A 62025-nucleotide genomic window follows, 5' to 3' on the forward strand; every position below is an offset into this window, starting at 1 on the left:
AGCTACATAAATGGGAAGCCATATTTTAGTTTTTGATTTTCTGCAGTGAAGATCGTCAGGTGCTAGTACCTTTGTGGCTAAAACTGCAGGCTGATGTGCGATGCTGGAGACATGGTAAAACACCCACATCTTTGGGGAGATCTGGGACCATCTCAGCACTCTCCGTCCAGAGTAGTTCACACTCTCTTGCCCAGTGGCTGGGCCACATGGCTGTGAATCCTACAGTGAAGGCACAAGAGGTGGCCATACCTGCTGAGGGACACATTTCTCCCATCGAGCATATTTCTCTGATCTTTGCGGATCACCAGCAGTAAGTAACACTGTAACCCTTTTGGCCAAACCTCAAATCCTAATGCTCCAACTAGCAAGACAAATACAGAAAGGCAGATCAATAATCTACCCTTCCCATAACTTCCTGGTGTGAGTATATTTTCTGTCTTCTCATCCCCACACATACTGAATAAAGTTATAGATCTGCCATCAGAAATTCTTATGTAGAACGGAACTTCAAGGCAGAGCTGTAACTAGGAATTTTCATGCCAGGGCAAGCATAAAACATGCCCTCAAATTAACTTTGTGATTCTTCTCTTGGCTCACGTATGGGTGAAAAACGCCAGTGTGCAAGGAGAGAGAATAAAGTAGATAAGAGAGAAACATCAATGAGAGACGGGAGGAGGGAGAGAGAGAGAACTCTTGCACCTTTGAATCTCTTACTCCCTTTGTTCCTGAAGTCCAGCTGCATCCCAGCTCATCCCACATTTTAGTTAGTCAGCCCGTCCTCAGATTCTTGTGCCCCCAAATTTCGTGTTTGCCTGAGCAAGCTGGGTTTCTGTTGCTTGAGATCCAGGGTGCAGACTAACACAGAACCTCCCCAAAAGGTCTAAGAAGGGCAGTGGATGAACACCTTTGCATTTTAAGAGGATCACAGTGGCTTCAATTTGGAAAATAATTGCATCTGGAGGCAAGGAGAGCACAGCAAGCCACGGGAGAGAGAATGGTGGCATATATTAGGAAAGTGGCAGTGGGCATCTAAGACTAAGAAATATTTCTTGCACTTACTTTGTGCAAGAACCCTTCTAAGTATCAGGAAGACAGCAGTGAACAAGTTCTTGTTCTTAGAGATCTTGGTTATACTGGAACAAACAATAAATAACCTCATTTCTGCTAAGCAAATACCATGGGAATACACTCAGGCGGGTTAAGGTGATGGTGCGTGCTCTATTTTAGAAAAGATGGGTAGAGCAAGCCATCCCCAAGCAGAGATCTGAAAGACGGAGGAATAAGTCATCCACCATGTGGAAGGTGAGCATTGCGGGCTGCAGGGACCTCAGAGTTCTCTTCTGGATATAGTAAGTTCGGACATTGATTAGACACCCATATGGAGTCTGAAGTTCAAGGAAGAGGTCTGGTGGAGAGAGAAATGTGGGATTCATCAGCAGATATATGCTATTAAATGCCTTTGAACTGAATGAGACCGCCTGAGGAATGAGAATAAGACTGAGCCCTGGGGCCTGTAAAATTCAGAGGCAGACTAGGAGCGTTCTGGCTTCTGCACTGGGGAGGTCCACCAAATAGAGGCTGGAAGAGATGTTAAAAGAGCCCTTCGGCAGGATCTGCCCAATGACTGCAGCAATTTGCAGGAAAAGATGATTGGAAGGAAAATCAAGGAACAGAGCTTCTTGAATTTTAGGACCTATGGAAATTGTCCTAGGCATTGGAGCTTATGGTTTGGAAACTCAAATCTGGACTGGAAATAGATCCTGGCATCCATCATCCAGTTGCAAAAAATGAGGTCAGGATGAAGAGTGAGAAGAGAGGAGAGACCAGGGCAAAACTTTTAGAAAGACATGTATTGAATGGGGGTGGGCAGAAAGTGAGAAAGAAATCTGTGGAGACTCCAGAGAAAGTTCATGTTATTGTAAAAAACGAACAGATATTAGGACTTAGCACATGGGAAGTGGCTATGCTTCAGTCCCAAGGCTGAGTTGCACAAGGTCTGTGTCAGAAGAACAGAGGCTTTGGAGCGAAAAAAGACCAAGGCTGTAGGTTTAGTTCCACCGCTTAATAACTGCATAACCCTGAAACCGTTACCCAACTTTTTGAAATTTAACTTCCTTATTTGTAAAACAAGGCCGATAGCATCTACTTCACTGGCTCTTGCAGAGTGTCTGGTACACAAGTGCTCACCACCAAATTCTCTTCTTTCTTCCTCTCTGCCCTCAAGTTTTAATCAAAAAGGCAGGCAGGATAAGATAAGTAGCAATACAACAAAGGTGAATGTCCGGAGGGAAGCGAGGCTGCGGTGGTGAGAAGAGGCTGTATTGAGAGGGGGCGACTTGCATGGAGTTTTGGGGAGGGTGGGGCTCAGATCTGGGGTTCTCAAATTTCCAGGGCCATCAAATGGCCCAGGGCAGCTTGCTAAAATTCAAGTTCTCGGGACCTGCTCCCAGGTAGTCATTAGGTTGGGGGTGGGGCCAGGCCATTCTGCTTTAAGTAGTGCTCAGACCGTACGTTGAGGAGACACTGATTCAGATAAACCGAAGAGGGTGCAGAGCATTCTGGGTGTGAGGCGTAGGGATAGAGAATCATGGATTTGTGATCTGTGTAAGTTAAGTAGAGGGTTCATGTGAAAAATCACAGCATGTAAAGGAGAATATCAAGTGGCCAAGAAATGGATTCTGGAATTGTGAGTGAGAACGAGAAAGGAGTGAGTGGACACACAGCTTTGGTTTTAAAGATCTCCATTCAATTTCATGATGAGGAAGGGTCACAGAAGAAGAAAAAGCCATGGAAAAAGAGAGAAGCGTTCAGACCCATGAAAGGGAGAGTCCAAGACAAACAACTCTAGAGAGGGGAGCAGAGGAGTGTCTTGGGAAAATACTCTGTCACCAAAGAGCCATGTGATCGTGGGCAAGGACTCAATGTCCCGTCCCTCCCTTCTACCAACCGCAAAAAACAGGCTCAGTTTAGAATTTCTGAGATTCTTGCAAACATCAACTTCCTGTGGCTCTCAGTTGGGTGGAGGGTGGAGGGAAAGAGGCATGAACTTGGATGGGAAAAAACTACATTTTATTCCTTTATTTTCACTCATCTGTAACTGAAATTTAGCTTTTCCCTCCATAATGAATAAAAGCAGCATGTCACAATAGTATTAGAAGTCCCTGTGACTTTATCAAAAAAGTAGCAAATATTTTTATATCATATTTTTGTTATATAGACAAAAATTTTTGTTGTGCAGACATCTCCAGGTATCATTTATGCTCATTAACAGTTTGAAACTCCAGTGGTCATTATACCCAACACTAGATCTTATTGAATACATTGATCAAGCAGCACATGCATTATCAAATATTTGGGTTTTTAATATTTCAATATTCCTTGGTAATCCTATATATTCTATTTTTGCATTTGGAAACGTTATTCTGAAAGGGGGGCTGTTTATGTTATCTATTGCCGTGTAACAAATCACCACAAAAACCTGTGGCCTAAAACAACCATTTTCTTATCTCTTGTGGTTCTGGAGCTGACTGGGCTCCACTAAGCGATTCTTGCTTGGGGTTTCTCATGGAATTACAGTCAGACGGTGGCTGCGGCTGCAAGCATCCATTTACAAGGCCAGCACCTGGGCTGGGATCAGCTGAACAGCTGGGGTTAGAACAGGTGGGGTCATCCAGGATCTCTATCTCTTCAGGTGATCTCTCCATGCAGTCTGTCTAACATGGCAGCTTCAAGGCAGCCTGACTTCTTACATGGCAGCTCGGGTCCAAGACAGAGGAGGCCAGAAAGAAACTGTAGTCTTTTATTACTTATCTTCAAAAGTCACACATGTCATTTTTACTGTACTCTTTCGTTTGAGGCACTCATGAAGGCCCACCCAGGTTCCCAGGGAGAGTACAGAGACTCTACCGCCTGATGGGGAAGAACCAAGCTTCTGGAAAAAGATGAGGTCTGAAATGTGGTGGAGGCACATTTGTGTAAAATATAATCTATTATGGGACAGGAATTTCACCTGCCTCTCAAATGGGTCCATGGCATTAAAAAAAACTATTAAGAATCCCCTTTGAGAACTTCATCAGGATGGAAGTTCACATTACATAACTCACCCTAAACATCAACCACTTCCTTTGGATCCTGCCTGGTGATCATATCCAGCCTGTTCTCTAGTTCATTTGTTCACCTTGGTTTTTTGGTTTTTTTTAAATCTTGTTTCTTTGAAATTATCTCTTCCAAAGACCCCCCACCTCCAAAACACACACACACACACACACACACACACAAGCACGCACTCTTCTAGATTTCATTTTCCTGGCATAAATCCTCCGTCAGAACCAAAGTGAGCCTGTTTGAAACTCACCGGCAAATCCAGTTTTCTACATTTCTGAATTATATTTGCCTAAACAACTGGGCCCCCTCGCTGAAAACGCTGTTAGCAAACCTTCAGCCTGTGGGGAGCTTCACCTGCAGCCAGCGGCCTTTAGCTTCCTGGCGGCTCTGCCCTGAGTGACTCTGCCATCTGGTGGCCAACAGCGGTACTTGCACTCTGTGGTCCATCCTAATGCCTCCCTGCACTGCTCTCTCCTGGATCCAATACGCCAGCATACTCTGCTTACTCTCTAGGTCCCAGTATCCTGCACCAAGTTATGCAGAGGCAACAGCCATGAAAGTAAGCCAGGTAGTCTTTGTGGCAAGTATATGAATCACAATCTGTTAACAGTACCTGTGGAGGTGGTTTGAAGTCTGACAGGGGGAAAAAATTAAAAATATAGGAAAAGAAAAGAGGGAAGGTAATTTTGGGGCAGAGTGAATTCAGCTGACCTAGTGGATTATGTAGCTCTGAAGTTCAAAAAATAAGTGAGAATCATGTATGTACTAATGAGGACCACAGCTGGATTCTACCCCAGCTGCACAACTGACCAGCTCTGGGCAAGTTCCTTCACTTCTCTGATCCTTGGCATCCTCATCCACACTGTCATAATTATGATATTTATCCTGAAGAGTTGTTCTGAAAAGTAAACAGAATACCTAATGGAGGACACCTGGCTCAGCGACTAGCAGGCAGGAAGCACCCAGTCACAGGCTGCTTTAATTAAAGTTACTATAAAGAAGGTTCAAAATGTCAGAATCTTTTTTGTAAAACTAAACAAACTCTTATTACACTCATGTGCTTATGGTAAAAGAGAGATGCTAGAAATTTAGAGGGGGCTTAGATCTGCAGGAGAGCCTGTGGGAGAAGTTGGGACTGGGATTTTTATCTATGGAGAAATCATTTAAAAACTTTGTTTTTAAAGCTCTCCCATGGAAAATGATAAGGGGTCACTGTCCCACCTCATGTCCACTAAAGGAAGAACCAGAGGAGATGAGGCCAAAGGGTTTGTCAGTAATTATGCTTAAACGAGCAATACCTCAAAGAAGTTTATGGATCCTTTTCATGTTTTTAATCTCAAAAAAATTGCATCTTCCCTTAAACAGAATAAAGTCCCAGATATGGATTGGCATAATATGGTCTGAATGGCCACCTCCAAGGAGAAAGAGATCTAATGTAATCAACCTGTCACCAGGCAGCTGGCTGATGCCCTCCAGGTATTGCACGCCACTGGGGGTTCAATGTCATTTCCTCATGCTAACATGTCAGAAATTCAGCATTGGGACTAGCCAGTAGCCAGTAGGTCAGCCTTGGTGAGAGGTAGCTCATTCTGCTGGGAAAGTGCAGAGCCTCCACTTTACAGTATAGCCACTCCATTCATAGGCCCATTGCTCAAGCACTGGGTGACCAGGGAGAGAGACTGGCTAATATTCACTGGTAAGTCATTCTGTCCACCTGGTTACTGAGCATCTCCCCTGGATCGGATGCCCTTGTGCCCACTCCTACAGATCCACCTGCATATCTCCAATCTTCCAATCTTGCCAGTTGCATGACCCGGACAACTAACCAAGCCATTTTCCCCTGCCCAGAAGCCCTTGTATATCCGTATCTCTGGCCACTTCTCCTCCCATACGCAGCGAACAACCAAGTATACCAGTTGCAGCTCTGTCCACTGGGACGATTCCCCTCACTCTGTCCTTGAAGGTCAATAGTGGATGACTATAGCGTGACAACTGTCCATTTTCTCCTTCCCCCCATATACTGATCCAACCCACCCATCAATCAGACGCAAGAATTTTCCTCTTCCACCATTGGATCATGTAGAAGCTGCTGTGAGACCACGTGCACGAATTGAGAAAGAGGCACTGGTGCCACAAAGGTGACACACCCTCTCGACCTTGGGACTGATCCTTATAAACCACGTTTCATCATACAATGGATTGTAGCAGCTCCTTATGATTCAGTGGTTATGATGATGCCTAGCCCACGGTAAGCAACTACGTTCTCATGGTCACTTGGTATCCTATGGTCAGGTGCTCAGTCTCTACAATGTCACAGTAGCCCACGTGGAGCTTCTTTTCCTATGGTGAGTGGTTCTCTGCTACAGAAGGCATGACGAAGTCCAGAACCCCATGAGTCTGTGCCGTGATTCTCCTATTGGAGCTTGTCAGAGACCAACAGTATCCTTTCTACCATGGATAGATCTAGCACCATTGGGTCTGCTGGATCATTTATCACAAGCTTCAGGGAAGACTGCAATGCAACCCTAACCTGCAGTAAAGTCCTTTTTGGCTCTAGTCTCTACTCCAAACTGGCTGTGTCCAAACTCCAAAGAGGCCCAACAAGCACTGAGCCTCTTAGGGGTTCAAAGTGCTATAATATATATAAGTTGTCTCCTTAAATGGAATGTCCCAGCATATCCCAGATAATGGGATCCCTAATAACTGCACCAATATGGCAGCCTGCTGGATCTTTTTCATTTTGTCTTTCATCCTTTGGACCACATTTCTAGCTAAAGCGCCCATAGTATTTACTACTTTCTGTTTACTGGGTCCAACTAACACTATATCAGTGATATAACGGACCAGTATGTTATGCTATAAAATATCAAGATGATCAAGGTCCATGGAGATTATTTTGTGTCAGAGATCAGAACTAACATAAACTTGGTCCAAGTCAGTGAATGTGCATTGCTGTCTTTTCTACATTGTAAGCTCTTTTAATCATCGTTACTGACAGAATTGGAAAAAAAAAATGCATTCCCAAGACCAAAAGCCATATACCAAGTGGCAGATCTGTAACAATAGAGATGCCACATGTGGCACAGCAGCTCTAATTGGGGCCACCTTTGTTTAAGTTTATATAGTCCACCTTTACGGCAACAATCTATCTGGTTTTTGCAAGGGTCATGCAATTGAATTGAACAGTAATATAATGGGGAGGCTTTAAGATCTTGAGCTCAGACCCTGTGTCTGTATGGACAAGGCTCATACAGAAACGTCCCCACGGTATAGTTCTATTTGCGGAAGACTTGAAGGAATATGTATTGCGTATATTTGCTAGAGGATTGCAGAAGCCTATCTCCAGAGACCCATCCTCCCATCTCAAGTGACGGGCTTTGGGTCTGAGAACTACTCAAATACAAAAATTCAAAAATAGCTTATTTATAGTAGAAACTGACATCAGTCTTTTGCTCACCAATTCTTAATGTTTTCTGGTTATACAAGTCAAGCATCTCCCCAGTTGGTGACTTATTTCTCTTACCCTTAATAACACCACAGTCTATTAAGCATCCCTACAGATCCCCAGGTCAAGGTGCTCTGTCTGACACTCCACCCTTACTGTTTAACTATGATAATTATGTCTACCCCGCATTTGATGCTTACATGCTGCCACTGGCCTCTGTTATTCTGAAATCTGACTACTCTCATTGACAATAGGAAGGTTAATTTTGCAATAGCACCTACTATTGTTAGTTTCAGCCTACAAAGACAGCCCTTCCATGATTCTGGTGCCCCTCACTAGTACATTCCTTATCACTTTTATAAAAGGAGTACCTTCTGGGCCCTCTTTGAGAATCTTAACAGCAGGTGGCTTCTCTGGTCTTGTTAAAAAATCCATTCTAGCATGCCCACCGCTCTGAGAACACTGACCCATTCCTCCATATGCTTCCACATCAGTTCTGGCATCTCCACTTCATTTGCTGAAGGTCATCATCATGTTCAAGCTTCAAGGAGCTGTTCCAGCAGCATGTTGGGATGGGCTGCATGTTTCTTTGCTGGGACATTTCATCCTGAGTCATGGGAGAGTGCCCCAATGTCATTTCACTCTCCTCTCTCCAGCTTTATGTTCTGCTTCTCTGCTTCCTCATCCATCCTGATACTCTCAAAATCCATTCCTATGCATGCTTCCCTGGTTCTGCACAGTACATACTAGCCGTGCCCTGCAATTATGTTGGTGAATACCTGTTTCTACCATAGCAGGTATTAAACTTCTCCCCTTGGGTTATGCTGAGACCTGACCCTAGTTATTGGTCTGGAGGCAATGAGCTGGAGGGTAGGGGTGGGAGTGTCAGATCTTGAAAATAAACATCACTGTGCAACATAGTCCCCTCAACTGAGGTCTCTGTATGGTCTTCCAGGTAAGGGGAGGCTGTTCTCTCTCCTCTAGCAAGGAGAACTATTGCTTCTGCCAGCTAGGTGAGTTCAGAGGAATATAAGAAGGGGTTCAAGGTTCTCAAACATATCCTTGTAAATTTCTTCATCCTAGCGCTCTGACTTTAGCATAGGAGACTGGTAGAGGCTGTGCATTCAAGTGTTCCTTGCAGCCCTGCCACCTTATTATTTAATCATAGGCCTGATTTTTAGCATAGGCTGCCCTAGAGCTGCAAGAGACAAGGCTCTCTTCAGATGCTGCCAAGGAAGCCTTCTGGCTTTTACAGTTTCCCTTGAATTAATAGTTGGCTGACCTGCATCTGTTCTTTCCTTCCTTCAAAGTTTCCAAGGCAGACATCCACCCAACTTCATCATCTTTATAATTACCTTGCCCCATATCACTCAAGTGCTGAGCTTTCAGTGTTTCCCCTTTCACTTATACCTCATCCCAAACCACCACACCAATAGCCTTAGCAACTGTGATGCTACAGCATGCAAAGGGTTACCACCACCCCACTCACCACCAGCCGTCTCATCAGTGAGTAAGACATTTCTAGCAGCCCATTCTAATAGTCTGCTTTCTAGGAGTTCTGGTTTAGATTCTTTCTGAAGCAGAACTTGAGACTAGGGCTTGAGCGCAGGTTGTTTATTTGTGAGGTAATTCCAGGAAACAGGAGTGAAGGAGAGGGGAAAGTGAATCAGGGGAAAAAGAAAAGCCAGTACACATGTGTGCATTGTCAAGATCGCTCCTATCTTGATTCCTCTGGTACCTTCTGGAAAGCAGAATTATCCACCTGAAGGATGGAAAGCCAGAGCATTTACTCACTGGCTCCCATCCTCCATCGGTTGAGGACTGCTCCTGGGGCCATTAACTCCCCTCACTTCTAGGCTGTACTTTGCAGGGTCACCCTTGAATATTAATTAAAGTAATAATCTACAGAAATAGTATAACCTCATGAATTCTGAGCCACGTGGACATAAATGCTTTCTTTAACCCCAAAAACCCTCATAATCACAGGCTTATAGATAATATACATGAAGTTTTGGGGTTTTGTTATAATTTACTCATGGCAACACTATCTGTTGATTACAAAGATTCAGTAAAATAGACCACTTTAAAGCTCCCTTTCAGTTCTTTTTATAAGACTAGAAAGCCCTAGAAAAATAGGCAATAGAAACTTTAAGTGAATTCTTAGCAAGATTAAATATAGATACCAATTTAACTAAGATTTTAATAGGTCTATTACATCTTAACCTTATTGCCTAAAATGTTAATTATCTTATCACTGAACTTTAGATTTCAAGAAGTTTTTCCTATACAAATTTCATGGTTATTAAATGCTACAGTAAAAATCCAACAAGAGCACACAATAGTCATTACAAATAGTCCCTTCAACATCAAACACACATGCTCACACACAATTACATTTAATAATACATTTGGAAGGATTTAACTGTTAGAAAACAATCCTAAGAAGTATTTAAGAGTGACATCAACATCACAGCGGAGTGAGTTGCTCCCTTTCTCTCTCTCCTCTAAGTTACAACTGGTAGGACATCCATTGACCAACAAAGGGTCCTCTGCACAGCACAGTAGAATGCCTGAGAGCTCTGTACATCTGTACATCAGAAGGTGGGGGGACTGGACCTTGTGGAGGCAGTGGAACCAGGGGAGCAGCAGCAGCTCCCAAGACTAGAGGCTCCAGGAACTGCCACAGCACCTGCAACTGGAGGCTCCAGGAACTGAGGTGGTGCCCGGTGCCTGCAACTGAGACCCCTCCCCATACCCTGGCAGCAGTACCTATAACCCCAGCCCTTCCAGCAGTGGAGCCTGCATCCAAGACCCCAGTCCCCCTGGCAGCAGTGGCAGTGCTCGTGACCTGAGGCTCCGGGAACAACCGCAGCACCCAAGACCAGAAGCTCCAGAACCACTACAGCACTCATGACAGAGTCTCCAGAAAACATAGCCACACTCGTGACTCAGCCCCTCCCAGTCCTCCAGCAGTGCTGGTGGTGCCCGCAACTTGAGGCTCCAGCATCTGCAGTGGTACCTGCATCCAAAGTCTCCAGGAACTGTGGGGCTCATTTCCCAGCCCCTCCTTCTCCCCCAGCAGCAGCAGCACCTGCAACCTGAGGCTCCAGGAACTCAGATGGCCCCTGCAACCAAAGCTCCAGGAACCACAGCAGCACATGACCCAGGTACCCCTCCCCCCTTGGTAGTGGTGGTAATGCTTACAACACTGGCCCACCTGGCAGCAGCAGTGACACCTGTGAACTCAGCTCCCCAAGCAGCACTCACAGAAAACCCAGGAACAGCAGCAGAGGTGGTGCACACAGCAGGGGCCCCCCAGCCACAGCAGCACCTGAGGTCACGGAAAGCCCAGTTCCAGCAACAGCAGAACCCACAACCCCCATCCCCACAAGCTGCAGCAGCACCTGCAATCCTGGGCTCCCCCACAGGCAGCAGTGGTGCCTGCAGACCCAACAACCCCATATGTGGCAGAGGGACCCAAGATCCCAGCTCCTGTCCCACCCTCCCCCTCCTCATGCTGTGGTGAGGGAGACTGTGACCCAGGTGACCCCAGAAGCAATAGAGGTGCTTGCCAGCACAGGGACCCCTGCAGCAATACCTGTGACTGCAGCAACACCAGAAGCATCAAGGCACCAGAAATTTCAGAGGCACAAGCAGCACACTGAGGGCACTGACAACACCTCTGGCAGTTACAGTGGAGAGTAGAAATCTCTGGCTCTGAAATACAACCAGAAGGAGCTCAGAATCAAAGTAAACAAAGCCCTACCTAAATAAGAAAGGTGTTTGCTACTACAAATGTGCCAGCAGAAGGACAACTCATCAAGCACCATAAAAAATTATGGTAACATGGTATCACAAAAAGAAAATGAAAATTCTCCAGAAACCAAACTTATAGTCATGAATTACTGCCATCTAATTGATAGAATTCAAAATAGCTGTCATGAAGAAACTCAATGAGCCTCAAGAAAACTCAGACAGACAGTTCAGTGAGCTCAGAAATAAAATTAATAAACAGAAGGAATACCTCATCAAAGAGATTAAAACTCCAAAGAAGAACCAAACAGAAATTCTGGAGCTAAAGAACACAATAAATGAGATGAAGAGTAAAGTCTAAAGTGTCAGAAATAGAGCAGAGCATATGCAAGAGAGAATTAGCAAGCTCAAAGATAGAAATCTAGAAATCTTTCAGGTGGAAGAAGAGAGAGAACTAAGACTTAAAAAGAATGAAGAAATCCTATGAGAAATATCTGACTCAATTAGGAGAAACAACATAAGGATAATGGGTATCCCAGAGGAGAAGAGAGAGAGAAGGGACTAGTGAGCTTGTTTAAAGAAATAATAGGCGAGAGGGACGTCAGCAACATGGTGGAGTGAGCTGTTCCTTTTGTCTCTCCCCCTTCCGAACCACAACTAAATGGACATTCAGTGACCAAGGGAGGAAACCCACACAGCATAACAGGACGGCTGAGAGACACATGCAGCTATAAAGCTGAGGGTGGAGGGACTGGCTCCCTGGGAAGTGGCAGAGATAGGTAAGCATGCCTGGCTTTCCCCCACAGCCCTGTGCACCCACACAAATGCTTTCCAGCCTGGCATGCAAGCACCCTGAAAGTGGGGACACATACCCAGACAACCGGAAGAGCAGACAGTGGTAACCTTTACTGGCGCTCGTGATTGCTCTTGCTCTCCTAGTGGGGAGGGGGAGTCCTCCATACCCCTGTGGTGCCTAGAAGCAGCCCTACCCTGGGTCCAGTGAGGAAGCCCTGCCCAACAGGGCACAGTGGCACCGCAGACCATAAGCAGATCTACATGCTGAGGCAGGCATTCTCCAGGCCCTGAGTGACCACTCATAGGGCTGCTGAGCCCCGAAAGAGGGAATGTGTCCTCAGCCTCAGTGGCTATGGGGAGAGTCACAGCAGCCTTGAGTCTGGTAGAGAGGGGGAGCTCATTGTGCCCTTGTGGTGCCTGGGAGCAGCCCTAACCCGGGTCCCAGTGAGGAAGCCACCCCTGCCAAGCACAGCAGCACCACAGATCTACATGCTGGGACAGGCACTCCCTTGGCCCTAAGCAAGCACTCATAGGGCTGCTGAGCCCCAAAAGAGGGAACATGTCTGGAAGAGAGGGCTGTGGATAAAGGTGTGGCAGCTTGGAGCTTGTGCGGGTTCAGCTTCTTGGGGGGGCGGGGGTGTCCATAGGGCCCCTGCAGTGCCAATTAGCAGCCCTAGCCCTGGTCTTAGCAAGGGAGCCCCACCCACCAAGCAGAGTCCATGCAAGCACCTGAACATGCCCCAGGCTGGGGCAAGTACCCATAAGGCCCCCACAGCCTCCAGCAGACAGGGTGGGGCCAGAAACTCTGCTCCTGCTTCCCCCTAGAGGTAACAAGTGGAATCTGTGTTGGAAGAATACCACAAATGCCCAGACAAAAGGTTAGCTTGTCAAGCACCATGAGAAACAGCAGCAACAATTCAGACCAGAAGGAAAATGACAATCCTCCAGAAACCAACCCCGAAGACACAGAAACTTACAACCTAAATAACAGAGGATTCAAAATAGCCATCATAAGGAAACTCAAAGACTTACAAGAAAACACGGAAAGACAATTCAAGGAGCTCAGCAATAAAATGATTCCCTTCACCAAAGAGATTGAAACTATAAAAAAAAAAAATCAAGCAGAAATTATGGATATGAAAAACACAGTTAATCAAATTAAAAACAATCTAGAATCATTAAGAAATAGAAATGATCTTATGGAGGAAAACATTAGTCTTCTTGAGGATAAAAATGTAGAAATTCTACAGGTGGAAGAGGAGACAGGACTAAGAATTTTTAAAAAATGAAGGAATTCTTCAAGAAATATTCCACTCAATTAGGAAAAGCAACATAAGGATTATAGGTATTCCAGAGGTAGAAGACAGGGAGGAAGTAGCAGAGAGCTTGTTCAAAGAAATAATTGCTGAGAACTTCCCAAACCTGGGGATGGTTTCAGATTTACAGATAAATGAAGCTAATTGAACACTCAATTACATCAATGCTAGAAGACCTTCTCCAAGGCATATAATAGTAAAAATGGCAAAAGTCTGTGATAAAGAAAAAACATAGGGAGCAGCAAGGCAGAAGAAGATAACCTACAAAGGAAACCCTATCAGGCTTTCAGTGGACTTCTTGGAAGAAACCCTACAGGCTAGGAGAGAAAGGAATGATATATTTAAAATACTGAAAGACAAAAACTTCCAGCCAAGAATAATCTGTCTAGTGAAACTTTCCTTCAGATATGATGGAGAAATAAAAGCTTTCCCAGATAAACAAAAGCTGAGGGAGTTCATCACTACTAGACCTCTCCTAGAAGAAATAATTAAAGGTGCACTCACACTGGCAACAAAAAGGCAAAGGTCTACAAAGCTCTGAGCAAGGAGACCAATAGACAGACTTGATCAGAAACCTGCAGCTCTCCACCAGAATAGGGAGGCAAAGGCTCATTACAACTTAAAAGAGAAAGAGAAAGAAAGCATCAAAAGTAATGATAAACACTTCGACTTAGCCACAAACTCACAAAATTAAAAACAGAACAATTTGTAACATCAGTTACTCAGAAGGGGAGAGAAAAGGGAAAGAACCTGCTAGGGTTAATTGAGATCAGAGGCTATGAGGAAATGGTCTATCTCATCTACAAAATCTTTCATACAATCCTCATGGTAACTACTAAACAAAAAATAAGAGCGGAGCCACAAATCACAAAAAGAGAGAAAACTGAGAAATGCCCCTCAGAAAACCACCAAACTGAAATGGCAGTCAGAAATACAAAGGAAGAGAAACAATGGAAATGTAGAACAACCAGAAAACAGGAGATAAAATGGCAGCATTAAGCCCTCACCTATCAATAATCACTCTAAATGTAAATGGTCTGAATTCTCCAATCAAAAGACACAGAGTAGCTGGATGTATTAAAAAACAAGAGCCAACAACATGCTGCCTCCAGGAAAGGCATCTCAACGCCAAAGACAAACATAGGCTTAGAGTGAAGGGATGGAATATGATACTCCAAGCTAATGGCCAACAAAAGAAAGCAGGTGTTGCCATACTTTACCAGACAAAGCAGACTTCAAGTTAAAAAAAAACAATAAAAGGCAAAAGGGGCAGTATATAATGATAAAAGGGACATTCCACCAAGAAGACAGAACACTTATTAATATATATGCACCTAATACAGGGGCACCAAAGTACATAATGCAATTATTAACAGACCTAAAGGGAGAGATTAACAGCAACACAATAATAGTAGGGGACCTCAACACTCCACTCACCTCAATGGACAGATCATCCAGACAAAAAGTCAACAAGGAAATAGTATATTTAAATGAAACACGTGATCAGATGGACTTAATAGATACATATAGATCATTCCATCTGAAAATAGCAGAGTATACATTCTTCTCAAGCGCATATGGATCATTCTCAAAGATAGAACATATGTTGGGAAACAAGGCAAACTTCAATAAATTTAACAAGATTGAAATTATCCCAACCATCTTTTCTGACCACAATGCTATGAAGCTAGAAATCAACCACAAGAAAAAACTGGGAAAGTCAGAAATATGTGGAAACTAAACAACATGTTATTGAACAACCATTGGATCACTGAAGAAATCAAAGGGGAAATTAAAAAATACCTGGAGACAAATTAAAATTAAAATACAACATACCAACCCTTATGGGATACAGCAAAAGCAGTCATAAGAGGGAAATTCATAGCAATACAGGCCCACCTCACCAAGCAAGAAAAAATCTCAAATAACTAATCTTAAATTGCACCTAACAGAACTATAAAAAGAACAAACAAAGCCCAAAGTAAACAGAAGGAGGGAAATAATAAAAATAAGAGCAGAAATAAATGAAATAGAGAATAAAAAGCAGTAAAAAGGATTAACGAAACTAAGAGCTGGTTCTCTGAGAAGATAAAACTGACAAGCTATTAGCCAGACTCACCAAGAAAAAAAGACTGGAGGCTCAAATAAATAAAATTAGAAATGAAAGAGGAGAAATTACAACAGATACTGCAGAGATACAAAGGATTATAAGAGAATGCTATGAAAAACTATATGCCCACAAATTCGATAACCTAGAAGAAATGAATGAATTCCTAGACTCATACAACGTCCCAAAGCAGAATCAAGAAGAAATAGACAATCTGAACAGACCAATCACAAGTATAGAGATTGAAACAGTAATCAAAAACCTCTCCCCTGCCCGCCCCGCAAAAAATGTCCAGGACCAGATGGCTTCTCTGGAGAATTCTACCAAACACTCAAAGAAGATTTAGTACCTATCCTTCTCAAACTATTCTGAAAAAGTGAAGAAAATGGAATGTTTCCTAACACATTCTATGAGGCCAACATTACTCTGATACCAAAACCAGACAAGGACATCACAAAAAAGGAAAACTACAGACCAATATCACTTATGAACTTAGATGCAAAAATCCTCAACAAAATATTGGCAAACCGAATGCAGCAATACATTGAAGGGATTATATACCTTGATCAAGTGGGATTTATTCCAGGGATGTAGGGATGGTTCAACATCTGCAAATCAATCAATGTGATACACTACATTAACAAATTGAGGAATACGAATCACATGATCACCTGAATAGATGTAGAGGAAGCATTTGACAAGATCCAACATCCATTTATGACAAAAAAACTCAATAAAATAGGTATCGAAGGAAAGTATCTCAATATAATAAAGGCCGTATATGATAAACCCTCAGCCAACATCATACTTAATGGTGAAAAACTGAAAGCCATCCCCCTGAGAACAGGAATAAGACAAGGATGCCCACTCTCACCACTCCTACTCAACATAGTACTGGAGGTGTTAGCCAGAGCAATTAGGCAAGAAAAGAAATAAAAGGAATCCAAGTTGGAAAAGAAGAAGTGAAATTTTCACTATTTGCAGATGACATGATTCTATATATAGAACACCCTAAAGAATCCACCAGAAAACTATTAGAAATAATCAACAAATACAGAAAAGTTGCTGGGTACAAAATCAATTTTAAAAAATTAGTTGCATTTCTATACACTAACAATGAACTAGCAGAAAGACAAATCAAGTATACAATCCCATTTACAAGTGAAACATAAAGAATAAAATACCTAGCAATAAATTTAACCAAAGAGGTGAAAGACCTGTACACTGAAAACTATAAGACATTATTGAAAGAAATCAAAGACATAAAGAAATGGAAAGACATTCCATGTTCATGAGTCAGAAGAATAAACATAGTTAAAATGTCCATACTACCCAAAGCAATCTACAGATTCAATGTAGTCCCAATTAGAATCCCAATGACATTCTTCACAGAAATAGAACAAAGAATCCAAAAATTCGTATGGAACAACAACCTGATCAAAAAATGGGCAGAGGATCTGAACAGATATTTTTCCAAAGAGGATATATAGATGGCCAACAGGCACATGAACAACATCACTGATTATTAGAGAAATGCAAATCAAAACCACAATGAGATATCACCTCATGTCTGTAAGAATGGCTATTACTAAAAGACAAAGAATAACAAATTTTGGAGAGGATGTGAAGAAAAAGGGAACCCTTGTATACTGCTGGTGGGAATGCAAATTGGTACAGCTACTATGGAAAACAGCATGAGATTCCTCAAAAAATTCAAAATAAAATTACAGTGTGATCCAGCTATTCTACCTCTGGGTATTTATCCAAACAACGTGAAAAACACTAACTTGAAAAGATATATGCACCCCTATATTTATTGTAGCATTATTCACAATAGCCAAGACTTGGAAACAACCCAAGTGCCCATCACAGATGAATAGATAAAGAAGATGTGGTATAAATACACAATGGCATATGACTCGGCCATAAAAAAAAGATGAAATCTTGCCATTTGTGACATGGATGGACCTTGAGGGTATTATGCTAAGTGAAATAAGACAGATGGAGAAAGACAAATACTGTATGATTTCCACTCATATGTAGAAGATAAAAAACAAACAACCATAGCTACAAAGAACAGACTGGTAGTTACCAGAGGGGGAGGGAGGTAGAGGAAGGGGGAAGGTGTAAAAGGGTAAAGGGGCACATTTGTAGAGTGACAGATGGCAAATAGACTTTTGGTGGTGAACACAATGTACTATACACAGAAGATGCAATATAATTATGCACACCTGAAAATTATACAATATTATAAACCAATGTTACCTCAATAAAAAAAAATAAGTAAATTTAAAAAATCTAACCACAAATGGCAGAAAAAAATGGAAGATGAAAATAGGAACAAAGAACAGGTGCAATGAATAGAAAACAGTATCAAATATGGTAGATATCAATGCAACTATATCAATAATCACTTTAAACGTCAACAGTCTAAATACATCAACTAAAAGAGAGTGTCAGAGTGATTAAAAAACAAGATCCAACTATATGTTGTCTACAAGAAACCCACTTTAAATATGAGGACACATACAGATTAAAAGTAAAAGGATGGAAAAACATACCATGCTAATACTAATCAAAAGAGAGTGAGAGTAGTTATATTAATTTCAGACAGAGCAGACTCCACAGCAGGGAAAGTTATCAGGGCTAAAGACAGATATTACATAATGATAAAGAGGTCATTTATCCAAAAAGACATAACAATCCTTAATGCATATGCACCTAACAATACGTCATCAAAATACATGAGTCAAAAAATGACAACTGCAGGGCCCGCCTGGTGGCTCAGCGGTTAAGTGCACATGTTCTGCTTTGGCAGCCCAGGGTTCGCTGGTTCAGATCCCAGGTGCGGACATGGCACCGCTTGGCAAGCCATGCTGTAGTAGGCGTCCCACATAAAAAGTAGAGGAAGATGGGCACAGATGTTAGCTCAGGACCAGTCTTCCTCAGCAAAAAGAGGAGGATTGGCAGCAGATGTTAGCTCAGCGATAATCTTCCTCAAAAAAAAAAAAAGAGAACTGCAAGGAGAAGCAGATGAATTCACCATTATAGGTGAAGACTTCAGCACTCATCTATCAGAAATGGACAGATCCAGGAGGCAGAAAATCAGTAAGGACATAGCTGAACTCAACAGCACCATCAGTCAACTAGATCTAACTGACATCTGCAGACTACTTCATCCAACAACAGCAAAACATACATTCTTCTCAAGCTCACATGGAACATAAACCAACAGGGGCCACATTCTGGCCATAAAACACATCTTAACAAATTTAAAAGAGTAGAAATCATACAATATCTGCTCTCAGACCAGAAGAGAATTAAACCAGAAGTCAATAACAGAAAGATAGGTGCAAAATCACAAAATACTGGGAGATTAAACAACACACTTCAAAATACAACGTGGATGAAAAAAAGAAACTCAAGAGAAATTTTGAAGTATTTTAAACTAAATGAAAATGAAAATACAACTTACCAAAATGTATGGGATGTAGCAAAAGTGGTGGTCAGAGTGATATTTATAGCATTTGATATGTATATTAGAAAAGAAAGATCTAAGATCAATCATCTAAGCTTCTATCTTATGAAACTAGAAAAAGAAGAGCAAATTAAAACCAAAGTAAGGTGAAGGAAATAAATAATAAAAAACAGAGCAGAAATCAATGAAATTGAAAACAGAAAATCAATAGAGAAAAACCAATGAAACCAAAAGCTGATTCTTTGAAAAGATCAATAAAATTGATAAGCCTTTAGCCAGACTAAGAAAAAAAAGAGAGAGCACACAAATTGCTGATAACAGAAATGAAAGAGGGGAGATCACCACAGATCCCATGGACATTAAAAGGATAACAGAGGAACACTGTGAACAATCCTAGGCCCACAAATTTGATAACTTAGATGACATGGACCAATTCCTTGAAAGACACAAACACAATCTGTCAAACTCACACAAGAAGAAACAATCTGAATAGGGATATTCCTATTACAGAAATTGAATCAGTAATTAATAACCTTCCAAAACAGAAAACACGAGGCCCAGATGGGCTCATTGGTGAATTCTACCGAACATTTAAGGAAGAAATTATACCAATTTCCTAAAATCTCTTTCATTAGATAGAAACAGAGGGAATACTTCCTAACTCATTCTATGAGGTCAGGATTCCCCTAATACCAAACCAGACAAAGACATTACAAGAAAAGAAAACTACAGACCAATACCTTTCATGAACACAGATTTTAAAAATCCTCAAAAAACATTAGCATATTGAATCCAACAATATATAAAAATAATTATACACCATGACCAATGGGATTTATCCCAGGTATGCAAAGCTAGTTCAACGTTAGAAAATCAATTTAGGGAATCCATCACATCAAAAGCCTAAGAAAAATCAAATGATTCTATCAAAAGACGCAGAAAAAGCATCTGACAGAATTCCATACTCATGCACGATAAAACCTCTCAGCAAAGCAGGAACAGAGGGGAACTTCCTCAAATGGATAAAGAACATCTACAAAAACCCTACAGTTAACATCATACTTAATGGTGAGAAACGACATTTTCCCACTAAGATGAGGAACAAGGCAAGGATGTCCCCTCCCATCCTTCCTCTTCAACGATGTACTGGAAGTACCAGCAGATGGAGGTGAGACAAGGAAACAAACAGGCGCGAACCCGCCGCACTCCGCCCGCACCCGCGCTGCCCCCGCGGCGCCGCCGCTCTGGGACAGGCACGCAGCCCCCGCCCCGCCCGGCGGCTGCTGTCGGCTCCGCGCGGGAGGGCCTCCCCGCGGCGTGTGGTCGGCGCCGCCGGCCCGTCGTGCACCCGCCCGGCTGGCCGAGCTCCCGCTTGCGTCCCCCGGCTGGTCCGGAGTCCCGACACCGCCGCCCCACCGGACACGCGGACCGCGCCCCCCGCGCCCCGGGCGGACGGCGTCCAGGGCTCCGGCCGCGGCCGGGGCGGGCGGGGCTTCAGGCGCGGCTCCAAGCAGCTGGGCATACCCCCCGAGTGAGCGCAGGGGGAGCGGAGGTCCCCCACCCCCGGCCGGGTCACGTGGGAGCAGGGACGTCAGCAGGGGCTCGGGGCCGGGTCGTGGGGCTGCGGGCAGGGTGACCCCTCCGCCCGGTTCCCGATGTTTAGGCCGAGGACCTTCGGTCTGGCTGAGGGAGCTCGTGCGTGCCGGTGGCTCGGAGACCACCGGGGACGGGGCTTGAGGGGTGGTGAGGACGGAAGCCGGAGCTAAGCTTCGGGGTCCCCCTTCCCTGCCTCTCTCGCCAGCCCTGATCGAGCTGCCAAGCCTGGCACGCGCCTTGCCCAGTAGAAAACCGTAATGTGGGCCAGGTTGGCTAAATTCTCAAGCCAACCTTTTAAGGTTTTCTTTTCTTTAAATCCGTTATTAGCAGTTGAATGAGAACCACATATCTTTTTTGGTCCGTCTACGTTAGTTTTAGTGGTCAGGACCTGACGGTATGTATAATTCAGCGTTAAAAATACGCACCAGGGCTGCCCCTAGTCTTTGTAGCTTGGGGCCTACATATTGTGTATTTCGAAAATAAGAATCCTTTCTAGAGATTCCGAACCTCCTTAAGAAAGCCCAGGTCTAAAAAATCCAGCTGTTCATGCACCTGATTTCTTCTCCTACCTAGAGTGTGTTTTTTTGGAGAGCTTTATGCACTGAGCTGTAATCTGGTACCTATCTGTTCCTAAGCTATCCACATGAAGAGGAGAAAGAAATCTGAGCCAGAATATGGAACGATGGGATTGATAATCATAGGAAAGATCCTAGGAATCCTGTGAGCATAATGGTTTAGACTAGCCTTGCCTGTGATTTTCAGAAATATTTAATATGAAACTCTTAATACTCAGAATACTTACTTCTGTTGTTTGGCTAACTTTCCTAAAAACCAGTAGATAATCTTCCAGCTGATCTGTCCACTGGCATTTATTATGGTTGGGCCAGTGTGGGAAGTGGAGATGTCCATAGGATGATGGTGAGCATAGGATGGAACCCATACTACAAGAATATGAAGAAGTCCATGGTAAGACTTGTATTTAGCGCTGTAACTGAAAATAGGATGATGATTTAGGGTACTATGCAGTATTAGATGCACATAGAACTCATCTGCAGTAATCACAATATCTCTAAATACTAGAATTTTTGGTGGCAGCCTTGAAGGATTTAAAAGTGAAGTATTTAGTTGCTGTTTGCATGGAACAATTTTTTCCGTCCTTTCACTTTCAATCTATTTGTGTCTTTGGATCTAAAGTGAGTCTCTTGTGAAGGGGATGTAGGTGGATCCTGTTTCCATGCTGCTAATGTCTGCCTTTTGATTGAAGAGTTTAATCCATTTACATTTAAACTAATTACTGATAAGGAAGGACTTCCGCAATTTTGCTGTTTGTTTTCTATATGCCTTATAGCTTTTTCATCCAGCATTTCCTCCATCACCGCCTTTTGTATTTAGTTAATTTTTTTTTGTAACGACACATTTTTGATTCCCTTCTCATTTCCTTTTGTGTATTTTCTATAGATATTTTCTTTGTGGTTACTATGGGGATTGCACTTAACATCCTAAATTCATAAAAGTCTAATTTGAATTTACACCAACTTAACTTTAATAGTTTACAAAAACTTACAAATTACCTCCTTATACATTGTGTGCCCAATAACATAGATTAATAATTTTATGCATTTATCTTTTAAGTGATACAGAAAATAAAAAGTGGACTTATAAGCCAAAATTACAATAATATTAATTTTTATAACTGCCCATGTATTTACTTACACTGGAGATAAAAGTGAGGTATTTAAGATCATGTTTCATAAAATGAGCTTGTCACAGTTATTATAATTCACTCACCCTTTAATTATTTGGTCACCCTGTTAAGATAGAACTGCTTACTACGTGGATGGTGTTTTCTGATAAAATTGCAAGGTGATGCTTTTTTTCTCTTTTAAACCACTTTGAAGGTACGCTCTTCTGCTCTTTTCACAGGATCCACACAGCTTGAGGGCTTAATCTGCTAGCTATGGCTGAATCTTTTGATCAGCTCCAGTGTGTGGTAAAAACAGAGTTATGGTCGATCTAATTTTTATCCTCTTTGAAGAGTTTATAGAAGAGAAGTGTGTCACAGTTGCAAAACTACAGGGCTAAGTGTTGGTATAAGCAAGAGAAATGACCCGAAATGACTTAACATTGTGCTCAATATTTCTCTTATTTTTTAATATTAGACATATGAAAATTATTTGTTGGAGTAAATAAGGAAAAGAATTGATGAAAGAACACAAAATATTTTTCTGTAGAACGAGGGAGGAAACGAAGGGGAGGGGAAGCTATCTCATGATTTATTTTTCCTTATTAGCTACTCAGATAACAGAACTATTACCAGAGAGCCAGTTAAGGAATGCCTTGGAAGGCCTTACATAGTTAGGAGAAAATCAATTTTCCATTGATAGGAATTTCATACTTTTCCAACTTTTTCTTTTTCCTTTTCTTTGCCAATAATAGACATCTATGACGTACTTGTTCAAGTCTTTTTCCCTTTTTTAAAAATTGGATTGGCTGTCTTATTGACATAAAAAAGTTCTTAATATATTCTGTCTAGATCCAGGTCCTTTCTTGGAACTATGTATTGCAAATATCTACTCCCACTGTGTTGCTTTTTTGTTTGTTTACTTACTTAATGGAATGGTGTCTTTTGAAGAACAGAGGTTCTTAATTTTAATATAATCCAATTCATCATTTTTCTTTTATGGTTAGTTAGTGCTTTTTATATTCTATTTAACAAATCTTTTCCTACTCCAAAGTCATCAAGATATTCATCTATGGTTTCTTCTAAAAGCTTACTTGTTTTACTTTTCACCTCAAGATGATTTTTGAGTATGGTGTGAGGTAGGGATCAAAATTAATTTTTTTTTTCCCTATTGATATTGACCCAGACCATTTATTGAAAATACTATCCTTTCCTGACAGCACTGTCATGTCACCCTGGTCAGAAATCAAATGACTATATGTGTGAGAGTCCAAAGTGCACTCATACATACTTGGTCTCCTCATCTATCCTTGGGTCATTACCACACTGTCTTAATTTCCATCACTTTATAATGGCTCTTGATATCTGATTGTATAAGCCTCCCATTTTGTTTCCAAGATTTTCTTGGATAATTTTGGCCTTTCGCATTTCCACTTAATTTTAGAATGGCTTGTCAGTTTCCATCATTAAAAAAAAAACCTGCTAGGATTTTGATTGGGATAGCATTGAATCTGTAGATCAATTTAGGGAGGGTAGACATCTTTACCTTTTTTCTCAATAATGTTTTGTAATGATCAGTGTCAAGGTCTTACATATCTTAGTTTCCATTTTTTATTATTCAGAATTTTACTGAAAAGAAAGAACGCAAGTTAAATTTATTGGTTCGTAGTACAAAGCCATGGGACACCTTGTGTCTTCTGACTCAAACCCATCAATTACAGATGAGAAAACTGAGCCCCAGCGAGGGCGGGTGTGCCGTTAGCCAAGTGTGGACCCAGACTTGATTCTTAGCTCAGCTCTTACTGCAGTGCTGTCCTGCTTCTCTTAGACGCTTTCAGTTTAGCCTAGTATATAACTTCCACTCTTCTATAAGCAATTTTAGATTTAGTAATCTAACAAAATTGAAGCTCTAATAAGAGCCATATTATAAAGAAAAGTCCCGTTTCTGACATCTATATTTTCTCTTTTTTAAGTTGTTTAAATCAGGGTTCTTTTTTTTCAATGGGCTTCATTAAATCCATAAATCCCACTAAGTTATGTGCAAAGTTCTACATAGGGACACTTGAGAGAGCCCATTTTAATGACCTCAGAGGATCATGATCCTCCCCCCAGCAAACCAAAAATGTTATGAGAGACTAGGTTATTTTATTTTTTTTGAAGGAGAAAATAAAACCCATCTTAATTTAAAAGTCTCATGTGATATTTCCTTCCTCTTTTTGGTCTGAATCATTTTAAGTGTACATGGAGAAGTTGCTATGTTAAGAAAGAAACAATTACTGAGTGCAGATTTTCATATTTGATTTCTCATTACGTATAAGTTTCTCTTATTATCTCTGTATTGGTTTTATTACTCTGAACGACCTAGCTGTACTCTTAGCTGATTTGTAATAGACACTTCAGTTTCAAGGATCACTTCCTAGATTAGATTTTATAAGTCATACACTTCAGAACATACCTCTGGTCTCAAAATATGTTTCTAAATTGTCTAACCATCCACTTCCAGGGCCACATCCTAGTCCAGCCTCAACATCTTCTGTATTTCGTTTGCTCTCTTCATTGATTTTCTGCCTTTTGGACTCAGGTTTGTCCTTTATAGGAGTCTACGAAAATTCAGAGTCCAGAGCACTCCTCCCTCCTGCATCGTTTTGCTTCAATGTGTCCTCTGCCCGTTTGTCACGTCATTCCCGTGTCAGGAACCTGCGTTGACTCTTCTGCCCCCACGTCAGCCTCCAGCTCTGCCTGGCCCGCAGGGTTCTGTAACATGGTTTGTGTCAGAGATGTGGATCCTGATTCACCTCAGAACTAGTTATTTCAGTAGTAACTTCTCTTAATACTTTGCTCATTCCCTCCGTGATGTCTTTGCTCAGTTTTTTTGCCTTGATAAGACTCTTAATTACTTTGGTGCATGTTAGTTTTTTCTATAAACAGCAAATCATACCAGATTTGTGGTGTAACATCTGCCTTACTCAGTTATAATGTTTACATGTAAATTCAGGGGCAGAAACAGGAGCAATGGAAGAATGCAGGAAAAACTGCCCTTAGATTTTAACCTGTCTTTAAAAATTTAATGAGGGTTGATTGTTTCATTTAAATTTCTATGAACGTGAAGATACATTTCAAATTTCAGGTACTCTGTAGTCTGATGGTAATCTTTTTAACATTTCTTGCCTGTAGGAAGCTCATTCGTACACACCTTCAAAGAGGACTCCTATGGGGAAATCCTCAATGTGGCCATCGGTCGCTACCTCAGACCAGAAAGGAACTTCGATTCTTTAGGTAAAGTCTTATTTAGATCTTCTTAAATGTTACTGCGGCTACCTCTGCTGCTTCTACTAGTAATAACCATAGCAGGACAGGTAATATTTGGGCATTTGATATGTGCCAGGCACAGTTTTAAGTGCCTTACATGAATTAACTCATTTCATCCCCACAACAACCATATAAGGAATTATTCTGCCCATTTCACAGGTGAGGGAATTGGCACAGAGAGGTTAAGTAGTTTGCACAGGGTCACATAGTAAGTGATGGAGCCTAAATTCAAACCCAGCAGGCTGGCTGCCTCTCTCCAACAGTATGGAGTTAGTGACATCTTTATTTCCTTTTCATGTTTTAAGGAACAAGTAAGAAACAATACTGTGATGAGTTCTTTGCATTGTTTGAAGTATAAGAAACAGTAAATCAGAACATTTGAAATGAATGGTATCGAGTATCTTAGTGTAGTGTGATAGTGTTAATTCTGTTGTTGAGTTTCTTTCACAGGTGTAAATACTTAAGAGAATTGATAGTGAATGTTTCTTCCGTTTGGTATTTGCAATGTACATTTTTGCTGATGCCTTTCTCTAAGAAATTGCAAGAAGATTAGGGCCATCTTTTCTGTACTGTTCACTTCTACTTGAGTCTGGAAGAAGGGGTGGGACATTTACAGGGCATCTACCCCGTGCTAGAGATGCTGCCAGCCTTGGAGTCTGCAGGAGGCTGCGCACGGGAGTGGTGGAAAGTCCAGCGGCAGTTTCTGATCATCTTCTCCTGGTGTGTTCTCTCTGCAGAGTCACTTATTTCAGCCATTCAAGGTGATATTGAGGAAGCCAAGAAACGACTTAATTTACCAGCACATTTGAAACTCTAGGAAGACAATTTCTTCCAGGTTCCTAAAAGCAAAATAATGAATGGCCACTGATGAAAAGTCATCTTATTCATTCACTGTGTTCTGGCATTTTACTGCTCATCACTGTGCAGTCTTATCTTGGTTCTATTTGAAAAATCAAACATTTTCCTACAGCTGTGAATTACTTTAAACACCACAGTGTAGTTATCCTTAAATTGTTCAGTTAAACCCATCATGCTACAGTACTAAAAAGATTCATTATAAAAATCAAGATTCTTTTTTATGTATGTAATATGTTGGTTAAAGTGTAGAAAAGTCTTAAGTGTCTTATAATGGAAATGAAATATATAGAGTATGGGTAAAAAGGCAAGTCCCTAGTTGGAGGGGAGAAGGACAGCTGTCATGGTAAAATACTAGCATGTCTGTACTTGTGTAGCGTGTGCTGCTCAACACAAGTGATAAAAGTCAGCGGGTTAAACAGAGATTTGATAGTTTATTATAATCCTCAGGGAGAAAATCCAGACTTTATGATACTTTGTGCATTACTATATTATTACAGACATGAAGATTTGTGAAATTTCATTGTAATCAGTCATTTTCTTAATGGGGTCAGATCATTGTACTGTGCTCCATTTTTCTTCCAGCTGCCTCAGTTCTAATTGGTCTAGACTCCTTCAGCCTATCATTTTTTGCTTGTCTTTCAAAGCAGTAACATGAGTGGTTTTTGAACCTCTAACTCTCTGCTTTTTTTTTTATTTTTTTAAATTTTTTTAAAGATTTTATTTTTTTCCTTTTTCTCCCCAAAGCCCCCCAGTACATAGTTGTATAGTCTTCGTTGTGGGTCCTTCTAGTTGTGGCATGTGGGACGCTGCCTCAGCGTGGTCTGATGAGCAGTGCCATGTCCGCACCCAGGATTCGAACCAACGAAACACTGGGCCGCCTGCAGCGGAGCGGGCAAACTTAACCACTCGGCCATGGGGCCAGCCCCTAACTCTCTTCTTTTTAAGAGTAGATATTCTTTTTCAACATTTTTCTCTATTTCAGTCTTTTTTCCTTTAACCAATTGTCTGTGTCAGGTTTTTTCCCATTTAAAATATCCTACAACTGTTCACTTACAAAAGATTGCATCTGTCTCTACCATTCCATCCCTTCGCTATATGAACAGTGATTAAGTGCATATCTGTATTACATTTTAGAAAAAACCCAAAAACTTCATCTTTAGGGCTCTTCAAAGTTTAAATGAACACACAGCAGTTCATTTAGATATACTAGCTTCTTAAAGAACACAAAATACTTGTTTTCCCCCAGGGAAACTATTTAAGAGCCAATGAAACTATGAAGCCGAAAGTTATTTATTTTTAATGTAATCATATGTCTCTGAGCAGCTGTACACAGTTGTAGTTGTGTATGTACAATGTAATTGAACGCTAAAGAGTGCTTGTAGTTGGGGAAAAGACATAAATAATAAAATTTTAGTTAAATAATCTTCATACTATTATAAATCATCTTCATACTATTGTAAACTTTATACTTCATTTTTTCCTCCTAACTACTAAGAAGTGATTTGTGGCCACTTGAGACTTTTGTTTATATTGGCAGAATGTTGAAATCTTTGTATATTTAGGGAGTTAACATTGCAGACTGTTTGGGCCCCTGAAACAGGACATTGCATTATTGTTCACTTGAGCACCAGATTTGGTGGGGGGATGCGGACAGAAATATATAGAAGGAAATTTTCAAGATGAACTCGTTATAAATCGTTTTCCCTAATCTGCATAAATGAATGAGAGAACTGGTTTTAACAAAAATACTTGAAAGTATTTAGAAAAACATCTACAGCTCATGTTGGAGAGGGGGGAGCATGGAGACATTCTGGTGGATTGTGTTTTACTTTTTGGTGTATGAATTTATGGCAAACAATGTAGTGTGAGTCTGTTCCGTTTCTTCCTTATAAAAATTCTTAGAAAATGTAATTTAATGTTAGAAATCCTGTACGTGAAAGAAGACGCAATTGTCAGTGGCTCGATGAAGCAAAGTTAAAAACAAGCATGGGAAGTGCAGAAACAGACGTGTGTGTTTGAATAGCCTGCTGCTAATTGTGTCCTCGTTAAGCGTGTGAAAGTTCTGTGACACTGTCGCCGTACATTTTGTTAAATAGCCATCACTGAGAATCATATAGTATGCAGTTTAGGAGTTAACAGTGTCTACATTTTTTAAAGTTTTATATTAAGTGTTTATGTATTAGAAGAAACTGCAGTAGTACCAGTTTTTATCAGTCTGACTGTTTTCAGGCCTGGAGATCAGTCTTGACTACGTGGTTTCCTCTCTTCCTGGGTCAGCGGCATCTTTGCCTTGTCACATAAGATCCTAATTTGTTGGCTGATGCTTCCTTTCAGATGTGTTAGAGGCTTGATTAACAGGTCACAGGTGGCAGCTGTAGGGAGAACCTGGCGTGCAGTGGTGGGCCTGCAGCCAAAGGCCTTGCCTAAGAACCTCTGTTTTTTATGCCTGTGGCACAGTGACAGGTCTACTTGGAGAGAATTCATAGGTGACAGGACTCTCAAAAGTCCACTCTCTGAGAGTGAGGGTCCCCACGCCATTTTGGAGTTAGAAGAGCCAGAGGAGTGTAAGTGGATCTGAGTCCCGTTCCAAGACTCCTGCTCCTAACAGGGCTCTGTAACCTTCATGACTTGCGCCACCAACCCCATGGCAGTGACTTGGCACTCTTGCCTGGCTCTGCTGTAAGCAGGAACGCACGGTTGCTCTTTCAACCCTCATCTCCAGTGCTGTCAGCCATGGAGGCATAAAAGCCTGCAGTCAGGCCTGGCGTGTGACACGGTTCTGACCAGGGAGATGGAAGCAAAGTCCACTTGGGATTTATGAGGACAGCTTCGCTTTCCTGGCGAAAATGCCAGTCTGTTCCTGTTCCCTCTTACCTGGAAAATGGATGTGAGGCTGATAGAGGAGAACCAATCTGACCTTCAGAGATGGAGCTGGGAAATAAATCCACCCTGTAAAAAGAGATGCGATCGTAAGCAAGGGTTAGAGAAATGAATTATAGAATAAGCCCTAGGAAGATGACAGATGTAGGGATTATCAGATACAGAATCTGAAATGACTGTTGCATATGTGTAAAGAAATAAAAGAGTGTCAAAATGGTAAAATAACAAGGTTCTATAAAAATTGGGCTGATTTAAGAATTCTCAAAATAGTATTTATAATGATAAAAAATAATTGAAATTAAAATCTCAGTGGATGAGTTAAGAACAGTTCAGACACAGAATTGGTGAACTGTGAGATCTGACGAAGGCTATGACTGTGCTGTCATGTGCCTAGTGTCTGTCACTCCAGATTCACCTTCTGTACTCTGTGATGTGGCTGTGACGCGACGTTTCTTTGACAGTTGACTTCCTTTTGGGTCAGGTCACATACATGGAGTCTGAGCCCCAGCTTGTGTCCAGGCAGCTCAGTTTGTCCATGGACCTCCCCTGTACTTATTTCCCCTGATCCTGAGTGTAGAGTACGCATACTTGACAACTGACCAAATCCCCACTTTGGTTCCCTGACCATAACAAGAGCCAAGTAGAAGCCAGAACAGTAAATCAAATCAATGCGACATCTCAGGAAATTTCAGGGAGCCATCATCAAAAATCCTGAAAGATTCAGGGTAAAGGCTCCCCTCCTATGTGTTCAGACCAGACAGAAATTTGACAGATCTTGGAGAGTGACTGCATTATCATAAACTAATCAGGTGGTGACCTCCATTGCAGCTATTGTCCAGGATACAGAAAACAGATTTCCAAGGCTTGGTATAAAGAACATGTTGATCACAACACCATGGGGAAAAATCAGTACTTTAAAAATACAAAAATATCCCAGTGGAAAGCTCTGTCAAAATGAATGATAATATGCAACATGCAAAGATTTATGGGATGCTGCTAATGCTTCCTTCAAAAGATTTATAACTTTAAATACATTTATTAGATAAGAAAGATCAATAATCTAAGCTTTGATCTCAAGCTAGAAAAAGAACAGCCAAAGAAACCAGACAAGAAAGAGTATATATTAGATAATTCTATATAAATTTTAAGAACAGGCAAAACTGTAGGAAAAAAGGTCCAAGTGGTTCCTGAGGAGGGAGATGACTTGGGAGGATCATGAAGGCTGTTGGGTGCTTCCGTCTTACTGTCCTGTTTCTAGAGCTGGGGGATGGTTGCATCGTGTGCTCGCTTTGTGAAAATTCATCAAGCTCTATACTAACGTGTGTGCAGACAAAGATGCAAAGATGCAGCGGCAGTGTGAGCGTCTCCCTTAGAGACAGGGAGACACATATGACACCATGGAAAGGGAGGAGAGTGCTTCTCACACGTGGGAGATGGGGTGATGGGGGCAAACAAGTCAATGTTTATTTTTCTTACTATGTCTTGTTGAATAATTTGATTCCTTAAAACTACATGCAGGTATTTCTTGATGAAAATAAAAATCAACCTTTAAAAAGTTAATGACACATTTATAGGATGTTCAAAAAGTTGGAAAACTGAGGATAAACTTATTTTTTAAACGGGGTATTGTATTTTCAAATAATATGCTCAGTATGTTTTTGTTCAATTTCGAAACACCTTTTTAGGTAAAGTACCTCTAAATTTGAGTCCAACAAGTGGAAAAAAAAATACACACATTATAAAGCAGCTCTGTCCAATAGAACTGTCTGCTATGAGGATAATGTTCCATTTCTTCACTCTCCAATAATTACTTTAACTAACCACATGTGCCTAGTGATGACTATATTAGACAATTCAGCTATAGAGGACCTAAAAAGTCTGAAAACATAGGGGGAAATGGTATATTTACTGTACTTTTTTCAGATTAACAATTGGACCCATTGCTTTAATTTTGAGGTATTTTATCTGAAAATGCATTGAGCATATTTCTTGAAAATAGAACTAACATACTATAAAATTGATTGTTTCTCATCTTTTTTGGATAACTATATATATGACACTTTCCTTCTACTTAGTTTGCTATTCTTTTAATAACTGCTCATTGATTTTCAGCCTTTATTTCCCACATGAGCATTTAGGTCTAAGAATCTCCCCTCAACTGACTACAGGTTGACCTGCTGGCGTGTGGACTCAGCCACTTGTAAAGGGAGTGAGCTGCCTGGCGTTTGTGTCTCAGCCTGGCTTTCCTGATGGCATTCCTGCACACAGTCACCTTCCCTTAAAGGTCTCAGCACATTGCATTAGTCAGTTAGGTCAAAAGGCCTTTAACAGAAGGGAGATGCATGTATTTGAGCGGCACTCATGAATACATGAGTTCCCGTACCAGCCCCACAGTAGTCTCTTCACAGCAGATTCCCACAGACTCCATGTCTCGCATTTTTATAATCGCCTTAGCTCTTCAACCCAGAGTGAACGCTCCTAGCAGCCCTGGACCGTATTTTCATTCCCCCAGCACCTATGTAAAGAAAGTGCTCTGTATGTAATTATACATTAATTAGAAGTAAGTGTATCTCTGGTATTAGGGCTTTAATACAGCAACAGAATTAGATTTTTAAACCTGGCTCTGCCTCCCCCAGTTCCATTTTGTTCCCCAAGGCGAAATCTATGCTATGGATGAAACCTCTAGGGCTGAATTTTGTTATCTTGTGAGGCCTAGTTAAAGTGATTATGATGGTTATTAAATTACCTTGTATTTTTCTTATGGAAAGTTTGTGACTCCTAGAATTTTGTTATTTCTAATCCTTCATGAACTAATACTTTTAAAAATACAATAAAAATTAATTACGAGAAAAATAGTCGCACACTTCGATTTCTTGGCAATGTCAACATGCTATAGAAGATTCTAAGCACTCACAGTTTCAGTAGCAGGCATTCACAGGCCAGGAGCGGTCACAGACCACACTTTGGGTGGCCCTGGTCTAGGGGCCTTCGGCTTTCCCTGTGAGCTAAAGCAGGGCAAACAAATCTTTTTGTAAAGGGCCAGACAGTGAATTCTTTAGGTTTTGCCAAAGTGAAAATCGACCATAGATGACATGCAAATGAATGGGTGTGGCTACGTCAAACCTCCCTTGACTGAGGCAGCAGAAGGGCTGGGCTCACAGGCCCACCGTTTGCCACCTCCTGAGTGAGAGGGCTTTTTTCCAACCTTTATTAGGGCACAGTGAGAAAATAAGCCTCTTTTTCCGAATTACTATGCAGGTTTTATGTAATTCATGTGCACATTTAATTTTGAGGTGAAACCAGGGGAGATAGGTATGGCTGTAAAGTGGTGCTGGCATCTTCAAATCCGAGTGTCCAAGTGAGTTGAAAATGTTTACTGTTCCAGCTGGAGGTGTAGATGAGCACAGGACGCCAGATGCAGTAAATAAGGGAGCGTCATGTCCCTTCACTCCTTCCAGTACCTTCCAGATGTGGAGGAAAGGACAGCAGCACGGGGGACTTTTCTGCAAATGCCAAAGGTCTCCCAAAGCCTACATTTGAGGAAAGATGAATTTGCTCTTGTAGACATCCTCTGGTGTCTGTCATATAGTGTTTATTGAAAAAAGTTTTCGAGAAAGAAATGAGAAAGGAAACAGATGGCGCCAAAAGACGGAGAAGAACCTTACAGATTTCTTCTCTCTTTGCTGCTTCGAGCAGCTGACAAGCTATCAGGAAAAACAGAGCAGGGGATGAGGTGCAGCCTCCTGGACCATCCGTGTGGTCCCCACCTCCGTTCCAGCACTCCCAGCCCTTCAGCTATGTAAACAGAGCTCTGGCTGGGTGAGGGTGGCCTCCCCCGACCCTCCTCCATCCTTCAAAGCACGGCGGAGACTTCCAAGTAGGTTACATATGACAGTAACAAACTGACGGGGTGGTTTGTCTTTTTGTTTTTAGTCCAGAGGGAATGGAAACCGGAAAAAAAAGACTGATTTGGGACAATGTAAAGCCCTCCCCACCGATTGCCTTGGAAGGAGTGTAGAGCTGCACGGAGGTGAGGCCCAGGGTCAGAATGTGTGCACGTGCGTCTTTTCTAAAAGGGCCAATTTAAAAACGGCAACGGGAAAAGTTTACACTTCAACTGTTGTACAGCTTACCAGTGTATAACACACAAGGCACAGCCACATCTGTCATCGCAAATGCCTTGGCCAGTGTCCCACAGAGCTAAGATGGACAGGAAGATATCCTGGACTGGAAGACCAGCTCTCTTTCAATTAAGCTTTTTTTGTTTGTTTGATTTTTTGAGGAAGATCAGCCCTGAGCTAACATCTGCTGCCAAGCCTCCTCTTTTTGCTGAGGAAGACTGGCCCTGAGGTAACATCTGAACCCATCTTCCTCTACTTTCTATGTGGGACGCCTACCACAGCATGGCTTGATAAGCGGTGCTGTGTCTGCACCGAGGATCCGAACCAGCGAACCCCGGGCTGCCCAAGCGAACATGCACACTTAACCGCTGCACCAGCGGGCTGGCCCCTCAACTAAGCTTTTCATTCTGAAAAGAAGTTCTTCCTCTTCCACATCAAGCCGTCTTCCTTAGTGTTTTCCTTGTATCTATGTGTTTTGTAGATTTTAGAGAGCTCTTCATCTCTTTTCCAACAAAACTACCACAAAGCCTCACGTTGCTCTGAATGTGTTGATGTCACAGTTAGCTTCATGGGCATGCCACATGTCACGCAGGGCTTGATGCTTAGAAAGGCCCCGTGCTCAGTTTCAAAGCTCTGCTGTTGCATCTTGAGATTCTTAATAATTTTACACTGAGCCCCACGAATTATGCAGCTGCCTCTGACTGACCGAATTCGTTTTCTGAGAAACCACATCCAGATGGTTGGCTTGAGAACATTGTCTGATTTCTCTCAGTTTCCACAGTACAGTGGCCTGCCTGCCTAGGATGGGCAGCAGGGAAGTAATAACACTGAGGTAGTACCTTACAGCTTAGAACAGATTTTCACATGCATGATCTCCTTTAATCCTCACAAGCAAATGTCAGGAGGCGAGCTGACTTAAGGCCATCAGAAATCCACCCACAGGGGGCAAAATTGATTCCACAGGCAAACAGCAAACAGCTCTTTAAAAGTGAAAATCAACAGCAAAGCAGGACAGAGAAATTATCCACATGTTATACAGCTGTGCTGCAAAGGAAGTTACAAAGGCAATAAAGGACTCAGCATGGAGTTTGGCCAAAGGGATCACGGGCAATAAAAATTCCAATCCCGGCAGAGAAAGAGAGAAGAGAGGGAGGAAGAGAGAGAGAGAGAGAGAGAGAGAGATTGCTCCTGGAGCACCCTGGGGCATCAGCCACAAAGACCCTTCATGATCCCCCACAGCCCAGGGGTGCGTCTCACAAAATCCAGCTGAAAACTCCTTTGTGAAAGATTCTATCTTTGCCCCGTCACTTCTTGATGAGCAATTTGATTTGGTTTCTGTGTCCCTTTGTTCCAGGAATAGGTCAATACTGAAAACACTGCTCATGTCACCTTTATAAGCTTGCTGGCCTGAGACCTGGAATCTGGAACCCAGACCAAGTACAGCCTTTTGACAGTCCCGCAGCCCCCGGACTGTGGGTTTTCACTTGCCTCCACCCAGTTATCTGACTTTCCGACCTCCTTCCACTGCCGGCCTCGTTTGCACAGCTCCAGTTCCACCCTGACGTCTGAAGTCGAGGCCACTACTGCTTGCTGCCTGCTGTTGACTGGCTGGATCCGAGCGGAGGAGCACGATGAACAGCACTGTGGTCCTCAACACTCAGCCATTTGGGGGCTGAAGGAGGCCGAGGAGGATGCCTTCCTGAGTTTTCACCTCCACACTTCAGACGGGTCCATTTCCCCGACTCTGTTCTCAGGGCTCTTTCAAATCCTCTATCCCAAGGGTTTTTCTACAGGATTCAAAGTAGAAGTGACCTAGAGAAAGACAGGATTGCTGTCCTCCTTCCTTCTCCAATGTTCTCAGCACACCACATGGAAGTTTATCTGTGGCTTCGTAGCCAAACTCCAACATTTGAGTTTTTCAAGGCTTGAGGAGAAAGGAGGGGTTTATTGTAGAGCATGGATTGTCTTAGACAATCAGGTATAAATAGGATTTCTATTGAGAAGCTACTCTGCTGGGGTAGAACTATGGCTGCTCTTTAGAGAGTGAAAAGCTGTGGGGAGATAAACAGATTTTGTTAGAGCTCAAACAGTTGTCCAGTGTGTTTATTGAATTTATGGCCCTTTAACCAAAACTTTTTTCACTTCAACGAAGAATGAATTTTATTTTCTCCTGGTTTTAGAACAAATCACTGTGGGGATTTCTGACAGAACCATCGCCTGTTTCTCTATCTGTTGAGAAATCAAGCAAGAAAATCCAGTTAATGATCTGGTTATGTAAACCTGCTCATTGGAGTGCATTTGCTCGGCTGAGAAGAAGGCTCTGTCAGTAAGAGCTCAGTGGGTGTGTCTTTGCTTCCAGATTAAGTGTCAAGAACAAGTAAAGTCTACACTTCTCTCCCTCACGTGATCTTACTTCACAAATCCTTTCAAAATAGCAGGTTCATGGGAGAGAGACTATCAATGAGCTTTCACTGCTACTAAAATGATATGGGAGTGAGCAGGGGGCGGCCACATTAGTACTTATAGAACCCCTTCTGTATATCAGGCCCATTGCGTATATAATCTCATTTGTTCCTCACGGCAACCTTGGGAGGTCTGGAGTTCGTTTTCCATACATAGCAGAGAACCAGAGAAATTCAGTAACTTGCCCAAGATTCCACACAAGGAAGAGTCAGAACTGGAATTCCATCCCAGGAATCTTTAATCCCCAAACTCATGATAATTCTGCTATGCCAAACCACCTTTATAAAAATGAATACTGGAATGGCGAATCTAATCAGGGCATCTTCCACCCACATTTTTTTAAAACAGAGCTTCATACTGAGGAATAGTCTGTGAATGGACAGAATGAGAGTTAATTATTGAAACTGAAGTGAGCGCGCAGTTCTCAAGCTGGCGCTGAGCCAATGTCTTTTGACGTTTGTGGAACTTTCCCATCTCTCAGGGTCTCTGGTGCCTTGAGAAACAGGAGCACAGAAGGGGAAGTGACATAGGCAGAGAAGCTAGGGCCCACCAAACACAGTTTGCCTGCTACGTTTGTCTTGCTTCTAGGAGCTTCAAGGGCCCAGGCTGGCCCGAGGACTAATGTCTTTTATCACATTTAGTGGAAATTGACCTGTGACTTCAAGTTCATATGAAAGGGGCTCGTCATTTTACAGACCACGGGAGAGTCAGGATAGAGACTCGCCGTCCATGCTCACTGAGCTCTGCTGATCCTTTTTCCTCCTAAACTCGGCCCTCAACTCTTCTCTCAAAAGAGTGTGTAGATGCATCGATTTGCTTTTTCTAACAGTCTCTGTGTTCCAACGGCTTTATTGTTTTTTTCTCTGAATGCTGGCTCTGCTTGCATTCTGCCTCATTTTGTGGTTACTTGTACACATATCTGGTTTTCCACCTCAATATTAAGCTCTTTGGGGGCAGATCATCTTGTTGATCTTTGCTTTCTACACTTCAGCTTGCATGATCCACGTAGGTTTTTAATTTTAGAAATACACTTGAAGTGGTAGTGTACATAAACATTTATATCTTGCTTATTATATTTAACTTTTATAGCATATTTTGTGTAGTCCTTATAAACTTACTGTTAAAGTAATTTTAAATTATAAACAAGAAAGAACTTTTTTGTGAACACTTTGGTTCTGTTTATAATATTTCCCAGCAAGGAATCGGTGAATTCAACTAGAACAAACATTGAAAAGACTCGAGACATTTTGCCAACTTGATTTCTAAAACAGTGTCACTGGCTCTGGCAGGCAGAACCCTAAAATAGCCCCCCAGATCTCCACTCTGATCCCCAGGACTGCGAATGTGGTGAGACTTCACGCCTGTGATTCTGTCACAGTGCAGCCAGAGGGAGATTCTCGCGTGGGCCTAATCGAATCACAGGAGCCTCTTAAAGTGGAGTTTTCTCCAGCTGGTAGCAAGAGGGAGAGTCAGAAGTGTCAGAGCATGAGAAGGATGCAACGCATGGATGTTGACTTTGAAGACGGGGGCGAGGGGGCATCCACAAGACCGGAGAGTGGTCTCTAGGAGCTGAGAGTGACCCCTGGCTGACAGCCACAGAGAAGGCAGGGACCTCAATCCTAGAGACACAGGAAGCTGAATTCTGCCAGCAGATGAATATCCTGGGAAACGATTCTTCTCCAGAGCTTGCAGGTCTGAGCCGGCCTGGCTGACACCATGTGAGAGCCTAAGGAGAAACCCTGGTCAAGCCCACCAGGACTTCTGACCTATAAAACTGTGAGATCGTAACTGGATATTATTTTAAGCTGCTAAACGTGTGGTAGTTTGTTATGCAGTAGTAGAAAATGAATACACTGGCTTACTCTATGGCAAGTAATACAAGAAATTGTCCATGTCACTACAGGTAGCAGGAGACAGAACTCCAGAATTGTGTGCTATAATTAAAACAGTCTTTGCTAAGACACTATTATTGGTTAAATTTGTTTTTCTTTGATTGCTGGTGGAAACAAGCAAAAAAAAATTTTGTTGCCTTCTGATAGCATTGGAGTAGGGAAACTAATTAAAAAAATCCAAGAAATTCTAGATCAGACATTTGATATTGAGAGAAAGAAAACAACCACAGAAGAAAAGATTCTGCCTAAAAAATAGTGGTGTGTTGGATCTGGCTCTTCCCAGCTTATGAAAGCCAATTGTTATTTTTTCAGGAATCTTGTGAGTCCATTGTTAGACACAGCTATTAGTAAAAATTAAGTCACAAAACTTTCAATTAAAGTTACAGGGCTGGCCCTGTTGCCTAGTGGTTAAGTTTGGTGCATTCCACTTCAGCAGCCCAGGTTCACAGGGTCAGATCCCGGGCACAGACCTACATCACTCATTGACCATGCTGTGGCAGCAATCCACATATAAAAAAACAGAGGAAGATTGGCACAGATGTTAGGTCAGGGCTAATCTTCCTCAGCAAAAAAAAAAAAAAAAAAAAAGTTATATTAAAAACATAGGTAGAGGGACCAGCCCAGTAGCATAATGGTTAAGTTCACGTGCTTCACTTCGGTGGCCCAGAGTTTGCGGGTTCGGATCCTGGGCACAGACCTAGCACTGCTCATCAGGCCATGCAGTGGTTGCATCCCATATAAAATAGAGGCAGATTGGCACAGATGTTAGCCCAGCAACAATCTTCCTCAAGCAAAAAGAAGAAGATTGGCAACAGATGTTAGCTCAGGGCCAATCTTCTTCACAAAACAACAAAAACAACAAGAACAACAACAACATAGGTAGCAAATACCCCAAACGCAATACTTCCTAATTATTTTACTTTTTTTATGTGTGTGAGAAAGATTCGCTCTAAGCTAACATCTGTGTCAATCTTCCTCTGTTTTGTACATGGGATGCCCCCACAGTGTGGCCTGATGAGCGGTGCTAGGTCCACATCCAGGATCCAAACCCATGAACCCTGGGCCACTGAAGCAGAGCACATGAACTTAACCACTATACCGCTGGGCTGGCCCCTTACATTTTACTATTAGGTATGCTCTTGAGGTTATTTACATCTAATGTATCTGTATGGCAGAAATACTGTATAAAGGCTCATGTCTTTCACCTGATACTACTACAAATGCCCTGGCAAAGGATCAGTTCATCAAACACCATGAAAAACTACAGTAACACTTCAGAGCAGAAGGAAAATGACAAGTCTCCAGAAACCAATCCTGAAGCCACAGAAATTTACAATCTAAATGACAGAGAATTTAAAATAGTTGTCACAAAGAAACTCAACGAGTTACAAGAAAACTCAGAGATACAGCTCAATGATGTCAGAGATAAAATTAATGAGCAGAAGGAATACTTCAACAAAGAGGTTGAAACTCTAAAAAATAAAAAAGAAACAGATATTCTGGAAATGATGAACACAATTAATGAGATAAAAAAAATAATCTAGAATGCTTAAATAACAGAGCTGACCTTATGGAGGACAGAAATAGTGATTTAAAGGATAGAAATATAGAAATACTTCAGGTGAAGGAGGAGAGAGAACTAAGATTTTTGAGAAATGAAGAAATCCTTTGAGAAATATCTGACTCAATTAGGAAATGCAAAATAAGGATTATAGGTATTCTAGAGGGAGAAAGGAGTAGAGAGCTTGTTAAAAAGAAATATTAGCTGAGAACTTCCAAAACCTGGAGAAAGAACTGGACTTACAGGTATATGAAGCCAACAGAACTCCTATTTACATCAATGAAAACAGACCTTCTCCAAGGCATATAATAGTAAAACTGGTAAAAATGAATGACAAAGAAAAAATATTAAGGGCAGCAAGGCAGAAGAAAATAATGTACAAAGGAACCTCTATTAGGCTTTCAGAGGATTTCTCAGCAGAAACCTTACAGGCTAGGAGAGAGAGGAATGATATATTCAAAATTCTGAGAGACAAAAACTTTCAGCCAAGAATACTCTATCCAGTGAAACTATCCTTCAGATAAAATGGGAAATAAAAGCTTTCTCAGATAAACAAAAGCTGAGGTAGTTCATTGTCACTAGACCTCCCCTATAAGAAATGATGAAGGAAGCCCTCATAGCTGAAACAAAAGGTAAAACTTAGAACAAGGAGATAAATAGTCAGACAAAATCAGAAAATTGCTTCTCTCTGTCAGAACAGGTTAGCAAATACTAATTATAAGATAAAAGATAAAGGGAAGGAAAGCATCAAAAATAACTATAAACACTTCAATTTAGTCACAAACTCACAGCATGAAACAGAATAATTTTTAACAATAATAACTCAGAAGGGGAAGAGGAAAGGAATGGAATTTGCTTAGGCTAATGGAAATAAGAGGCTATCAGAAAATGGACTATCTCATCCATGAGATCTTTTATACAAACATCATGGTAACCACTAAACAAAAAATCAGAGCAGAGCCACAAATCATAAATAAACAGAAAACTGAGAAAACCATCATAGAAAATCACCAAACTGAAATGGCAGTCAGAAATACAAGGAAAGAGAAATAATGCAAATATAGAATAATCAGAACAAAAGAGAGAGACTGGCAGTATTAAGCCCTCATATATTAATTATCACTCTAAATGTAAATGGATTGAATTCTCCAATCTAAAGACACAGACTGGCAGGATGGATTAAAAAACAAGACCCAACAATATGCTGCCTCCAGGAAACACATCTCAGTTCTAAAGAAAAACACAGGCTCAGAGTGAAGGGATGGAAGACCATACTCCAAGCAAATGGCAAAAAAAACAAGAAAGCAGACGTTGCCATACTTATATCAGACAAAGTTGACTTCAAGATAAAAAAGACAGTGAGAGACAAAGATCTACAGTATATAATGATAAAAGGGACATCCCACCAAGAGGACATAACACTTACAGATATATGTGCACCTAACACTGCAGCACCAAAGTATATAAAGCAAATATTAACAAACCTAAAGAGAGAAATGAACAGCAACACAATAATCGTAGGGGACCTCAACACCCCACTTAAATCAATGGACAGATCATCCAGACAGAAATTCAATGGGAAATAGTGGATTTAAATGAAACTCTAGATCAGATAAACTTAATAGATACATATTGAACATTCCATCCAAAAACAGCAGAATACACATTCTTATCAAGTGCACATGGAACATTCTCAAAGATTGACCGTAAGTTGTGAAACAAGGCAAACCTCAATAAACTTAAGAATATTGAAATCATATCAAGTATATTTTCTGACCTTAATGTTATGAAACTAGAAATCAACTGCAGGAAAAAAGCTGGGAAAATCATGAATATGTGGAGACTAGACAACATGCTACTGAACAATTGAATCAATGAAGAAATCAAAGGAGAAATCAAAAAATACCTGGAGACAAATGAAAATGAAAATAAAACATACCAACTCTTATGGGATGCAGCAAAAGCAATCTTAAAAGGGAAATTCACAGCAATACAGGCCCACTTCAACAAAGAAAAACCTCAAGTAAGTAATCTTAAACTACACCTAACAGAACTAGAAAAAGAAGAACAAACAAAGTTGAAAGTCAGCAGAAGTAGGGAAATAATAAAAATTAGAGCAGGAATAAATGAAATAGAGACTAGAAAAATGGTAGAAAGGATCAATGAAACTAAGACCTGGTTCTTCGAGAAGATAAAGAAAATTGACAGACCCTTAGCCGGATTCACTAAGAAAAACAGAGAGAAGGTTCAAATAAATAAAATTATAAATGAAAGGGGAGAAATTTAAATGGATGCTGCACAAACAAAGGATTATAAGAGAATATTATGAAAAACTACATGCCAACAAATTGGACAACCTAGCAGAAATGGATAAATTCTTAGACTCATACAACTCCCAAAACTGAATCAATAAGAAACAGAGAATCTGAATAGACCAATTACAAGTAGAGAGATTGAAACAGTAATCAAAAACCTCCCAAAAAACAAAAGTCCAGGACCAGATGGCTTCTCTGGAGAATTCTATCAAAGATTCAAAATTTAATACCTATCCTTCTCAAACTATGCCAAAAAATTGAAGAAGACAGAACACTTCCTAACTCACTCTATGAGGTCAACATTACCCTGATCCCCAAACCAGAAATGGACAACACACAGAAGGAAAAGTACAGGCCAATATTGCTGATGAGCATAGATGTAAAAATCCTCAACAAAATATTGGCAAATCAAATAGAGTAATACATTGAAAGGATCATATACCATGATGAACCAGATTTACACTAGGGATATACAGATATACACCAGGGATATACTCAAATGATCATCTCAATAGATGCAGAAAAAGCATTTTAGAAGATTCAACACCAATTTATGATAAAAATGCCCAATACAAAGGGTATAGAGGGAAAGTACCTCAACATAATAAAAGCCATATATGACAAACCCACAGCCAACATCATACTCAATGGTGAAAAACTGAAAGCCATCCCCCTGAGAACAGGAGCAAGACAAGGTTGTCCACTCTCACCACTCCTATTCAACTTAGTACTGGAGGTGTTGGCCAGAGAAATTAAGCAAGAAAAAGAAATAAAAGATATCCAAATTGGAAAGGAGGACTGAAACTCTTGCTGTTTGCAGATAACATTATTCTATATATAGAAAACCCAAAAGAATCCACCAGAAAACTATTAGAAATAATCAACTAATACAGCAAAGTTGCCGGGTACAAAATCAACTTATAAAAACCAGTTGCATTTCTATACACTAACAATGAACTAGCAGAAAGAGAAGTCAAGAATACAATCCCATTTACTATCACAAGAAAAAGAATAAAATATTTAGGAATAAATTTAACCAAAGAAGTGAAAGACCTATACACTGGAAACTATAAGACATTATTGAAAGATATCAAGGATATAAAGAAATGGAAAAATATTCCACACTCATGGAATGGAAGAATGAACATAGTTAAAATGTCCATACTGCCTAAAGTAATCTACAGATTCACTGCAATCCCAATGACATTCTTCATGGAAATAGAACAAAGAATTCTAAAATTTATATGGAACAACAAAAGACCCCAAATAGCCAAAGCAATCCTGAGAAAAAAGAGCAAAGCTGGAGGAATCACAATCCCTGACTTCAAAATATACTACAAAGCTATAATAATCAAAATAGCATGGTACTGGCACAAAAATAGACACATAGATCAATGGAACAGAATTGAAAGCCCAGAAATAAAACCACACCTCTATGGACAGCTAGTCTTCAACAAAGGAGCCAAGAACATACAATGGAGAAAGAAAATTCTCTTCAATAAATGGTGTTGGGAAAACTGGGCAGCCACGTGCAAAAGAATGAAAGTAGACCATTTTCTTACACCATACACAAAAGTTAACTCAAAATGGACTAAAGACTTGAATGTAAGACCTGAAACCATAAAACTCCTTGAAAAAAGTATAGGCAGTACACTGTTTGACATCAGTCTTAGCAGCATCTTTTCAAATGCCATGTCTGTTCAGGCAAGGGAAACAAAAGAAAAAATAAACAAATGGGACTACATCAGGCTAAAAAGCTTCTGCAAGGCAAAGGAAACCATGATCAAAACAAAAAGAGAACCCACCAACTGGGAGAAAATATTTGCAAATCATATATCCAACAATGGTTTAGTGTCCAAAATATGTAAAGAACTTATCTAACTCAACAACAAAAAGACAAACAACCTGATCAAAAAATGGGCAGAGGATATGAAGAGACATTTTTCCAAAGCAGATATACAGATGGCTAACAGGCCCATGAAAAGATTTGCAACAACACTAGTTATTAGGGAAATGCAAATCAAAACTAGAATGAGATACCACCGTACACATGTCAGAATGGTTATAATTAACAAGAGAAGAAATAACAAATCTTGGAGAGGATGTGGAGAAAAGGGAACCCTCATATACTGCTAGTGGGAATGCAAACTGGTGCAGCCACTATGGAAAACTGTATGGAGATTTCTCCTAAAATTAAAAATAGAAGTACCATATGATCTAGCTATCCCACAACTGGGTATTTATCCAAAGAACTTGAAATCAACAATTTAAAGAGATTGACGCACCCCTATGTTCATTGCAGCATTATTCACTATAGCTAAGAGGTGGAAGCACCTAGGTGCCCATCAACTGATGAATAGATGAAGAAGATATGGTATATATATATAAAATAATACTACTCAGCAGTAAAAAAAGACTAAATTGTCCCATTTATAACAACATGAATGGACCTTGAGGGTATGATGTTAAACAAAATAAGCCAGACAGAGAAAGACAAACACCACATGATTTCACTCATATGTGAAAGATAAACAAACACATGGATAAAGGGAACAGATTAGTAGTTACCAAAGGGGAAGAGGGTTGGGGGTGGGCAAAAGGGGTAAAGGGGCACATATATATACCCACAGATAAAAATTAGACTGTTGGTGGTGAGCACAATGCAGTCTATACAGAAACTGACAAATAATAATGTACACCTGCAATTACACAATGTTATAAGCCATTGTGACCACGATAAAATAATTTTTAAAAAGTAAAATTAACCAAGTTATTACTGAGAAAGTTGTTAGAATAGTGCTTGGTACATTATAAATAATTAATGTATATTAGTGATAATTACAAAGTGTATGATCAATCCTTATAACAAGTCTTGTAATTTAGATATTATTATCACTATCCTAGAATGTAAAAACTGAGGCTTAGAGAATTCAGACAACTTGCTTAAGGTCAAACAGCTAGTGAAGTGGGGTGATAGGATTTGAACTTCTGTCTTAAATACTGATATGACAAAGCAGTGCATTATCTGGAGGTAGACAAAAATGTTTCAAGTAAGACAGAAGAGAGAAAAGGAATCACTGTCAAAGATGAACTTCCAGCGGTCATCTGACCCACCTCAGCATCTCTGGACATCGCACACTGAAGCTGTCCTAGAAACCCGAAGGCTCACCCTTGGGTTCTCTGGGGCAAAACTATCAGCCGCATTAGGTTTTTAAAAATTTATTTTAGCTCCACTAACCTGTTGAAAACTAAATCCAGGGCTACATAATGCTGAGCCTGCTCCACCTGGCCACCTGTCAGTGGTCTGAGTGAGGACACTTGTGCCCCAGTGGCCCAGCTTGCAGCAAGTCAAGCCTCGTCTCGCCTTCGGCAGTCAGGTGAGGAACAATGTCTACTCCAGGTCAGTCAGGAAGACTCGGAGGTATGTGAGAGATGGGCTGAAAGGAGAACAAAAACGTCAACGTGAACTGATCGTTGATAAAGATCACGTAAGACTCAAAAAGGAAGGCAAGAGGGAAAAGTGAAAACCGCACTTTCCACAGAGGGAACACACCGGACAGAAGTCAGAAGATCTGCTTTTTAGTCTTGGCTCCACCGTGTATTAGTAGCCACACATGGCAGCTTTGGGCAAGTCGCTTAACCTCTCTGAGCCTCAGTTTCCTCATCTGTAAAATGGAGAGAACGATACCACTCTCACAGGATCGTGGTAGAGTCAAATCCTAATGTAACGATACACTGAGAGGGGAAACACTCTGTGAACTCTAAAGCAGCATAAACACTCTTTACTGAGGTTGTTATCACAGACTGTTATTAAGATGAAAGGCGTCAATAGGAACCATCGGGAAGGAAGCTGATCAATATCGAATAGGCTCTAAAAGTTCTCAAAGCTAATACGCAAAGAAAGACAGTGGCGAGTTTAGCGGATCAGATCACAAGAAGAGTCCAATGCCACTGCTTACTCTGACGACTCTTGTGCATGACACGACTGTGAAATCTCTGAGCCTCATGGCCTTGAAGAGGACCTCGTGCATAAGGACAAACGGTACCTGGGGCCTTAAAGAACCCGCTCTGAAGTTACCCCAAAATAATTATGAGCATTGGGACAGGGTGCAGAGGATCACATCCCTGCCTTTCCAAGGCAAAGAGACTTAACATAGGAAGCTTATGCTATGCGTGTGGAATGCTGATTCTGCAAAAGGAACTAGTTCAGTTAAATATCTCCACTTATACCTCGTTTATACCCCATTTATTCTCCATCAGAGATTTATGGTAACCACGCCTCTTCTCCAGTGAGGAGGTACAGGATTGTACCCTTTTTTGTGCATAAGAGTATTTAATGACTTGATCTGAGGAAGACGGAGATTCTTTATATGGGATCCAGGTCTTTTCAGGCACTTATTGGGATGAAGATGAAGGGCTAAGCCAGGTGGCCCCATCTCCTCTCTTGTCTGGCAGGGCCTTTTCTTCATTCACCTGTGTGGCTGGTGTTTTTGTAAGGGCTGCTAATGTGTGAGGCTCTGTGCTGAGTGTTGTAGTGGCATGTGTGAAAAATAAGAGGTGTGTTTCTTCTAAGAGCTTACAATTTTCTTGGGAAGAGGTATATAAGAAGAGGAAGCTCTTGAAGGTCAAAGTCTTTGTATTACCCATCTTATATAAACAAGGTGCTCTTCATTAAACATGTGTGGAGTGAATGAATGAGGTAAATCAAAACACAAGGCAGTGTGTAGCACTATAATGACTGATACAAGCAGTAATGGCTGTAGGACGGAAAAGAAGAGATGTGCAGATGGGGGCAAAAGCACTGGGGGAAAGTACAAGGTCACAGTCCTTCAATCTGGGTCTGGGAACTCTCAGTGCCTTAGGTTACTGACTGAGAAGAAGGAATTAGCAACAGGCCTATCATCAATCTTCCTCTCTACTGCGGCTGCCTGGGCAAACAAGGGATGACCCAGTGCAATCCTCTTCCAAATATGCTGGTAATCAGAGCTTCTGATAAACACACTAACAGTCTTTCCTAGCAGAAAAATAATAGAGAGTTCTTATCCGTGAAATGCTGTTCAAAGGATACACCTGTGTGTCTAGTTGCTTGTGGTAACTAAACCTGTAGTTTGTGGATTTATGGGGGCATGGCAGGTTGGAAGGTTAGCGGGGTATAAATGGAGATATTTAACTGAAACCGTTCCCTTTGTAAAACCACTGCTCCACATCCAGTGCTTAGCCCTCACATGGTAAGTCTGATCAGAACAAATCCTAATGCAGAAGAGAAAGAACCTACATTCACGGTCTTGGTCTTCTCTAAGGGAAGAATGCTCCGCCTCTGCCTTGTGATTGCTTGTCAGGACACCCCCATTCCCCAAGTTCTTTATCATGTGCTTAGCATGTGCACAAATAAAATGTGATATCCACACTCTCTTCCTTGCCATTAATCTTACTTCACACTCGGCTGGCGCACAGAGGACAACACTGGACTTGCGAGTTTGAAGATCCAGGTTTCAGTCTCTGCTCAGCCTTTGTGGGTGAGCTTTGGATCCATCACCTAATTTTTCAGAGTCTTCCATTGTCTTCAAATACTAAGTACCTCACTATCCATTGAGAGGATTAAATGAGGTAAGTACTATATTTGTACGTATATAAACAACATTGGGTCACTAAACTGCTCAATGACTCTCCTTCATCCTTAGAACAAAATCTAAACTCCTTAGCGTGGCCTTTGCCTGTCAGACCTTGGCCCAAAAGCTGTCTTCCCTTCCATCTGCTCCAAGTATACCCACTTCTTTCTATTCATCAAACACACCACATTTACTCACGGCTCAGCACCTTTGCCATTGTGTTTTCCCCTGCCCATAAAATTCTTCCTCCAGATCTTTTCAAAACTATTTGGTCTGTCTGTCTGTCGGTTTGGGGCATTCAGCTTTCTAGTCAAATATCCCTCTGGGAGGCTTCCTCACTCTCCCTGCCCTGACCTGCCTAGTCTAAGTGGTGTTGCTCTCAGCTGCTCGCTAGCACATCATCCTCTTTTATTTTCCTCATTGTACTTATCCCTCCTCTGGAATTATTTTGTTCACTTGTTTGTTTAACAGTTTTCTCAGAGGGCAGGGGCCGTGTCTGTTTGGTTGACCACTCTCCCCGCAGTGTCTCAACAGCACCTGGCCTCTGGGAGAAGCTTCTTAAATATTTGTGCGTCAATGGATGTGAACGTGCTCCACAAACATGTAAGGATGCAGGTGTCCTGGAGGATGCATTACAGTGACTAGCTGTGGTCACTCACTGCTAGAGCAGTGACCAAGAGAGCAGAACTGCTCTGCAAGTCCCAGAGGTCTTCCTTCTCAGAGATGCTCTGAAGGGAGTATCACTTGATTTTTTATTATTATTTTTGTGTGTGTAGGGAAGATTGGCCCTGAGCTAACATCTGTTGCCTATCTTCCTCTTTTTGCTTGAGGAAGATTGTCGCTGAGCTAACATCAGTGCCAGTCTTCCTCTATTTTGTATATGGGACACTGCCATAGCATGGCTTGATGAGCCATGTGTAGGTCTTGTCCGTGTCTCAATCCAATGTACACACCAGGATAGATGCAGAGAGGGCTGATGGTCACTCTGAGTTTATTATAACCAGCATTTCAATATATACATAGCTTACATCTGTTAAACATACACAGGTGTTCTGGATGAAGTAATTAGCGAATACCAAGAATTCTTAGTGATTTCTCAAGGAGCCCTCCCTCGGCCTCTGTTTTGATATTATCATGTTTTTGCTGTGCTCGTATATTTTTATCTCGGAGCAGGCAAGGCCTCCTAGGCAATGACCCCTCCTGCTCCCAATATCCATATTGTGTCTCCATCTGCGCCCCCGGGCGACCCATGCCTGGCTTGGGTTGCCTCCCCCTGGAGGTCTTACCCGTCATTGGCTAACCGGCCTTCTCACCTCCAGGTCACAGTTTGTTGGCAAGCCTTTTCCAGTGATTATTAACCCTTCCTGCATCAGGGGCAGCTACAGGATCCAGACCCATGAACACTGGGCTGTGGAAGCAGTGTGCAAACTTAACCACTATGCCACTGGGCTGGGCCAGGAAGTGTCACTTTAGGGAAAAGCAGGTGAGCAGCAGGGGGTGGGGAAGTCCTGCTGTGAAGAGAAGTGCTGTGAGCCCCCACACAAGGGAAGGAGCTCTTGAGGCAGCGATCACTTGAGAGGGAAGCCAGCCCCGGGAGAGACCACATGGAAGACATCAAGTATGGGGCCAAAGAAGAAGGAACAAAATGGCCTAGTAAAGTGGATTTGGAGTTGGAACAGCAACATGTCAGGGGGGCTGCTGTGGGAATTGGCCACCCCAGCAGGAAGGTGTGGTTTATCACTGACCTTGTATATAACTGCTAGGGCATTAGGGCATCGTGATAATAAAAAGCAGATCGACCTTTAGTCTGCTTTATCATTGTTTTTAAATTGTGTGTCCTTACCAAAATCCTCCCTCTCACTTGGGCCTCACTCCTGATTCTTGACGCATCCCTACAGACCATGGGACTTGGAGCCTGCCACTGTGAATGGAGCATCAGTAAGAATGTGGTTTGGTTCTTATAAAATTACTCTGAAAAGGCAACACAGCAGGGAGACGGCTGGCACGCAGAATCCAGTCAGGATGCTACCTTTGAAAAGCAGGCCCTTCCTGGACTATGTTACACACTTCACTGATTTTTTTTGAAATTAGTATTGATGATGTTATTTAGTGATGATGCTTGTGTTTGCCCCAAAGTCATCTACAAATCTGATTCCTTTTCCAGCTGCTGGAAGAAGTGTGAGTAGCACCGATGAAAAGAGTCCAAGTGAGAACAGGATCTGCTTCAGTCTTCCTTCCTGGATAGGGTAGTTGACTCTCCGCACCTGATGTCAAGTTCTGGGCCACTCACACCGGGGGTTGGTTCCTGCTCTTACAGTACCTTTGCCCAGGAAGCTCCATCCAGGTCAATTCCACTCGGTGGCTCATGTCTGCTGGTTCCTCCGCCAGTTTTCCTAGCTTCAGGGCCTTGGCACTTCCCTTTTCTTAGCTGGGACCAACTTTTCACAAATCTTTCTATGGCTACCTCTTCTAGTCATCCAGGGTCTGGCCAAAATGTTATCACGTCAGAGAAGTTTTCCCCCCCGACTGAAAAGCAAATTCCCTGAGAACAGGGATCTTGCATGTCTTATTCACTCCCTATATCCTCCCACTCCTGGAACAATGCCTGTCCCATAGTAGGTGCCTGATAAATACCCATTTATTCGTTCAATGGTAAATGAGTTCAGGTTTTTTGCTGGTCTGTTTAGATTCACAATTCTGCATCACCAAGGTCCCTAATATCTATATACTTTGTCAGTGACCTATTTAGGGTTAAGTTCAAAGCATTGACTGGAGTTGACTAGACCTGGGTTTTAATCTTGGCTTTGACCTTTCTAGCTATGTGACCTTGGGCAAATTATTTAACCCCTCTGTGCCTTCTATTTCCTCATTTATTACTTTACAGATAACACTTTCCTCATAGGTTAATTTAAGAATTAAATAAGATAATGTATGTAAAAGGCTTAGTGCTAAGCTTAGCATGATAAGAACTCAATCAATACAACCCCTTAATATTATAGATTAATGTTATTTTTATTGTTTGTGCTATTTTTATCATGGATGCGCTTGGCCCTTGGAACAACGTGACTTAGTAAACCTTCCAGCTGATGACCCTGCTTGATCAAGTGCACATTCCAGATTCGACAGTTCACTCCCACATGGTCACTGAGCGGCTATTGAGAGTGAATCTGAAAGGAAAGGTGGGATTTTGAGAGGCTAGAGATGCACATGGGAGGGCATTTCACACTGAAAGGGACCGCCAGAAGGGAGAGAGAGTTAGGAAGTTCCAGGGACAGTAACTAGCTCTGCATCACCAGGCCAGGAGTTATATTCAGCCATTTATTCATTTTGGAACCATTTTCCAATAGTCTATTGTTAACCAGACACTGTGCTAAATGCTGGGGATAAAAAGGAATAGAATGTGGTTCCTGCCCTCGAGGAGCCAGGTCTAGAGAGGTGACACAGTTATAAACCCACACCTTGTGAGAGCTGCTGCTTTAGCAAGAGTTACTGAGCACAGAAGAAAGGAGACAACATTGTTCCCAGTGGGGACGAAGTGAGGGAGAACCTGAGAACAGCAATGGGACCTCCTCGGAAAAGGCACTGAAGACCAGGCTGGGAAGACGTTTCATGGAGAAGCACTCAAGGTTTTTGAATAGGGGAGTGATTTGACGACCAGAACTGGAAAAAGTAAATAGAACAGTAAATACTCATTTTAAAATTCACCCATTTCATCCATCCCCAGAGCCTGGACTATTATAAAGGAAACAGCAACATTCCTTAATTAAATCAATCCAAAGCCTCCAAAGTTGACCCTGGTAGAAGTCCCTATGTGAGAAGGGACAGCTGGGCTTGGAAACGCGACTCTCCCCTCCTTCCCCCGGATTTAATTCGTTTCCCATGGTCGCTGTGGCCATATGGCCTCCAGAGGGTGCTGTTCCCCTTCAGTTCTCAAGACCGAGGCGTAGTTCTCAACAGCGAGCCAGCCTCAGAATCCCCTGGAAGGCTTAACACACATCGCTGGGCCCCACCTGAAAGTTCCTGATCCGGATGGCCTGGGTGGGACCTAAGAATTTGCATTACTAATGAATTCCCAGTCAGATGCTGATGATGCTGGTCCAGAGACCACACTTCCCAGACCCACTGCTCACAGGATCTAAGCCTTTCTCAGAGTCTTCTGAAGCACAGGTGAAAAAAGCCCAGACCTTTGAAAGGAGACCTTACTAAAGGCTCAGAAGGAAAACAACTAAGCAACAAACTGAAAAAAAAGAACAGAGCTAGACCCAAGCAGATAACGCGGCTTATATTTTGTGGCTTTGAGTTCGGAGAGCCCACTGAGTTCCGGATTCCTCACTGAGATCTGGCCTCTCTTCCCGGCCCCTTTCTTCAGGGCAGATGCACATGCCTTACAGAGAGAGCAAGAAGTTTTACCCCACAGCCTTAGTAGGAACAAAACCAATGGGAACGTAACACAGAATACACCATAACAACCGCATCACCTGAACGAGGGAAATACATATAAAACAGCAGGAAGTCTCTCTTTCCTTAACAGTATCTTATTTATTTTGTAGCTCCCTGCAATTCCCAGAGCAGGTGTGTGCATGATAAATGTCTGAAGTGAATTGAGCTGCGAGGCAAAACATCTCTTCACGCAGAGGGACACAATTTGCTTTACTGATGTTACTCATTTGTTCTTGTCCAGCTATATTTATCCAAAGAACTTTGAATCACTTATTATTTGTAACATTGCTATAGCTTTCCAGATAGCATATAGGCTGAATAAATACAGATTTCTTCTTCTTTGCCTCTGTACTGTGTCCTCCGTGGATCATTATCTTCGAAACTTGTACTAAATTACCAATCTTGGCTTGTCATGACTATGAGTTGTTTTTGGAGTAAACTATGCAGAAAATTTCTCCCTTTAAGCTAATCAATGACAAGTTACCCCTCAATGCCATCTATGATCCTCTTGGGAACTAAAATTAAACTTGCCCACTTATGTTTTCCTTCTTACCTATTTGTAGTGGTTGTGTGCCCCTTTGAGACAGAGGATCAGTAAAGCTCCCTCATGGTTTCTTCCACAGAAATATTTCCAAGGGTCTAGTGGTCTTCAAAACATAGACTAAAGCAGGAGTAGGAGGAAATGAGGACTGACGAGAGATGACCATAGCAACGAGATCCCCAATAAAGCTTCTCTGTGTACATCATTGGGTTCCAAACACAGACAGGACAGAGAATGGAATGGGTAGAAAAGTAACAGAGGGGATGCAGACCCAGCTCCACTGGTGGTAGTCATGTGTGCACCACACCACTTCCCTCCTCCGCCCTGTCATGTCTCAGGCAAAAGCCTTGCACGAGACCTTACAATGACATGGCAGGAAGAAATAGGAGTCAAGGCAGGTCTGAGAGAAAGAGCAAAAGAGAGTTCTAGAGAGTGTGACAGCTAGAGAAAATGAGTGAGAGGAAGATGGAGAAGGCATGAGAGAGAGAGACAGAGATACAGAGAGACTCTTCTAGAAGGATGAATCACTCTTCTCACAAAGCTACACACAGACTCTCGAAAAACACCTCACAAGTCCCTCAACACGGAAGTCCAAGCCTCTTCAGGCTGAGTCGCCACCCAAGCCCTAAATAACCTGCTTGACCTGATTCTGAAGAGGATTACTTTTAGCCTTAGCTACTCGTGGATTATTCCTTCGTACTTGCAGTGGCCGCCTGTCTTATCCACCCAAGGTGATTAATGGAGCAAAGTCAGTTTTCTGCTATCAGGTTTGGGGCATCAACTTCATGTGGGCATGTTTGTGTTTAAAAGACCATTCAGAGGCTGAATAAAGTAGAATGTGGCCTCAGGATTCTCATTCAGATTCACAAAATTGAAACTGGAGGAGGTTAGAGAAAGGAAAACAAAGAAATCAGAAGAAATTAAAATATAGCAGCTGTTTGCCAACCCTCAGCCAAAAGTTAATCTTTTCTGAAAGAATAACAGCTGATGAGCAAGCGTCATTCTTGCAGATCTTTATGGAACAGAAGGATTTAAGAGCTTTCAGATTGATGATTTATTATAAAGACAATTGTTTTATCACAGTTGTTCCCCATAATGGCCCATCGAGGAAAATGGATTTCATTTTACACATGAGGAAACTGAGGTTCAGAGAAGGTAAGCGATACACCAATGATCACACAGTAAGAACCAAGAATTAGAACCCAGTCCTCCTAACTCATAGTCTAGTGCTCTTACAAGTATGTAGTGCAAAATATTGGCCCTCACAAAACTTAAAGAAATACACCTCCTTGTAATCAATACCATTAAAAATCTCCCTCAAGGTCATGCCTAAATTTACATTCACCCATAGGAAACATAGTCTTATTATTAAAAAGTCAAGGTTGCTTGGGGTTTTTTTCCTCCAATGACAGTAATATGCAAAGCTGAAAAAAAGACAACAATCAAGAATTTCAGATGCTTAGCTGAAAAACAGTAGCAGCCAAAGCAAATCTTCTTTATCCTTAACTTCCTCTCAGTCTCCCTTTGTAGAATGTGTTATTTGTTAGGAACCAAGCATAGCCAGACATTTGTAGAAACCTTCAAGTAGGAAAAATTGAGGCCCAAACCTAACATATGAAAAAGGAACCTAGTGGAAACAGGTACAATGTAGGAAGTAGACTAAAACATTTTTTAAAAACTGTCATTATTTTCAGAGAGACAAGAAAAAGATATTTCATCTATATCAACTAAACAGGGTGCCATGAAAAAGGAATCAAGAAGTTTTAAAAGTTCTTGAAAACTCAGAGTATGACCAACAAATTAAAATTCAAAAGAGAGGTTGGATGATAAAAATTAAGTAAATCTCCTACAGTGTAGAACTATAGAAGGCAAAGAAATGGAAACAAGAGAGAAAAGACAACAGACTTAGAGGAGAAAGCAAAGCTATCTATCAAGTGACTAACAGCAGGTCTAGAAAAAGTAAACAGATAAAATGGAAGGAATAAAATTATCAAAGAACTCACATCAAAAAAGAAAACCCAGGATAAAAGAACGTGTCTCCAGCTTGAAAGAGCTCACCAACTACCTGATCTAAATATATGAAAAGACCCACACCTCGACATATAAAATTTTGGAGGAACAAAGTAAATTAAAGATTCTAACCACTTTCAGAGAGGAAAAACAGGTCACAAGCAAAGGATGGGAAATCAAAAGGATATTTCATTCTCAACAGCAAAAATTATGTGAAAATTAATAAATGGAAACCTCATTTAAAATGGAGTCTGAGGGGCCAGCCCCATGGCCGAGTGGTTAAGTTCGAGTGCTCTGCTTTGGCGGCCCAGGGTTTCACTGGTTCGGATCCTGGGCACAGACATGGCAGCACTCATCAAGCCACACTGAGGTGGCGTCCCACATGCCACAACTAGAAGGACCCACCACTAAAAATACACAACTATGTACGGGGGTACTTTGGGAGAAAATGAAATCTTTAAAAACATGAATAAATAAATAAATTAAATAAATAAATAAATAAATAAAATAAAATAAAACAAAATGGAGTTGGAGGCCAGAAGAGAGAACTCTCATGCATGTGTCACTCAGGGCATGCTACAGACCTCAACAGGAAGAGAATACCTTGCATCTCCCACAGGAAGTGATACTACTTACAGCCTGCAGAGGAAGGAAAGAATCCTTCCTTGCCCAGCAACAGCTCAGCCAATGAAAAGCCTCTACACTTCAAACTCCCACTCTCCTCCAATGGACTCTTCCCTTACAACAGCTTCTCCCAACCTCATAACAGAAGGTTTCTCTCCTTTGTTTCTCAGACTAGGACTTGCTTGTCCTTCACCATAAACCACCTGTCCCAAATAGGAATTCTTTGCTGCTCTCCAAGAAGCCCATTCTGCTGGTAAAATAACTGGCTGTTTATTGGTTTTGGGTCAACAACTGAAAGGCGATAGGACAATTACTTCAAAATATTTAAGCAACCATATCTGCCAAATTCTATATCAAATTACAAATCGTGTGAAAATACACATTTACAGACATGCAAGCACTCCAAAAATTTACGCTATGTGTCCTTTGTTAAGAAGCCACTTTAGAGTGTCTTCAGCAAAATAAAAGAGTTACCAACATCAACAACAACAAAGGAGGCAGCATGGGATACAGAAAACAGGGACCCTACAAAAGGAAGTCACAAAATTGAGTGGCAGGCTGAAGACCAGCCTTCAGAATGGACCTGAAGGACCAAGGACAACAGTCAACCTAGAACCATATGCTCAGTAAAACTCCTTTCCTTTTTAGAAAAACAGAGACTAAGGGGCCAGCCTGTTGGCGTAGCAGTTAAGTTCGCACTCCACTTAGGTGGCCCAGGGTTCACCAGTTCAGATCCTGGGCACGGACCTAAACACCACTCATCAAGCCATGCTGTGGTGGCATCCTGCATAGAACAACTAGAAGGATTTACAATGATCACAGGAGAGAGGAGGAAATAGGGGGAGGGGATAAAGAAATTGGCTAACATCCCGGTAAACATAAATAAATAGAGACTGACTGTATAAGTGAGTAATAATGAAGTCTAATTTGGAGGAAAAACAAAAGAAGACAGAATTAAAACTCTGACAAAAATAGTGTGTAAAACAAATTCCAAGGCCTTTGAATTTGGGGGAAACAGAGTAGAGATATTGGTTAACTTAGATTTTGTTAAGTATGTATGTTAAGATTTTAAGAGTTAAAAGGAAATAATTAAACCTTCATACTATCTTTAAAGTAAGAACTGCAGTAAAGAGTAACTCAACAGCCCGAGCCAAAAAGAAAGCTTTTCCTTATCAAAGAATTCCAGCTAATACATGTAAAAGGAATAAAGAATTAGGAAGTCACAATTTTGTAGCCCCTAACAACAACAACAACAACAAAATGAATCCAGCAAGGATTACCAATGAATACTAAAACCAATAGGTGAAAAATTGATGGGGAATGGAATATTTGCAAAGTAACAAGCTATCACCCCACAGGTTACCTGGGAGTCACAAAAGGAAAAACCAAACATTCTAATGAAGGCATCAGGCAAACCCCGTCTGAACCCTGTGATGAATGCTTGTGTCACTCTTATATAGAACGGGACATTATGTACATCCTGATGTGATACAGTGGGAAGTAAACAGCATTGTCTATGATGTATTCTTGCCAGAAATGTTTAACCTGAATCTAATCAGGCCTTTTGCTCTCACTTCTAGTTTACAGGAAATGCTGGGGCTACAAGAACAATTAAACACCACCACAAGAAAGCAATCAGACAAATCTAGAATTGGGGACATTCTGCAAGACAACTGATGTGGTTTCTTGAAATAGACAATGCCATAACAAGAAAAGGTGTGTATAGGAGAGGAGAGGGGAATAACCCAGATTCAAAGCAGCATGAGAGACATAAAACATAATGACCAAAAGCTGTGTGTAGACCAAGATTGGATCCTAGTGCACATTCAGCAACCGTAAAAGCCGTTTTGGAAACAGTTGGAGAAATTTGAATGCTAATTGGGTACTAAGTGATATTAGGGAATTATAGTTAATGTTGTTAAGTGTGATAACGGTTTTATGAATATGTAGAAATGTCCTTATTAGACTATTTAGAATATGAATGTCACACTTTCTGCAATTTACTTTTAAATATGTAAGGAAAAAATAAATATTTGAAGCAATTATGGCAAAATGTTAACGATTGTTAAATACAGGAGCTATGTACTCATTACACCAGTGCTCCTCATGCTTTAACGTGTACGTGACTCAACTGGGGATCTTGTGAAAATACAGATTCTGATTCAGCAGGTCTGGAGTGGGGCCTGAGACTCTGCATTTCCAGTAAGTTCTTGAGTGATGCTGATGCTACTGGTTCACGAACCACATTTTGAGTAGTAAGATATTATAATATTTTCTCTGCATATCTGATTATTTGAAAAAATAATTAAGGCTATTCATTAAAGAAAAAGAAATGAGTATATGAATTCCAAAACAGAAGAAAGTAAAAGTCAAATTAAAAATAAATAAATTCAGAAGAAAGCAACAAAAAAGAAGGAAAAGCAGGATGAGAAGGCAAAAGATACGTTAGAAATAAATTTGGATACGTCAGAAGTCACAAAAAATATAAATAAACACAATTTACCAGTTAAAAGAGTGAGAGTGTCAGACTGGAAAATTTAAAAATTCAGTTATATCCTATAGAGAAGAGAAAAAACCCTAAAACGTAAAGACTTAGAAAAACTGATAGTAAAAGAATTGAATAATAGATATATGTATATATGGGCAAACAAACCAAAATTAAACCTGTTGTAGCTATAGTAATATCTGCAAAATAGAATTTAAGGCAAAAATTATTCGCAGGTCAGGGGCCAGCCCTGTGACCGAATGGTTGAGTTCGAGCTCTCTGCTTTGGTGGCCCAAGCTTTCACCGGTTTGGATCCTGGGCGCGGACATGGCACTGCTCGTCAGGCCATGCTGAGGCGGTGTCCTACATAGCACAACCAGAGACACCCACAACTAGAATATACAACTATGTACTGGGGGAGCTTTGGGGAGAAGAAGAAGGAAAAAAACAAAAAGGACTGGCAACAGATGTTAGCTCAAGTGCCAATCTTTAAAAAATAAATAAATAAATAAAAATATTCTTGGGTTAAAAAAGTTCACTAAGTTGATAAAAGTTTAAATACTAAATTGTGATCTTCTCATAGAACAGCGTACTCTCAGAGCAGTGAAAATGAATGCATCAGAGTAGAAATACTGTCACAGAAAGATGTGTGCAATATGATGCCATTTCTATAAAGCACAAACCTAGGCAAAACAACAACATATTTTAGAAATATATACAGTGTATATATACTATATGCACACACATGTGTGGGGATTTAGGGATACATATACCTAAGAGAAAACCAAAGAAGTGCATGAGAAGGATAGAACACGAATTCAGAATAGTGGCTCCTTCTGGGGGAGGGGTACACAGGAACACCAAGTGTATTAGAAACATTTTACGTATTAAACCCTTCTTGTGTATGCTGCTGTTCATGATAGTCTTTACGTTTCATAATAATATTCTTTTCAATGATGATAGAATGAGAACAGTATCTACTCACCATCGCGTTCAGACTCCCGTTGCACTGGTAGAAAAAAATGGTTTAAAGATTGAATTCCTAATGGCTCCAGAAACAACAACAAAGGAGATACAAATCATCAGACCAAAACAATTAGGGGTTCCTAGATAGATTATCTGAGTAAGAAGAGTAGGGAAACTGGCCCAAACACTAGAGGCCAATGGAAAGCACAGTCCTCCACGAAGAAGCTGGAAGCTCATGGTCCTCACTTAAAGCACAGCTCAGTTACTAACACCCAGAAAACTCTCCAATAGCAAGTGCTCACCGGCTGATTTAATCAGTTAATTAAGGGATCCACTTGCGGCAACACCGCGGAATAACCAGGTCAGACTGACCCTTCTCCTCAACCACCCCCTCACCCCCACCCTCCTCCTCAACGCACTGGGCCGAATCAGGTTTGCAGATGTATTCGGTTTGGCCTGCAGTGCACTTCACTTATTGAAAACTTTTAAATAAGAATCTAAATTTTCAGCTTCTTGTAAAAAAAGAAAAAGCACTAAGGACCGGGCACCCTGGGCCCCTCGGTTCCAAATGACAACATCTGCTGCCCCTGAGTTATGCTCTTCCAGGGCTGAAGTCCCTACAATCGGCTTTAGCCATCTGCCTGGCCCTGCTAGCATTTTCATGTTTTGCTTCTGCTCTAGATTGGTGTTTCCAGGAGTTTTTTGTGTTTTTTTGCTAACCATTTGGTTTCTCAGGGCTTTCCCTGGAGATTCTGATTTGGTGGGTGTTACTGGTTGAATTGTGTCCCCTAAAATTCATACAGTGAAGTCCTAACCCCTAGTACCTCAGAATGTGACCTTATTTGGAGATGGGGTCTTTAGGGAGATAATCAGGTTAAAATGCAGTCATTAGGGTGGGTGCTAATCCAGTATGACTGATGTCCTTATAAAAAGGGAAATTTAGGACAGAGACAGATAAGCATAGAGAGAAGACAATGTGAAGAGAGAGAGAGAGAGGATGGCCATTGATAAGCCATGGAGCGAGACCTGGAATAGACCCTTCTGTTACTGAACCCAAACACAGGTTCGTTTACCCATCGCACAGGAGGGCTAGTAAAGAGGAATGAGGTTTACTATTGTCGAAAGGCAGCCAGACAAGGAGATGGGAGTTAGAACTCAGATCCACCTCCTTGAAGGGAAAAAGGTAGGGGTTTTTATCTGGGGTTTTAGGGAGGGGAGGAAGAGCATGTGGCCTTGCTGGTTGGCATCTTCCCACCAGCCTACATTTGGCCTCGAAGACTGAATCTTGCTGTCTGGACCTTGAATTTCTGGGAAAGACAGCTCACTCATATACTACGAACGGAAAAAAAGACCCGGTTCATTTTAAGGGTCGGTTATGCTGAATATGCGTAGCTGCAGTTAGCAAAGCTTGTCTCTAAGTTTTTTTGCTCTAGGGAAGATTTTTCAACTTCTTAGTTCTTGGTTTCAATTCCTCACAAGCCCTCAGAAGGAACGAACCCTGCCAGAACCTTGATTTTGGACTTCCCAGCCTCCAGAACAGTGAGACAATAAATTTCTGTGGTTTAAGCCACTCAGTTGTGGTACTTTGTCACCCTAGCAAACTAATAAGTGAATTTTGTACCAAGTCTGGAAACTTGTACTTTTAAAAAACAAAACAAACATGGCAGCACACTGGAATGACCTGTGGAACTTAGGAAAATACTGATTCCTGGGGATGGCCCAATTGCATGGTGGTTCAGTTTGCATGCTATGCTTCGACGGCCTGGGGTTCGCAGTTTCCGATCATGGGCACGGACCTACTCACTGCTCATCAAACCATGCTGTGGTGGTGTCCCACATACAAAATAGAGGAAGATTGGTACAGATGTCAGCTCAGTGACAATTTTCCTCAAGCAAAAAGAGGAAGATTGGCAACAGACGGTAGCTCAAGGCCAACTTTCTTCGCCAAAAAAAATAAATACTGACTCCTAGGTCCCAACTCCAGAGATTCTGACCTAATTGATCTAGGGTGAGGCCTCAGCATCAAGATTTTCTAAATCTCCCAGGTGATTCTATGGGCAGCCACAGTTGAGAACTACCATTTGGGGAAGACTATTCTATGATACCAGATTTAATATTAAGATAATAGTTAAATTTTATTTCACTTTTTTTCATTTCTTAGTTTTCTCTTCTGTAAATATGTTGATAGCTACCATTTATTGGGGCCATCTGATGTGCTAGGCACTTTATAAGTTATCTCATTCAACCCCTAAGAATCTATAAATTTGATCCCTGGTTACAGAGGAGGAAAGTGATCATTAGATTAAATGATCTAAAGTGATCCACTAGATTCAGTGAACACAGGTTCATAATTGTCAGTATATGCACCAACATCTCTTTTCACTTTACTATTTAGTCTTCCTATGAACTGGGGTTATAGCAAATGATCTCTGAGAATCCATCCAATTCAAAAACTCTTTAATTCTGAGATTCTTGAAAATTTCACAAGTGTCTCTATCAACAGTGCCTGCGAGCTCCAGAACCTCCTACTTTTAACTATAAATAAGTGAATAATTTGGATTCTCTTTTTTCATTTTTAAGACAGAAAAGCATTAGCAATTCCCTTATATCTCTTTCAAAGATAATGAAGAGTAAGGCGACATGACAGCATATAAAACAGAGCCTGGTGAGATGAGACATTAATAGGTGGAAGCTCACAATGAGCAATTCTTTTCCACATGTTTAATGAGACTCAGTGGTTTAGGCCTGCATTTCCCCAAGTGGCCAGAGGTAAACTGTTTCCTGTCAACTACACTGGTATTACCACAGTAATTTGTTTAAAGATGTTTTATGCTAAAACATGAATCATATGCCATATCTTCCTCATAATTCCTGCCATTCAGTTTCCAAAAGGATAATGGTACATCTCTGAGAGTTCTTCCATTCATCTCCTTTCATATTTATTGAGGGTCCACCATGTGCCAGACACCATATCAAGGACTCCGAGTACAATGGGGAACCAGACAAACCGACTCCCTGCCCTCATGGAGCCTTGAGTCTAGTGGGAAACAATGGTCAATGAGAAGGCCAGTACACAAGAAAATGACAGATGTTGAAGAATGCTATAAAAAGAAAAAAACCAGGATGACAAAATGTAGAGTTTCTGGGGAAGGACACTTTAGATAAGGTGGTCGAGGAAGACTGTTCTTGGCAAGGGATATTTGAGCTGAAACCTGAAGATTAAGATGGGGCTGGGTAGGCCAAGAGCTAGGGAATAGTGTTCCAGCACAGGAGCAGTTAATACAAAGTCCCCAAAGTGGGAATGAGCTTAGTGTGTTTGATGGACAGCGAAGGGTGGTGTGGCCGAAACACCATGAGTAAAGAGAAGGACCCTGTCAGATAAGGCTGGAGGATGGGCAGCCCATAGATCACACAGGCCTGAGTGCCTTTGTAAGGAGACTGGATTCTACCGCGAGGGTAATGAAAACCCAAGTACATGAGTGGATTAAGCAGACGAGTCTTCCTCTGTCCCCTGTCAAACATCAGTCCCATTTTCTCAAGGACCTTCCTGACAGGAGGGGAAGGCTAGTTCTAAGAGTGAGGGGCCGGGGCCTTTAACAAGCTGCATTGGTGATCCCGATGGACCCGAAGTTACAACCCACCGCTCTGGGAGATCTCAAGCCCAGGGAGACTGTAT

General features: G+C 41.5%; 1 long non-coding RNA gene across 1 annotated transcript; it reads right to left on the reverse strand.

Moving 5' to 3' along the window:
- Positions 1-29256: 29256 nt before the first annotated feature.
- Positions 29257-58715, reverse strand: LOC123280178 (uncharacterized). The gene is made up of 3 exons (XR_011497365.1): positions 58369-58715; positions 44913-45111; positions 29257-29391 (listed from the first exon to the last, which is right to left on the reverse strand). It is a non-coding gene; the product is annotated as an uncharacterized lncRNA (long non-coding RNA).
- Positions 58716-62025: the final 3310 nt, after the last annotated feature.

Source organism: Equus asinus, chromosome 23 (genome assembly GCF_041296235.1).
Source record: "Equus asinus isolate D_3611 breed Donkey chromosome 23, EquAss-T2T_v2, whole genome shotgun sequence".
NCBI lineage: Eukaryota > Metazoa > Chordata > Mammalia > Perissodactyla > Equidae > Equus > Equus asinus.